General features: G+C 28.9%; 6 protein-coding genes across 6 annotated transcripts; 2 read left to right on the top strand and 4 right to left on the bottom strand.

Moving 5' to 3' along the window:
* Nucleotides 1-6,903: 6,903 nt before the first annotated feature.
* On the bottom strand, nt 6,904-7,332 carry LOC136082724 (uncharacterized). The gene has a single exon (XM_065802146.1). It carries the CDS (start codon nt 7,330-7,332, stop codon nt 6,904-6,906), a length of 429 nt encoding a protein of 142 aa, XP_065658218.1.
* Nucleotides 7,333-34,690: 27,358 nt separating this feature from the next.
* LOC136082170 (uncharacterized) lies at nt 34,691-36,460 on the bottom strand. The gene is made up of 2 exons (XM_065800697.1): nt 36,313-36,460; nt 34,691-36,064 (listed from the first exon to the last, which is right to left on the bottom strand). Exons 1-2 carry the CDS (start codon nt 36,359-36,361, stop codon nt 35,190-35,192), a joined length of 924 nt encoding a protein of 307 aa, XP_065656769.1. The 5' UTR covers nt 36,362-36,460; the 3' UTR covers nt 34,691-35,189.
* Nucleotides 36,461-38,876: 2,416 nt separating this feature from the next.
* LOC136082723 (zinc finger BED domain-containing protein 5-like) lies at nt 38,877-42,438 on the top strand. The gene is made up of 2 exons (XM_065802145.1): nt 38,877-38,949; nt 41,951-42,438. Exons 1-2 carry the CDS (start codon nt 38,877-38,879, stop codon nt 42,436-42,438), a joined length of 561 nt encoding a protein of 186 aa, XP_065658217.1.
* A 967-nt stretch (nt 42,439-43,405) lies between these two features.
* LOC136082722 (uncharacterized) lies at nt 43,406-47,548 on the bottom strand. The gene is made up of 5 exons (XM_065802144.1): nt 47,536-47,548; nt 44,597-44,975; nt 44,149-44,434; nt 43,672-43,997; nt 43,406-43,574 (listed from the first exon to the last, which is right to left on the bottom strand). Exons 1-5 carry the CDS (start codon nt 47,546-47,548, stop codon nt 43,406-43,408), a joined length of 1,173 nt encoding a protein of 390 aa, XP_065658216.1.
* A 3,846-nt stretch (nt 47,549-51,394) lies between these two features.
* On the top strand, nt 51,395-52,417 carry LOC136082721 (uncharacterized). Its single transcript, XM_065802143.1, has one exon. The coding sequence runs from the start codon at nt 51,395-51,397 to the stop codon at nt 52,415-52,417; it is 1,023 nt and encodes a 340-aa protein (XP_065658215.1).
* An 80-nt stretch (nt 52,418-52,497) lies between these two features.
* LOC136082439 (uncharacterized) lies at nt 52,498-53,718 on the bottom strand. Its single transcript, XM_065801761.1, has 2 exons — nt 53,651-53,718; nt 52,498-53,280 (listed from the first exon to the last, which is right to left on the bottom strand). The coding sequence occupies exon 2, from the start codon at nt 53,208-53,210 to the stop codon at nt 52,503-52,505; it is 708 nt and encodes a 235-aa protein (XP_065657833.1). The 5' UTR covers nt 53,211-53,280; nt 53,651-53,718; the 3' UTR covers nt 52,498-52,502.
* Between the last annotated feature and the right edge of the window lie 18,371 nt (nt 53,719-72,089).

The following is a 72,089-nucleotide window of genomic DNA, read 5'->3' as shown; positions in this document are numbered from 1 at the left end:
AACAAAATCTTTAGAGTGGCTATTTTGGTTAAATAAACAATTGTTGTCCGCGTTCTTACCTAAAACTTCAGCTAATTGACCGAATTTTTTCTCTAATAAAACTAATCGGTGACTGATATGTGACAAAGAAAACATAGCTTTTTGTTGAAACTCGGCCGCCTCCAATTGATATATGCTGTTTTCACTGTTTAATCACCCCTTCAATTAGACATTGTTGGTTGTGATTTTGTATTTTCTGTAACTATAAAAAAAGGTAAGAAATATTCTGGAAACTATGAAAAAATAAAAAATAAAATTTGTGGAAAGTTCTTTAAAGAATTTTGCACTATATACTTTTTTTCCCTTTTTTATATATTATGTAAATATATGTATATTAGTAAACTCATTCTAAAGTGGAACTAAATTCAAAAAAATTGATCAGCAGTCTTCTCCGTTTGAAATTTGCCGCCAGCGCACGAAAAGGCGCTGGCCGGACAGTCATAATTTGTCTGGCGTGCGCGATTTCAAAAAATATTTTATTATTATTAGATTATAATTTATTTATAATTAGAAGTTGCCCCTCATGCAAATCTGCATTATCTATTCACATTTGGAGGTGCTATCCATTCATTCACTCAAAATTTTGTACTTTGTAATTAATTTTACCAATTTAGTTTACAGATCTTTTTTATTGTAAAAACATCAAATGTTTCCCAATAAAAAAGTATTAATTTTTTATTTTTCTTATTAAGACAAAATTAAATTTGAAAAAGTATTACTCTTAATTAAGAATCTCTATATATTTTGAGAATACTTTAATTAAAAAGTAGTGTTGAATTTTTTTTTTTAGATCTCATCACCTGAGTCTATATTTTCTCCTGTCTCCGAATTGCTACCATCTACATCAATTGGGACTGAAAGCTATTGGTTTATTGAACTAGAAATGTTTATCAATCTTTAATTTTCGACGAGTTACAAGATATATATTTAGTACTCGTTTTTTATTGCCTCTCTCTTAATCTCTGTCCATAATTTATCGTTACAGCCAATGCACATCAACATTGTCATTGTGTCATGTTTGAGCTGTGAGCTAAACATGTTTGAGCTTTGAACTAAACATGCGCTCCACTGCAGAATTTGAGCCAGCAATTGAAAGCACCACCTCAGCAATAAGTGCAAGATTAAAGAATTCTTTTTTTTTAAATCTCAAATTATACATCCAAACTTTTGAAGCGCATTTTTCTTTTTCTTCTGAAATATCATTAGCAAATTGACATTTTACAAAAAATCTAAATCTTTTTCATTCATTTTTAACTTTTGACGAATCCAGCATAATTTAGGGGTACTTTAAAATGATTATACAGGTAATCAATCATGTTATTGCCATAAGTTAGGCTTTAATTAAATACCCAGTTTTTACAGGAACATACAGGAACGTTAAAACATTCAAATCGAGTCTTCAAAGTTTCTAGCAATATAGAAGTAACTCTTTTTTTTTCGTTGGAGGCTTCCTCTACTGATAACATGGTTAGAAAAGTAAAATTTTCTTGAATAACTACTATTTGCTCACGGTTAGCGGGTAATTTAGGCACATTTGTGGTTATAACTTGAGGTAAAATCAGGTATTTTATTACTATTATTTTTACTTATGAGTCAGAAATATAAAAGATTGTTATTTATTTTTTTTTAGTTTTTAACAAAAATCATTATGATTGGAAAACATCAAATCAAGCTGTCGCAAACTTTAAAAATTACTAGTTACTTCTCCAACGTTTAATTAATGAAAATTTTTATTTCGATAGATTGTTTGTGTGTTATGAATTTTTACAAAATTTTTTTACTTTGATCTTCATTCATACCCTAGATCAAAACACTTTGACTACAAGTGAAGATGGGCAGAATATGTTTATATTTAAGAAAGCTCGATTTGAATAATTTGTAATTGTAATTATTGTAATTACTTATAGAAATAAGAAATAAGGTTAATTGGTTCTATTGCATCAATTTTAAAGCGAGCTAAATAACTGTCTAACAACTCGTCCGGCTTTCCTGCGCTTTTTAAAAGGTCGCCTAATTCCATTAGAGTTCGATCCAGTAAGGGTTTGACATCAAAAGCTAGCAGACCATCGTCTTCAAAAACTTTAGAGAGAGGAGAAACCTTTTCACGAACATCTAAAAAGACGCAAGGTTTATAAAGCACTCTATAAGATTTAAGTTGTTTTAAAATCCTCTTTATTTAATTTTTGGTTTCTTTTTTACCCTTTTTAGATGACATATTATTTTCAAGTGGCATGATAACAGCTGGCCACATATTTATGAGGCTGGAAAAAGATGCTTGACTGTGCGGTATAAACCCTGTACCTTTCAACTTTGGAAAGGCATAATAACTTATATTAAGCACTTCAGCTGCTTTTGTAATTTCGCTTTTTACAACTCCTGAAGACTTGATAGGGAAAAAATGTTTTCATAAAGTCTATCCACATCTTTAAAAAACGATTCAAAGAATGCATCTTTAACTGCTAATTCTACTAGATGGTTGATGCAATGTATTGGTACCAACCAAGGGCGATCACCATCTCTGCAAAGTTTTTTGTGAAGACCTTCTTTGTGGCGCGTGTTAACATTAGCACCATCGGCTGTGCAACTAATCAATTTTTCACGAAATGCGGCACATGGTAAAGGCCCGTCTTCGTCAAATATGCTTTCGATACCAAGTTTCAAAGAAGCAGCATCTGTTCCCCCATAATTGTTACAGTCTATCAAATGTGCAAACATCGTACTGGTGACCTAAAAAGTAAAAATATTTTTTTTAAAGCTTTTAAACAATATTTTAAAATGGACTTGTTCGAAAACAAAAATTATATTTAAAATAAATACCCTTTCAATGTAGTTTTGAGCAGTACCAGTTCCTTTTCTACTCATGTCTTGCGAGCTTGCGAACCATCCGATAGTATTGAGTAAAAATGACTGATTTAAAATCAAGTTGCTTTTTTCGAGAACTGCTGAGTAAATAGAACTGATAAATTTCTTTGCAGCTCGACCATCGCTAGTCCTTAAATTATTCCAGGTCGGAATTGTTAACATTTTAGATGACATAACTCTTTCAAATTCATTTTTATTATTTATTAAATTACTGAGACAAAAAGAATTTTATAATTTCCAATAACTTTATACATGCATAATATTATCTTCAATAACAATTTACAACAAAAAAATAATAATTTTCATTAGCATAAATTAGTTACGAACATACCTGATATTAATGGTATACCGTTTTCTTTTTGGATTTCTACAAGTACTGAAAAGCAGTTAATGCTTATTGTAGGATTGACGGCCAATTTATATGCTGTATTAATAAGCTTTTGATATGCATTATGACTGGCTTTCTCTATGTTAGAGGAAGTAGAAGTTTGTGCAGAAACATTTTGTACCTTTTTAATACGATCTTCTTTTGGCTTTCGTTTTTCAATTTCTGCCGCGTTCTGGTGTGTCTTGCTTGCAAGATGGCGTTGAATCTACAAAAGAAGATAAGAAATTATTGCTAAGCAGAAACTTTAACATGTATTTAAGGATTATCAAAGTCTAGGGTAAATGTGATAATAGCAAAAGCATGTGAATTATACTGTATGTTTAGTTATAATGTTGGTTCCATTTGTAAAATTATCAGAAGAAAGTTTTGTCGCTCCTCTTATTTCGCGTGGCTTCATAGATCTACTTGAGTGATTAGCACAAATTTTACACCAAATGAAATTAATGTAATCGATTACGTCTTCATTAACAATTTTCCGCCCAAAAATATCCTTGACATCTCACTTATTAAATACGCTTAGCTTAATCTTTGTATTTCCTTTTGCTGCCATTTTAGTTTTTTCCTTTTTTAAAGCGTGTTTATGCATTATAGTTTTCTCTTTTTCTAATAGTTTACACGTGTTAGTAAAATCTTCTGATTGGTTTAAAGGAATGTCAAAAATATCTTTTATTACGTTAATTACTATAATTCCATCATGGAAAACGCTATAAGATGATATTGCACTAATAATTTTAATAGTTCTACTTATCAAAAACTTATGCAAAAAAAATATTTTTCAGATAAGTAAATAAATCTTAAAAGTATTTGACAAAGAAAAGATTTGTTGCAATATAAAAACACGCTTGAAAATTACTGGCGAGCGCTAAAAAAAGCGCTAACCAAAGTATTGGCGAGCGTGTGGGCGAGTGCAAAAATGCATGAGCGCGAAAGCGCTCGCCAAACGAAGAAGACTGGATCAGTTACTTAAACAAATGAAACCTGACTCCATGTATTGTTCACTGTAACCAATATCATTCTCACAGATTGCGTCTATTTCACTGGTGACAGAAAGATATGTTAGCATTTTATCTTGGTCTAGATCTGGAACAAACGTAAAAGGAAGATATGTTAGCATTTTAACTTGGTCTTGAACTAAAACGACGGTATACAAGTACAGATATATAATATATGCTGTATTTGACTCATCAAAAAAAATATTTTGGATTTGTTAGGATTATTAGAATTACTAAGTGATGAATACGTTTTTTCACTCTACCGGTTTAATCTTACTTTTTTGATGATATCAGCAATAATATTATAGATTCTCTTTCTAAGTCATTGAAAAAACAAAAGCAACTATTTCATGTTTTTGCATACCAACATTTTTTTATAAATTAACAAGACACTTATATGTGTTTAACACAAGACACGCAAGTGTATCAAATTATCTTTTTTTTTTACAAATATCCTGAAAAATATCCCTAGCAGAAAAAAATTAGTGATCATTTCTAGTGAAAATAAATAGTGAAAAGTTCAATTTTACATGACTTAATTGATAATTTAAAAATTTCGTGACCAAATAAAATATCATGAAATTTCTATGATTTCCAGTGGCCATCCCTAAATAGGTGTGACCACTGTATATTATGCCTTTATACTCAAGGAAATTCATACAGACTGTTAACAGTTTGTATGAAATTCCATGAGCTTTTATATTGGGTATATTGTATAATAAAAATTATATGAGGTACATCACTGAGATAAAAATGAACTTAAAAAAGTTAATTTGGAACTAGAAACTCTTGTGTATCTAATAAAGAATGTGTTAAAGATGTTTATTTATTATATTTATAAAAGAAAATATTCTGATCATAGCTTTGAATATTGACAAAATTCAAGACTTATCAGCAGTAAAGTCCTTTTCCTATTATTGATCACAGTATTACCTATTGGTTGTATTCCATCACCATGGCAGTGTTCGATACTGGGGTATTTAACTAATTGATCGAAAATAAATAAAAAAGTTACAACCATTAGAACACTTAATTTTAATTAATGGGAAAGAAAACCAAGGCTTAGAAAACACAACTTTATCTTCGATAGAACTGAATTAACAGGATTTCTCGGAAAATTAACAAGTTTACTTTCGATATCAATCCAACTACATGGAACAATGTCTTCAACAATGTTTCGTCCTTCTTCCCAAACTGCAACACAGAATTTATGTCCTGTCATTTTTTAATTAGCTGCAAGTAAAAAATTTCTTCAAATAAAATTTTTTAACAAACTCTACTCGAACTTACTAAAAATCACAAAAATACAAGATTTAATTTTTTAGTTGAAACTTTTAAATAAAAACACTTATATTTTAATAATTATTTATGTTTATAAAAATATTATGATATGATTTAATAAAATTTATGGAAATGTTTTATTTCTATAATAACATGTTACATATATATTATTTCTATAATAACAATAATATTGTTACACAGGAACACACATTATTTTACTAAACATATATGAATAAGATAATATCAAATAAAAATACTTTATTTTTAACCAAATAATTAAACTAATTAAATAATAGATTACTTATAAAAGAGTAAGTGGCCCAACATAGTAAAAACTTGTGAAATAGAGTATAGATATATTAATTAAGCTCATTATTGACTGGAAAAAATATTAGACCAGTTAAATGTTTCGTAGAATAAAGTTTCTGATTCACATCGCACATGTGCAATATTTTAGTTTTAGTTCATCACAAACAAGTATTCCAAGCTGCATGCTATCAAGAGGCGCATAGAAAAAAGATTGCAAGTGTTTTGAATGTATGTATTTGCAAAGCAGCACTGTTTCATTAGCACTGTTGTCAATATCAATACTTTAACAGTATAAGCCTGTATTGCTTAAAAAAAATTTATCTCTTCTTGTATCGGACAATTTGATGGAAACATTTTTTTTTCAATGTTATGAACCTTACAATGAATCTTTCTTGGATGCGCTTTACAGCAGAGGCTAAGGGGTTATTCTTGATATTTTGTAACTCTATTTAAGTTGTTGCAAATAATTTTCAAATGAAAAGTATGAAAGATTTGATAGAGAACAACCATAGTATTTAACATCTTTGACTAAATGAGGAAGATTGTGCACATGATAAGTTACAAACAATTGACACTTTACAGTTTCGCACAAAACCCTGCAAAAGCTCATTAGCAAAGTCCAAAAGACGAATTCTTTGTAAATCATTTTTGATATGCAGTATCATTAAGCAGAAAACAATTCATACAAATCAGAAGACAGTATGTCTCTATATACAACAATGCCAGTGTACAACAGCATTTGACGAAATTCTGTAGCCTTCCACCTTTCTAAATGTATTAAACTTCGGGGGCGTCTTGCAAACTCCGAAGGTGTGCTTTTTTCTATTTCTATTAATTTCTTAGAATGAGTTCAACATTTCTATAATTTAAACGAACATTTCAAGGTCCTGCCTTTATACAATGCATAAACTTTCTGCATACACCTAAAAAACCAAGATGCATTATGTTTAAAATAAAATGTTGAACAATGTCAAAATTATATACTTGCAGTAATGGGCTATTTGATTTTTTGTGCAGATTTTTTGTTCCTGCTCAAAGTTGTGCATCTGTTCGAAGCTGACCAATTGGTTCTTTAAAAACAGTTCGATGGTGGTAGGCAATCTCAACACTTGTGCAACGCTCGCAACCATTTTTAGATGTATGTCCTGCAATACATTTAATAAATGCTCTTGCAGGAGCATCGCAATCAAAAGCACTAATTTTAATATTTACATGTTTTCCATCAACATGCAGTCCATATTTAATTAAATTGTTAGCATCAACCATAAAATTATCTAAAAATTCATTAACACTACTTGGTTTATTCATACCACAGTAAATTGTCACTATAAATGGTTGTCCAAAACATTTAACAACTTTGCAAAGTATCGGCAAAAACTGTAAATTTGACGACATATACAACGGCAAACCATCAACATTTATATCTACTTCAACACATTCATCAATATTCAATGACTTCATTCAATAACTCATTCATCAATATTTAATGACTTCATTCAATGACTCACAAATACCATTTTGCAAACCAAAATAAATAAATTGGCCATTTCATTTTTCAACAATATCAATGCTACAAGTAGTAGATAGAAGAGTGCGTTGATCTTTTGGTATATCACTAAAAAATCTACCACTATTTCTAAGCAATTTTAAAAGATTACAGAACTGTTCTCTAGGCAAATTCCAGTTTAAAGCCCACTTTTCGAGCCATTAAGAAATTCATGTGTTTTCTGTATTCCACTGCAAAGCTCTTCATTTTTTGAAGAGTCTACTGAAGCTTTAATTTCTAAATATTCCTACTGATTAAAATTTCGTAGAGGTTGGATCATATTCAATTTTACTCATATAAGCGTTTTCTTCTGAAGCAATTGATTTATCAGGTGTGGTTGGTGGTACATCATCAGAATCGCAACTATCGTTTGAAAAGTTATGATTATCTTCTGATTCCAATTGACCTTCCTGTATAGCTAACTGACCAGATTTGGTAGCTCTTTATCTTTTCATATGATCTTTTTTAGATTATAAGCATTTCAACCGTTTCATACTTTTATATCAATGTAGTGATTTTTTAAAAATGATTTGCCATGCCCTTATCTTAAGAGCATAACAATGCCCTTGCACACTTTAATACATAATTAAACAAATTATTACAAATAAATAAATGTTACTATATTATTAAAATAAAAATAGGGATAAAACACATTTAAGATTACTAATAACCATAAATACTGTAATTAATGTAATGTAATACTATTACAAATTAAAACAAATAAAACACGCCTAGCAAATAAACAAACTTAAAACTACGTATTACATATATTATTATGTCATTGCATATTTTAATTATCATTTTATTATTATGTCCATACATATTTTAATTATATATATATATATATATATATATATATATATATATATATATATATATATATATATATATATATATATATATGTATATATATATATATATATATATATATATATATATATATATATGTATATATATATATATATATATATATATATATATATATATATATATATATATATATATATATATATGTATATATATATATATATATATATATATATATATATATATATATATATATATATATATATATATATGTGTGTGTGTGTGTGTGTGAGTGTGTATTTGGGTAGGCCGTAATTGGTTTTTCGGGTTTTTGACTCACTATACCGCAAAAAACTTGTCTTGAAATGATTTTATGCAACGTTTTCAGGGATGGCAGATGTGTTTTTCTATCGGATCAGTAAAAATAAATAGTAAAAAAGAAGAAAACATTTAATCTAAATTGAATAAAGTAAAAAAATAACTTGATGAACAGATGGAAAATAAATTTAAAAAAATTAAAAAAAAGTAGATGAAAAAGTACAATTTTAATACAACTATCGATAAAGAAACCAAAAATATAGAAATAAACGTTTACTAGTTAACAAAAGAATCTAGAATTCGTAAAAGATTTGAACCATTCAAATAATAATGGTCATAAAGAAAAAAAGACTAAAAAAGGAAAAAGAGAAGTAAAAATATAATAATACATTATTACAAATATATAATTGTTAAATATATTACTATTATCTTTAATTTAGTTATTAAAATATTTTTTTTTACTTTTATTCGTTTTTATTTTATGTTGTTTCTGTTTTTGTTTATAATGTATTTATAATATTAGATATAACTTTTATACAATTTTTATTTAATTTATATTTTATTATTTTATACTTTTTTATTGTTACATATTCTTGTTTTTGGTTAGTGATATAGTATTATTATTCTATTGTTTTATTATTATAAATAATAATTTATATTAATTAGTTCATTAATGCTGCTTAATTTACGGTATATAATATTATTATTGTTGCTGTTATAATTACTATTTATGATATTGTATCGTTATTATTTTTAATTGCTATTTTCATTATTATTTTCTTTTCTTTTAAAACTTAACAATTTCAAGCTTTCTTCTAAATTTTGCAAATTTTCTTCTTTTATCTTTCTCAATAGTTTTATTACGACCTCTAATTTTAGGTGAGTATGCACTGCATGTACAAAAAAAGTTAGTAGGTTGCCGTGCAACTCAATGTGATGTATGTTTGTTTTGGATTCATTCAAAATCGAGCAGGCTTTATGATCATGGATACAATTTAACACTTTCAAAACGCTCAACATGGCTGTGTCTAAATTGTACCAAAGGTATCTTTCCATTGACTGATGTATCTGATAATGAATTTAAACCATTCTTCTCTTCAAATAAAATTATTATAACTGATTTCTTACCTTTATCAACTAAACTCTTTCCATTACATTTATTGTAATTATATTGCAAATTTTGAGGAAATAAATATCTTGTTGTTGTTGTTGATGTTGTTTAGCGTACCAAAGGATAAAAAATTATTATTATATTTTACGTCTGGATCAAGCGCATTTCGTTTGAATAATCGAAGAAATTTTCCCTTTTTATAATTTTCTAACAAATGAAATGAAATTGAATAAATTCTTTAACAAATACCTAGAGACAATTTTAGAAGAAAAAGGTATCGAAATGCTAAATAAGAAATCTGATTTTTTTTATTAAAAAATCACCTTTTCGGCTAAAACTTTTTTGAAGAAATATATTCTTTTACTTTTCACTAATTTCTGTCGGTAATTAAAAATATAATTTACTTGAAATATTAGGCATTGAGGATCTAGAGTTATGTGTAGTTCTTATAACACCATCTCTGGAATTGAAGCCAGCTACTTTTTGTAAAGCCTCTGTTACTAGCTTTAGGCATCGTTTTACTGCTTGGGTGTGACATGGAAACTTTTCAAAGTTCCACTCAGCCACTGTTTCACCTGATTAGATCTTTGACCAAAAATCTTTATCGAGACTCTTCGTAGCAAAGATGGTGGCAAAAGCGTAATAGTGTTCCAGTATCTCTTAATTTTAGCAAATCATTGGGCAAGAATCTTGACGATTTAATCATTTTAAACATGTGTTCTCCTCCATTTGTGAAGCATATACTTTTTTATATATGAAACCATCCAGGGACATGATTTTAAAAGGAAAAAAAATAAGATTTTGTGCTCCTCTGTTGGGGTTTTAAGGCTCAAATACAATTGTAACACTCTGTTTGCAGTTGTTAACCACCTTGTTTGTGAAACTGTTCCAGGTTCACAAACAGTTAAAACTTCAGAACAACTCCCTGATTTAATAGCAGAACTTATATCCGACGAGAACTGCTCATCTTTGCTTAAAATTTTGCGGTCAATTTCTGGAATTTCACAATCGACACTTAAAAATTTTACCACTGGTAATTTCTCCTACTTATTAAGCTGTGCGCCAATCAGATCGCTAAACGATTTTGGGCCTGTCGTTTCTCCGTCTAACGTTTGAAATAAATGCTGAAATGTTTTCGTTGAAGTGTAAGAGGCGAATCCACCACTGCAGTGGTCTATTTACATAGTTTTCAATTGTGGTAATAAGATACGTCATATTAAAGTTTATTCATTCTATTATTAAAAAAAAAAAACAGTGATAAAATATAATTCTAAAAGAAGCACAAGAAAACACGTTTTCTTCCTCACTGACTAAATGCAGATTTTAAAAAGTTTTGCACAGAATTTAAGCACAAAAATCGGTTCTGTAAAACGGCGAATTCCGTGTACCTACAAATAGGATCCGGTTAGACCCTGCTGACATCACAATCCTAAACAATTTCAAGCACTTTTTCCAGTAAGGTTCTAGCTGAATCCAGTTCTACTTGTTATTTAGGGTTATACTAGTCTTGTAAAAAAAAACTGAAACATTTTTGTTCTTGAGATCTTTAATGGAAAAATCTGGTTATTAATTTTTTGATTTTAGGGTTATTAATTCAAAATTGAGTTGTACTATATTTAGAAAACTAATTAAACCTCTATGATTTTATTTAACTGCAAATCAGGTGTGTGAAAAAAGATGCTGTTTCTAATGAAAAGGGCGTTGTAATTGTTTTATATTATATTTAAAAAAAAAAAATAAGGATTATTTAGAATAAAAGCAAATACATTGGATGTTATATAGTATTTTTTTAAGTCAACATTTTCAGTGATTACGAATTGTATGTTTCCAAAAAACGTAAAAGTTCATAAATTTTCCAAATACAAATGAGGAAATAAATTTTGGTATTAGAAAATTTATACTTGTTTTAGGAAAATCTTGCTTCAATAAAATAATTTCAATTTTTTGTTTTATGAATGAGAATATTTTTGCTAATGCTTTTTTAAAAAAAAAGCGAATTTAGTTTACTTGGTTTTTACAATTACCGCAAAAAGTAAGATTGCACGTTCCTTTTTAACCCAACATCAGAATATGGCTTAATGTTATTCAAGAGGTTTAAAGCAATTTTTTTTTCTAAGCAAAAGTTATTTTTGAAAGTAGTAATATCCAATACAATTATTACGTGTAAGAATTAAGATTCTTATTTATTAGACAATTTTTTGTTCAATTTTTTCCCATGTTGTTTCGAAAGTCAGACCAAAGTATTGTGCTTCATACTAATAGGGTAGATTAGCACAACATGAGCACCTTGGTAATATGAGCATACTTAAAGACTTCTTAGATGTAAGCAGTCAAGTTAAAATTGCTATTTATTTTTTAAATCGACTTTATGTGGTGATTACAGGAATCTGTACAATTAGCGTAAATCTATATGCAGTAATTAGCGGCTATCATCTAATTAAAACGCTGTTAAATTTTTTGCGTTGTTAAAATAATATCATCACGCAAAAATAAATCTGTGGCGCGAAATTTTGTCGCTAAAATAATGAAATTGATTTCTTCGTAAAGAAAAATATGTTAGCTAAATATCCAATCCATTTTTGTTTGAAAAACAATGCACAGAACTATTTAGTTTTGACTTTATTTAAAGATGCCATTTTTGTGTAATATGAGCATGCTCTAATTACCCAGTGATTTTCATTGAAATTAGGTAGTTTAAAGTCTTAACAAAGCAGTGGTTTTATTTGGTTTTTTGAATAAAAACAAAATATAGTAAATGAATATTATATTGAATAAAAACAAAATATAGTAAATGTTTTTAACATTTTAATAATACTAAACATTTTTCTATAGTTTAAATTCAAAATAGCTGATTTTTTGTTGTTCAAATGTTTGAGTTAATAAAATTGAAACAATAAGGAACTAATTTTTTTTTTTTGGCGGAAAACATAGTAGTATTGTTTAAACAAAAAGTAAATTTGATCTTTTAATGATAAGTTTTGTTAATAACGAATATAATATTTGAAAAATTAGTTCTAATTATCAGGTTGATATTTTTTTTACAAAACTGATGTGTGTTTTTTTTGAGCTAATTTAAAGTTAAATTCCAATTTTTGCTTAAGGTGCTCATGTTACCCAAATCTACTCTATACATTTTTACTTATATTACCCTGACTTGATTAAATTCCAAAGGAGTACAATAAAATTTGTCAGCTTGGTACGGGTTTGCTAAAAATGTATTTTTCTGTACTGCAGTAGTACAGCTTTGGTGAAAAGTTATTTTTTGGTACGGTTTTATCAATGATATAATAACCTGTGCTAACTCGATTATGGTGGTAGGACTAGAAAAAAATCTAATTCTCTTATAAATTATTATTATTTTCCTAGAGCTTCAAAAAAATTTGAATTTATGTTATAAACCTTTTTTTTTATTAGTTTGCCTCGTCTACCCATATTTGTATTAAAAAAATAAGCCAACATATAAGGAAATTTTAAAACACAATATCACAAAATACAATCAACAAATCCCAATGAATTTTTGTAAGTTTGTTCTTCAACAATAGATAATTCATTTGAACTAAAATAACAAAATGAATCTTAATAAAGTATACAATAATATGCTATAAATACATTTAATTATTATAAGATTTTAGTTCAAATAAATTTTACATGAATACTAAAGATACTGTGAAAATTTCAAGTATATTGAATTTTTCTAACCTAAGATATTCGGTTTTGAAGTTACAAAATCTTGCAAAAAATCAAAGTTTAATAAAACGCAAAAGAAAGTTTTTATATGTTTCAAAATATATATGAGCAATTCCATTTTTAACTTACATTACATGCGCAACAACTTTATCAAATATTTGTCTATTTACTTTTAACTTTTAGCTATTTTGTTTGAATGCTGTTAGTCTAAAGAATAAAATAAGCTAAAATGTTTTGAGTCCAGCCAAAAAAGGGCGAACTTACTGCTGAAAATGCTACTTAACTTACGTAACACGGAAAACAAGGTAAAAAATTGCTTTAGCTTTGAAGTCAGATTTCTAGGAATCAGTAAAGCGGTTTGTATTAGAAACTTATAAGATGTTAAGAATTCTATGCTAATGTAAAAAATAAAATTTTGTCAGAGGTGACCGGCTAAGGAAAATAAACTTGTTTTTTTGATACTATATAGGGTAACCTTAGGGCAAAGCGAGACACTTTTAGGGAGAATATTCATAACTTGAGAAGAATCAATAATAAATTTTGCAGGCCACTAGCACATTATGTGTCTTATGATCTCTTAAATATTTGTGGTAATAGGTTGTTGTATTGGTACATAATTAAATTCAAAATGACAACAACTACCCTGTCTCACTTTACCCAAAACCTGGAGCAAAGTGAGACAGACCTCATTTGAAGAAAAAAGCTAAGTAAAAAATATAATTTTCAATAAAGTTAAGGCAGACTTAATAAATTCGATCTGATTAAATATAAGAATGCAAATACAAAAACGAAGGTATCAATTTATAATGTATTTTTTCCTTTTAAATCAAAAAACATGATAGGAATTAAAAAAAAATTATCAATAAAAAAATGCATATGCAAAGTTTCACGTTAGTCAAAAAATTTGAATAAAATCTATTTACTTAAAAAGCAAACATCGTTTAATGTGCAGTCTTCGTGTACATAAACAGTGTATACACAAGAAGCTATCCAGTCCGTTTGGGTACCATTACACCATTTTCCTTGATATACTGGACAAAACCATTCCTCTTCATTGTTGACGTGTTTTTCAATCAAGCATTTCTTTAATTTTTTTGTTCTTTTTGTTCTTTTTTATTTATTTTTTGTTTAATTTATTGTCATTGTTCTTTTCCAGTAAAATTTTTTTCTTATTCTTTTTTTTTTTTCCTATTGTTTTTTCCTCATTGTTTTTTTCAAGTAAATTTTTTTTCCTATATGGAGAACTAGTTATAATTTGAGATTTTTCCGCTAATTTTCTTTTTGGAGGACAAAGTTTTGGAATTTGAGGTATGTCTTCAAAAGAACTTGATAAAGTAGCAGTGGTCTCTGAAAAGCTGTTAATTGGCTTTAATTTATTATGACTCATTAATTCTAATGTATTCAACTCTGGCTGCTGTAAAATTTCACTATCTTTATTTTTATTGCGTTTAAAGTGAATTTCATGAGGTATGGATAACCTGATTTTATAATCATTAAATTTCTCCAAAATTTTCTATTTGTATTCGTCTTCTTGAATAGCTTCGCATCCATCTCATATATGCTTGATTAAAAAAGGTTTTCAAAGGCTTAAAAAATCCATGGTCCAATAGCTGAAGTTTATAAGTTGTGTGTGGTGGTAGCGGTAGCAAAAAAAGTTCATTGTCACAAGCATAGTCTATAAGTTTTAAACTTTTGGTATGAAAACGATGACCGTCAAATATAATTAAAACTTTGTTGATCAAGGTGCATTGTACATGTTTAACAAAATGTTGTATATATTCAAGAAATAAATCATTATTAACCCAGCCATTTTCTGAGCATCCTTGAATAGTTCCAACTGGAGCATTATCTGTGAGTAAAAATTTCTTTTTATTTTGCGCTTAAATATCATCATGAGTGGTACATAATGACTAACAGAATTACATGCACAAAATTGTTGTTGTAACTCCTTTTTTCCCAATTGTCACTGATGAAACACCGTTTTCCTGTAGGGTAACGAGGGGCAAAATGAGACACTTAAGCTCATTTATTGACAGCACCTATTCTGTCTCATTTTGCCCCCCTATGTGGGGCAAAATGAGACAGATTTTTTTAATAATTCAAATAAATAATGATATAAACAGATTTTTAAGAGGTTTAGCAAGATAAATATTTTATAATATAATACAGCGAATAATAATACATAATATATAATCAAACAAATATAATACATAATCAAACTGTCACTAGTTAATCATGTAATCAAACACACTGCCACTAGTCACACAAATCACATATTTCCACATCAATCACATATAGTCACATAAATTACATATATATAAATACAGTCACATAAATCACATAAAGTCACATAAATTGCCATATTTAGTTTTTCCAAATTTAACTTTCTAAATAAACACAGTTGATATCGCCAAAACAAAAATGTCTCGTTTCGCCCCTCAACATGTTGGTATCGAAATTGTGTAATTTCCTGACATTTTTGTCAAAGAACTGAAATATCAATATATGGAAATGAAAGAGCAATGCCTAAAGGTGATAATAAAACACAAACTTTGAATATAAAATTCTTTTCCACTCCGTAAGATAAAAAAACACTGAGAAAAATTAAAACAACAATGCATTGAAATTCGTAATTGTCATATAGCCAAGAGATGAAATGGTTGTCGTTCTCTTTATCTTCTTCATTTTAAATTAACTCAAGATATTTTTTGTAAAAATAAATAATTTAAGAACACAACTAAACTTTTAAAGCCATTAAAACAATAAATTGCGAGGTTACGATCATTATAAATGCGATCTGTCTCATTTTGCCACGCTGTCTCATTTTGCTCCGTCTTACCATAGATGAGATAACTTTTAATGGCTTATGGACACATGACAACCCAGACTCATAACAGTTAAAAATTTGATGCGACTTAAAGTGATATTTATCTAACAAATTCTCTAGATTACTAAAATAGATTTTAATATTAGCTTCGTTCAAACCAAATACTCTGTTTATAGAAATTGTTTCTGGTTTTCTTAGTGATAAATCAGGATGGCGTTTTAAAATGCCTCTCACATAGTCTTCTCCTGCCAATTTACTATCTTTGTTAAAAGCATTTGGAATTAAATTTTTTTGCAGAACTCAAATACTATCAATCTAATATCCATGATTGAGAGACCATAAAATGATTTGTCCGTATCTTTAATATACTTTTTTAGAAATTGTTCTTGGTTATCAGAAAGCACCTTTCTAAATCTTCCAAGTAAAATAGTATGTAAACTACACTCTTACGAAAATCGGTTTTTCAAAATACCAAATTTGGTTTTACGGCTTGTCCCAATAAACGAACCAAATTTGAATATCTAGAAAACCAATTTTTTTTGGTTTTTCAGAAAACCAAAATAATTTTGATTTCTGGAAAACCAATTTGAATATCCAGATAATCAAACCAAGCTGGTTTTCTAGAAAACCAACGCTATTTGGTTTTCTGGATAATCAAAATTGGTTCGTTTATTGGGACAAGCCGTGAAACCAAAAATTGGTTTTTCAGTAATATCCATAAAATGATATTTTATGTCAATATTCTTAACGCTTAACACGATTTTTTAATGCATTTATGATTATTTTACTAAACTTGGTTTTTTTTTACAGAATATAAATAATCGGCCAGAGATTACAATTTAATACAAAAACTAAAGTTTATTAATTTATTACCATATATACTTTTGATACGTATTTATATACATTATAAAAATATATGGTGTTATATATAAATCGTATTCTAAATAGAAATATTAATGTACTATGAAACATAATAATATACTACTATATCAATTGAAAAATTCTCTATAAAAACAAATAAAAAGCGATAGCGAGTTCAAAAAAATAAACTTGATTTAAAAAAAAGGTTTGAAACAATGACATTTTTATGTTATTTTTATAATTTATATTAAAAGTTAAAAAAACTGACAATGTTTTGAATGTTGCCAGGATGTTTACTATATCGTTCGAAAACGTAATGTTCTAAAAAAGACAAGGTTTTTTGAAGTTTCTTTGGATACGCGATATCAAATATATAATAGGAACAGATGACAAGAGCCAAGCCACAAGTTATATCAGGCACAGAATTGCTTATGGTCACCCCATCAACAACAAGACTTATTCTTGTTGGATTTATAGCATCTCCTTCAATTTACAGAGCTGTGGTTGGATAGATTGGATCCTAATAAAGAGAAGCATAATATTCTAATAAAGAAAAGCATAATATTATAAAAGATTGAAAATTACATTAATTATGCAAAAAACGAGAATAAAAAAAATATAAATTTTAAAAATACTACAACAAATATAAAATATAAGTGTTGACTTTGATTGTAAACTGCTTGAGTTTTTAAATAATAAAAGTTGAACTCAATTTTTAATCAAATAAATGAATATTAAAACGATTTAAATGATATAATGATATACAATCTTTTAAATGAATATAATAATCAACAAAATTTACTAGCGTCATAGTGAACAAAAGTGCTTCTTCGTCACAAAAATGCTTGGAAGACTCCCACCCTAACATTGCAAGGGCTATTCTAAAAAAATTTGGGAAACAATACCCAGGAGCTGCATGAATATGCGATTTAGCAGAAAAATATATATTTACAGACTTTGAAAAAAACAACACAGACTAATAAAAAATTAAAGTTCAATAAAGACAGAAAAAATTATTCTTGATTTTCCCAGGCCAAGAAAGTAAAAATATCTTTAATAATACAACTAATAGTCTAATTTAGTTTTATTATAATTTCATTTTTGTTAGGTATTTTTAATATAGTTTATGTTTATTTAAAGTATATTTCTTTATAAAAGTAACAAGACTGTTTAAACTTTATTACAACTCTAGTATATGCATAGAATTTTTTTTTTTTTATTTTGTAAAAAAGGTCAGAAAACGTGTTTTTGTAAGAAAAACAAAACCCTAGCGCAAACTGAAGAAATAAAAAAATATGAAAAAATTTGGTAGAATTACTTTTTATAGCATTGTGCAACTTTTCCGCTCTATTGCAATTTCAAATTGGAAAAAAGTTGTTTCTCGATACACGCTAATAATTATTTTTAGGAACTGCCAGCAGATTTTTAAATTCATTTTTTTAAATTTCATACGAACTAAAAGAGTCTAAATATTAAAATTAATTAATAGAACGTTTATTTTAGAAACAATAAGCATCGTCACTTGTTGACCTTTAAATAAAACACACACAAGTTGTATTTGTTCATTATGTCTGGCATTTAGCAAAACCTAAGATCAATCAACGTTCACTAGAGGATATAACATAACGAATCAGAACATGAAAGCCGTGTACTCGATGCAGCCTGCACCGAGCCATATACTTTAAAAATCAACGCCAAAGATTTTATAAGCATTTATACACGTCGACATGGTAAAGAGGTTAAAAAGAATCATCTAATTTCAGAAAGAATCATAAAAACTTTAAAAGTTATTTGTAGGCGTCGACTTACAGAGGTACAGAAGAGTCTGGGAACACATTGCTTGATGACAGTGTAGATCATAGAATTTTTTTGGATATTCTTTTGTTTGTTTGCAAATTCAGTCCGTTGTTGGAAGTACATATCAAAGAGGTGGTTCAAAAAAGCATATCCCGGCATGATTCAGTTGGCAACAGAAAAAGTTGTGGCAACTTTGTCACATTTCTGTCAAAGACGACTGTTAATAAAGTTATTGGTGCAATAACAACATCATTTACAAACATGATGGTGCAAGAGATTAGAGAAGCCGGTATGTTTAGTGTACAAATTGATACCACACAAGATATAAATATACAGGGTCAGTGTTCTACTGTGATCTAATATGTAATAGAAGCTGTATATGAACGTATAATATCAATAGTCAATTTTTTAATTGCCTCCTTATCAATAGTCAATTTTTTAAGTAGCCTCCTCATCTTTAATGGGCCAAGAAGCCCATTAAAGATGAGGAGGCTACTTAATTGCGGTTATAACCCTCTCTCAACTCTATAACTCCGAAACACAAACCTTGACAAAAAAGGCCGCTGCGCACAGAAACAAATTGAGCGCGGTACTACCAGGAACGTGGTGGGGATTGAACTCGGAACCTCTTGCTTATAAAGCAACCGCTCGACCACGACACCACTACCGCATTAGCATACCACAATTGCACATCAACAACTGAAAAAGAAACGTGTGGTTAGGTTTGCGGCGTTTTTGAAAAGGTAAACATTAATAAAAGTAAAGGTATAAGCAATACCACCGATGGAGCCTCCAATATGCAAGGTCAGCACAATTGATTAAACACCCTGGTTATATACAGTTTTCTTGGGTCAGATTCATGCATGGTGTTATGCCCATACCTTAAAATTGGTTATGGGTGACGTTACTAAAAAGGCGATTGAAGTTGTTAGCTTATTTGCCGTTTTTGAAAACATGTGCAATACTTTTACGGGAATCATATTTACGCTTCAATATATGCCGTGAATTTAGCAAATTAAAATTTATTTTTGTAATTGATGAAACCCGTTGGTAAAGGTTTTACTAAGATATTAAAAAATTTTCTATATCAAAACCTCCGATCAAGAAACACAAGTTATTGATTTTTTGTACATTGACATGTTACAAACGTTTCATAATATTTCTGCATCAATTGAGTTCAATAATGATGTCCGTTACAAAGCGAACGCTCTTCTAGATTCCTTGACAAGTTTTGAAATTATTTTGACGCTATAACTGTTTTTGAAAGTGTTTGAGCGTACTACACAACTATCTGAATATTTGCAAACAACTGGAATGGATATTCTACGAGCCTATAAAATGGTTCAAGACAGTTAATTATTAAGTTATTAAACAACTTTGATTTCATTTTTTAAGCAGCTACAAATTTCTCAGAAACTTGCAAATAGTGAACAAGGAAAAAGGAATTTTGAAATTTAAGTTCAGACTGGTTTGTAAGAGAAAAAATTTAGAGCCAACAAACTACTTGAAAGTGCAAAAGATAAATTTCGTTTTAATGTTAACAACATGGATTAAGTAATCAGTAGTTTAAATTTAAATAGCAAATTATACTTATCTTGAAGATGAGTACAATTTTTTATTTGACACGGAAGTATCTGACTCTGTCTCAGACAACATCTGACAATCTAAATCCGTAGACTTTAATACTATCTTTACAGTTCAAGAAGTAGAAAATAGCAAAATCCACAGAAATAAATGCAAATCTTTCAAAAACTGAATTTTTTTTTTATTACTTTGTTCTTCAAAAATTAAATTTCCATAATCTTGCGTATTCAAATTTGTTTCTGATTTACAAATTATCCTCAGCATAAGTTGCTAGTGAAAGATCATTCTCGAAATCGAAATTTATATTGAACAGATTAAAAAATTTGATCAGCTATTTCAAAATTATAATGCCAGTATGCCGGAACGTATAGATGGTTAAAAATTAAATTTATTAGAAGCGCCAGTGAAACTGAACAGTATTTTAAAAGTTTTGAACAAGATCAGTTTCCATTGATATATCACAATTTGTGTTCTGTAGTTGTAACTTAACACTTTCAATTGTAAGTTTAGAAAAATCAAAATCAATTTACCATTAAATTGAGGAGGGAAAACTGGTAGTTGTCTATCACCCTCCTTTGTAAAAAAATTAAGCTTTTATAGAATATTTTATAGCTCTTTGATTATATTTAAAGGCCATATTTTACTTTATACAATAAAAAACATTTTCAAATAATAAACTACCACAAAAACCTTAAGTAAAGTTACGAAAAATTTGTTAAAAAATTTATTTTGCTGCTTCAATTTCGTTAAACAAATTATATAAAATTATATAAAATTATATAAAAATTTTTGAAACACTACTCAATTTATGTTATCGTATTTATAATATTTAAGCTACGTGCAGCCCATGTACAACGTACCCATGCGTAAGCCGCTGATAAACAGATCTCACATATAAATGTTTGATTCTGCTTATGTTTAAAGTTTTTTGCCTTTTTTATTTAAAAAGAGTTATTTTTATTTTTGTTTTGTTAGTATTTATTGAAAATTGCATAGCATATAAATGAATTTTACAACTTTTTTTCATTATGTATCTGGAGTATTATTCTCTAAGGTAAAAAATGATAAGTAGGAGATGTACAAACAGTGAGTTACCTACGAAAGTATAGGTATTCAATGCCATTTTAAAGTATACGTAAATATTTGTAAACAAACGTTTTTTGATACAATGTGGTGTTAGCAGTATTGGTTTTATATAATAATCTGTCAGGATTTCTGCCTGTTTGAGTTTTGAAGTTGTTGCATATGTTGGGTTAGAGAGGATTTTTTTAAGTAATTTTATATTTGTTTTATCAATAAGCTTTTTGATATTGTGACAGATATTGAACTGTTGTGAGTTTATTGCATTGAACTCAATAACTTTAAGTGATTGCTTGTGGAATAGTTGTAGCTCTTTTTTTGCTGCAATACTGCAAGATGAGAGTATAGGGGCGAGAGTATAAATTTGAAGTATTTTTAATTGAGTGTGACCAATCATATTAAGGTGCTTTAATAAGTAGGGTACTGACTTAATATTAATATGATCTTTTATCCATTGAACATCCCAGTTGGATGTTTATTTATTAGGATACTTTTAGCAATCAATTGATTCGATTTTAGAGTTTAAAAGAATAGGCAATGAAATTGCAAGTTGATTAGGGTGACGACTCTCTATCGATAATGTTTTGCCCTTTAAATAATTGATTCTCATGCCATTAACAGTAGAAATTATATTATGAGCAAAACAGCTACGAATCCAAGATATTTGACACTTTAAGGTAAATTTATGGAACCCTTTAAAACATGCTTTATTGCTCTATGCATAAGATGTAGATTTATCGCTCTATGTATAATGATGATGATTACAACAGAATGTTGAAAGGCTTTATTGTTTAAAGATATATTACTCGCGTCCCTTCTCTTCATAACCCCTTCCCCCTCGAGTTGGAATAAATTGTCTACGGCCATGGTCTTACTCTTGAAGATGAATAAAATTTATGACACTTTATGCTTTGAATTGTATGCAAATAATAAATTAATTCCTGGAAAAATTCTCATTTTATTTAATGTACATCAGATTCATAGAGTCAAATTTTTGTTACCATTTTTAATTTACCAAACTTCCTTCAGCTCAAAACAAGGAATCGGCATTTACTCTATGAAACTTTCTACATTTTAACAATTGGACTTTTTACCTAACGATAGACATATGTTTTTAAACTTTGTCTTTGGGCTAACTATTTTGAATTGCAAGGTGCTTAACATAATGATCTGGTAGTTGACCCACATTAAGAGATTGTTGTCAGAACATACACAAATAATAAAATATAAAATATAAAAAACAACTCAGTTTTACAGCTAAATGTAACACTACTAAAAGCTTTTTTCATGTCTAAATACCATGTCCAAATCACCAAAATTGCTTAATTTTATTAATTGTGCACTTTTCAATCAGATTTGTCTATTGACAATCAAATCAAATCGCTTTGAGCTTTGAATAAATTAGTAAGTGCACTGTCAAAGTATTAGTAGGTGTTTAGTTGAAATCAGTGCCTTAGCAAGTGAGTCTGGCCCCCTCCTTCCTAAAAATTAGCCATTGTGGCATCAATTTTTTTATTTTTTTCTGAAAATGTCGATAAAATTTACAGATTACCCCAAAACAGCTGGGTACCTAACAAACTTTTACATCGCCGTTTATAAGACTAAAATCAATCAAATTAACGCTTAAATTTATTTAAATATATTTTATAATTGTTAAATTGAAATGGAGTTTACTAGTGAAGAGTTTTTTTAACTCATTGTTTCACAACCTGGGGGTCGTGACCTCAAAGGAGATTATATGCTTTTCTAGAGGGATCATAAAGTATTCCATTTTATCCATAAGGGGGTCATTTACTTCTTGCATTTGATATAATTTTTTAAATATGGAGTATAATTTATGATAATATTATTACAAAAAATAAAGTTAGTGTTGAATTTAAGATTATTGTGAAACCCAGATCAATCAGTAATAAGCGCGGCGGTTTAGTAATGGAAATTTAATATGCGCATGCATTATATTTTGCTCAAATGTTGATAAACAACAATGTTCGCAAGTAAACAGAGAACTACTAATAAAGTTGTCTAAACTTCAAATTAGATTTATTTGTAGATATTTCTAAATTCTCTATAAGAAATGATATCAAAATAATACTTTAGCTATGGTATGTGTCATCAAAGCTATCATTTAAATAATTTTACAAAGAGAATAGAAGTAGGACTAAAGTGAAACTTAGCTGCTTTTTAGGCGAAGTTTAACCTTTTTTTTTAGTCTATATTCTAAAGTTTTAAATTTTTGAGTGAATATCTTGATTTTTTTGAAAATATAAAAGTTTGTGAATTAATTTAAAGCAAAAATCAAAAACCGGTTACTTTTTTTTGTTATAATATAATGCTTTTAAAGATTGGTAAGTTTTCTTTTTATTTGAAAGGTTAAAATAATGACAGAAATATTATGTAGGCTTTAATACTGCCATTTAATTTCTTTAAATCATTTTGCATTATTTTATCAGATTATTTTTAGTATCTACAATCTTTCTTTTTCTTGGCTGAGCTTTTTTTTGGTATTTTTTAACAGTTGGGTTGTTTTTTAAGAAATGCTTATTCATTATGCTTTTTAATCTATATACTCCTTTCGCATGGCAGTAGGTACTCTTCATACGGTTGATTTCAGCATGAATATTTTCTCCACCTTGCTCTCCATGAGTTCCTAGTCCTACTCCTATTTTCTAATGAAAGATAATGCATGGTACTCCAGCATATGAAGCTTAGATGTGATTGAAGCGTTTGGTCAGTTTTCACGGAAGTACTTCATAAAATCTTTGATTCGACTTTCTGTAATCAATAATATGTATATATATTATATATATATATATATATATATATATATATATATATATATATATATATATATATATATATATATATATATATATATATATATATATATTTATACCACAATGATTTAAAATAACAAAGATAAAGATCAAATAACAAAAATAATTTTTTCTGTTTATTGTGTTCTGCCAAATTATAACATATGACATACCAAGATTTGGTTTGTTATCTTTATTGAACTGATTATAGGAGTTAATAAGCTTGTGACATATTCCAAATTTAGAAAAGAGTACCTTGAAAATTTTACGAACTTCAATAGTTTCTCTGTGTATATCAGTGTCGTTGAACCCAAATTCGACCGCAAGGTTTGGTATGGAGTTGCAAAGTTCAAGGATACTTTTCTCCTAATTTAATATACAAAATAATTGTGAAATATGTATTATATGTATTAACTGTTGTTAATTATGAATCTAGTTATGTTTAATAATGTTAGTATTAGCCATCTATTCCACTTGTACTCCCAATGAGTTAAGTACCTTATCAAGTTTGTTTATAAGTGACCCAAATGATTTTTTTATATGGTCTGCTTCAAGCAGTATTTTCAATTCTGAGATCTATGATTAAATATGTTCTTGAGATAAATTCAAAAAAATGTAATCAATAAAACAAAACTTAGATATTCCAATGTATAAGATTCTCAACTCTCAACTATATTATTCCGGGTTTAATTACCAATCTAAATTTAATTTTTATTTAGTAAACAATAAAATTTAAAGTAGTTACCTGTTCTTTCTTTTTCTTTGCAAAGTGAATCGGGTGACATTCAAATACTATTTTAATTTTTCCTTTACTTTCAGAGTTAAAAAGTATTTGCATTTCAAGTGCTTCTGTTATAACACGTGTTTTATCTTCAAGTTCTTGAATACTTATTTGAAGTTGATTTATTTAGCACTGGTGCTCTTTACATGCATTTAATTCCTCACAGTCAAGCGTTTGGTTGGTTACTGCCATTCGACCTGCAATTTTTATGTCAATTATGTGACAAGAGTCTTCTAACATGTTGAAATACTTTAAGTACATACCAAGTGAGATATGTAAAGCAGGAACTTCTATCTAATAGTAAAAGAAAGTTTATATTATTATTTACAATTGCATACACCACCATTTATATTAACTCACCAATAACTTGCATTGTATTATATTGAATAAACGATTATTCACGTGAATTTGCGAATAATGCCTAATAAATAAAATTAAAATAATGTTAATAATGAATAAAAGCAAAGCACCTGATCAAGTAGCACATAGAACAACCGTTTGTCAATAACATTGTCACATAACTTGGCAAACTTGGGATCTGAACCATGGTTGTTAAATTTTGCTAGAGATAAATCCAGTGTCTCAAGTGATCGCATTTCAATGTTATCGTTAATTGGAAAACAGGTATGAGTGTCTACCTAAAGTAATTTAACAAGTTTGTGTTAAGAAAGAAAATAAATCATGTTGTATGTATCTGGCCCAGATGAGTTTTTTTAAAGAAATCTGTATTAACGGGTGATGTGGAAGTTATCGGACAAAATAAAAACGTCAATAACTTATTTATAAATAAAAAAACAAACTACTAATATATTTTTTTAAATAAAGCATTTATCTTTTAATAAAAATATATTATTTTTTATATGAAAAAACACCACCATCTGCAATTGATCTCAATTTTTCTCTGACCCCTTTCATATTCGACTGTAAAAAGTTTGAATCAATTTCTTTTAGTTTTAGTTTAATGCGATCAATCAAAACTTGCTCTGTTGAAGCTTGCCAATTTCCCTTGTAAACCTTCTGTGCCAAATGTCCCCAAAAATTTTCAATTGGTCGTGCTTGAGGCACATTTGGGCGATTGGATTCTTTATCAACGTATTAGACATATTGGTCCATCCAATTTCGAGAATCTTTAGAATAATGAGAACTTGCTAAATCTGGCCAAAATAAATAGTTAAAGTCTCCATGATACTTGTGAATAAATGGAAGAAGTCGTTTTCCAAAACATTCATTAATATAGATTGATGAATTGATCGCTACAGCCTTGGAAGTGCAAAACAATGGCTCGGACATATAGTCCGGTAGAATTTAGTCTTAACCTAGAAAAAATTAGTATAAAGACATGTTATATATTGTTGGAAAGCTTATTTTTTCCTCTTTCAAATGAGTAATTAGTAATTTTTTTTATTTTGGGGAAAAAAAGTTGTGACGTTATAAAGATTAGCAGAAAAGCACCAAAATTGACGTTTTTTTACTAAAAGAATTTATAATTTAAGCAAGTAAATGTAATATATTTTTATATTTATTACTCCTAAGTATTAGTAGTTGGTTTAATGAACTGAAAGCGAAATAATAATAACTAAAAGTACGGTATAAAGGCAGAGGGGGACGCTACTTTAGCCAATTTTTTGAAAATTTGACTTAAAGATGTGTTTACAAAACAAATATATTCAAAATATATAAAATACTGTTTAACGTAATTATTTTGTAATGTTACCAAGAGCATGTTAAAAAATATTTACAAAGAAGTTTATCTTTATGCATTAAGTTTATCTTACTTATTCTGATTAAATTAAAATTTATGTAAAAACATCTGAGAAGTGACGGTCATGGGCTGGTTCATTTTCTTCGTCAACTTTTTCAATATTTGTACAGTTAATCCCGTGACAGGTAGCACACGATGAAGTGCAGTGAAGTCCCATCTTTCTGCAGGAACATCGACTTGAACAGGAGTTTTTACACCCACATCGAACAACCTTTAGGATATCCTCTGGACCTGCGTTTTCATCTGTCGCTATTGGTGAGTACATAAAGCCATTTAATTTCCATCCCCAATTAAGTGGGTCAAGATCAATTTCACTTAGACATCTCCAAATACGCACTTGATGATATACTCTCAATCCATGGTAGTAAGCAGCTCAAGGAGATGGTGGAAGAACAGAAGGGTCAATGTGAGCTCGATCTGAGTTTATCATTTCCTCGTACTTTTGCTTTCGTATTTGTTGTAGATTTGATGTTGAGGAATGTAGCAGCTGAAAGAAACGAATTGATGCATTTCCAATCTCATCAGGTGATTTATCATCATGGTAAAAAATATTTGCTGCATTGCACAAGTCTTTGGCTTCAAGCTTTCTAAAAATTGAAGTCTTTCCAAAATTGTGAATTGCTGATGTTGTATCACAACCTGTAAATGCGTGCGCAAAAAGAATATTGTTAATGACATGTTCTGCTGTACTGCCAATAATCTGATCAATGTCATAACATTCACGCTGGCAATCAACTCTTTTTGTCATACTTGTTAAATATATTTTGTGTAAAGATTCAACTGATTTACAGTGGTGTAATAAGAGGCAAAGAATATCGCTGTCATCAGCAAATATTGTGACGGGCTCTGTTTTGGAAAAGTTAAGTGCAATTTTAACGATTGTAGTATCTGCGTCAGAATGACACACATACACAGTAAAACCTCTTTCTCTTAATCTAACTTCTAGAATTCGGATAAATGATTTTTTGTTGGCGTAGTTAGAGAAAAATTTACTTCTATCAGACGGACAAGGATTGCTTTTATGTATTTCAACTGCAAATTGTGATAAAGATCCACGCTTTATACGCGTAGCGTCTTTTGTAGAACTTTCATATCCATCGAATACTACTACACTAACTTTAAGGTAATTAAGAAATTGGATGTACTTTTCAAAAATATTGTCAAATATTTCACCCTTGTTCCAATCGCAGCAGTATAAAAGAGCGCCACCATCGGCAACTTTTAAAGAATAAGGAGCAAATGGCATAGATATAACTGGCTTTGTTAGGTAATTTTTCAGCTTGTGTTTTTGAGCACTGCGCGTAAGACCATCTTTAAAAAGTGACATAGGGAACGAAGTTAGTTCATAGTAAAAGTAGTCTTCAATTTCTTTTTCTGGTTTTTTCTCAACGATAACTGATAAACGCAAAAACAATGTCAAGGGATCAACTGATATATTTTCATTGTTGACTTTAATGTTTGAGTACAGTCCTTGAAGATTTTTGAGTTGATTACTCCTTTTGAAGGATACTTCTGTGTATGTCATATCATTCATTTGTGCCAGTATTGATGCACCAATGCTTTCCGAACAATCACAAGTCACCTGATTAAACTCATCTACAAGCCCTGAGTCCAGAGCCTCAAGTTGTTCTCTTACATCAAATGGGCTATGAGAATCAAACCATGATTTAATTTTTTGAAAATCTTCAGAGTCACGTCTAATCCTTCCCGCACAAAGTTCTTTGTGTTCTTTACTTGAGTTTCTTGGCGAGGTTAATGAATTTATTGCTTCTGTCATTTCAGCGCACCTTGATAAAAAATATTATTTCTATATTTGTAAATATTTGCCCCATTTAGTTTTTGCTGGAAATATCTATTTTATTAGCAAATTCCAAGTAAACGAAACAATAAATATTTAATTTTATTTTTACCTATGCATTGTACTTGTCCAAACATGTAAAATATTTTCAGTAATTCCTCTGCCAACAACTCGTCCTTTGCCCTTTAACGATTTCATTAATATCTGTTCTATTGATAAATCAGTCCATATTCCAGACCAACTCTTTAAAGTGCGCCTTACTGTATGTTCTCCATTGAGGAACTGTTTATATACTTCTGGATGAGTGCATGCTAATTCATCCACTGATTGTAAATATAAACGTAATGATTTTGTATAATTATTGTGCCCTGTTGAGGCAAGTAGTTTTAGCATACATTTTGTTGTAGCAATATGTAGGTTCCAGTTACTAGTTCTTTCCGCTCGAATAAACTCTTGTACAATAAATATATAGTGAACATAGTTTAGCCATAATTTTGCAGTTCGTGATTTTGCCATGTATTCTTCTTGCTTTTTTTCAAATAATAGAATTAACTTCTTTTCAAGGTCAGTGTCGCCATTTTTGTTATGCATATTTGAGCTGTACATTAATTTAATTTCAGTTTTTTCTTCATCGCTTAGTTCAACCCAAACTTCCTCCAGCAATATAGATAAGATAGAAGATGCAGCAAACATATGGCCTCGAAGACTTCGAGAAATTGCTTTTCCAGAAAACATGTGGTTGACTGAAGCGGAAGCGTAAACAGTTTCAAGAGCAGTTTTTAATCCACTTCCTTCCATCAATGTTCCAATAGCTCCAAGAAAACTCATTAGCTGATGAAATCCACCAATTCTAATAAAATCTTTCATTTTCTTTGAAGCCGCAATTTCATAGGCTTTCACATAAAGCTGTTGATCAAATGTAACACATGGCATTCCAAGTTTTAGCTTTTCTGATTGTATTACAACGAAACTTAACAAAGAATATAAAGCATTAAAATCAGTTGCCGGTAAGTTGATTACTGGAAGCATGGATACTTTAGAAATAGGAAGAACATTATTAACTTGACGACTCATGTAGGCAGTCCAACTTGGGCATTGTAATTCAAAGATATGCGACATGTTCCAAAGTATATCGACAAGTTTTGGCTTTAAAGTAACCTTAAATAAAAGAAAGTTAAAAGTTAATGATTGTCTCATATCATCAAAAATCTCAAAATAAATTGTATCTATAGAAGTTTTTATTATATTTTAAAGCTGAACATGAAATTTAAACACTAATTTTTTGAAACGCTATCCCTCTTAACCCCAGTCAAGTAAATACCTTTGTAAATTCTTGAAATTTTATTTGAGATAAAACCGGAACGTCAGAGCTGTAAAACTGAGAAATAGTAATCTGGTTGTCAAAGTTTATGTTGGACCAATAATCTTTTTTATCCCTAGGCAATCTTTTCTTATTTGAGTTCTCAATAAAATTTCCATTTGCAATTGATATGGAACCTAATCCGTGATGTGTATTTTTACCATCAATTGTTGCTAAATCATGATCTGTGTTATCCCCAACAAACTGAATAGATGTTGTACCTTCAGGGCAAAGTATATCGTTAATTTTATCGTGTTTCACTATATTCTGCTTGTAACGAATGACCTGTTAAATAAATTTAGTTTTTCTTGAATTCTATATGGTTATGTGTAAAAAAATTTTTAAAAAACAAATACAAATAAAATTATCACTTAATAAACAAACCTCGTCGTAACTTGATGCAAAACCCAGTTTAGCAAGTAGAACATTTAGCCACTTGGAAGAAAGTACATTATCAACGGTAACGGCTACTCCTAACTGCATTGGCATTATTGATTGTGGCCTCACTGCAGAAAACAATGCTTGTGAAATTGACGTTTGTTTTAATGGCACAGGAATTAGTTCTCTGATAAACACCTTCAGCAATAAGGGTATGCAGGTGTTTTCATTGTTAGTTACATCTTCTATTAAAGGATACGTTTTTACATCTTGGTCAAAATTCTTGATACAATCACTCAATAATTTTGCTGCTGCAGTTATAACTCTGATTTTTTCGTCCTCTGCATTGTGTTTTTTTCTGGTGTACCAGTTTTCGCATAATATATGTCTAAATCTGTCCAGTATAATTACATTACTTTTACCTTGTCGCGAGACTAATTGCATAGAATCTCCGTATTTTTCTTTTAATTTATTTTGCGTCATTTTAAGGGAATATATTTCTTCTCCTAATGTTTGCATCATCTCGTAAAACTCAGAGACTGTGTATAGATCAATATCTTCCTCAAGTTTTATGCATGCTGCATTAAAGACAGTAAGCTTTTCTGTTGATGTTGGTCTTCCACAGCTAGATGTAGTAATAGGTTTTTCAAATTTTGCACGACAATAGATGTGATATCGTGCTTCAACAGCTACAAGATCATTTATATTCAAAAGTCTAGCTTCAACTGTTTTAGATAAAAAATCGTTACGTTCGTTGCATAATTCTAGAGTTGCATGATAAATTTTTGATGAATTTGTTCTTACTTCTATGAAATTATTTCTCTCAGGATGGCGACTGTCAAGTGTGCACATATTTCCACAATAAAAACATTGCTCTTTAAAAATAAAAAAAATCTGTTCTGATCGAGTTGAACGTTTTCTTTCAATAGGAGTTTCCATCGATGCTTGTGATCGTTTAATTGATTTTGATTGGTTTCTTAATTTAGTTCGACACGATGAGTGAATAAAAACCTTTTCTCCTGTCTCTTGTTTTTTATTCAGTTCATTTACCAATACATTTAAATCCAATTTTAAAGCACATTCAATTAATTTTCCAAGAGCTCCTTGGTTATCAACATTCCTTCCAAATCTTGCCCCCACTTGGCTCAACGAATCTCCTTCTAATTTCATTTTACCACACAATGCACACACAGGGGATTCATTTTTTAAGTCCATAATTTTTCAGTTTCAGAACTAGTTTTATTATCACTTACAAGATCAGATAATTTATATTAAAATCTGAAAATAGCAAATCATTACATAATTATAAACACTAAGATAAATAATTTATTAAAAAGTTTTTGATAAATGTTGCCAAAAAAATTCGATTACATTTCGAATACAAAAAGAATATTACATTCTAATAACTTTAAAATTCGAAATGTAGAACAAGGAATTTTTATTCCCTCTACCCATTTTTACTTACAGAAACAAAGTTTAACAAAAATATTTGACAAAAACATTTGACAAAAACAAACAAAAAATCAAAAAAATTCCTCTTGCAAAATTCAAAAAAGGTTCTTTTGGGGCCTGTGGCCCCCGCGGCTCCGAAAGCCATGTTTCTAGTAACAAAAAATATATATATATACTCAATACTTTTATATTATTTAAATATAAGTGTTATTATAGTTACAACGCAACTTATTGTACAGCATACTTAAAATTTATCAGCAACGTTTAAAATTTCGAATTTTACTCCTAATCTTTGTGACGTCATAACTTTTTTTCCTCAAAATAAAAAAAATAAAAAATTACCCATTTTAAAGAGGAAATAATAAGCTTTCCAACGATATATAACATGTCTTTATAATAATTTTTTCTAGGTTGACCCCTTTTTTGGTGAAATTCTACCGGACTAATACCACGGTCAGATATGGCTATCCACATTAATAATTTTTTTGGAAATTTCTCTTTTCCTATAAAACGAACACTTTCTGGGCATGTCTTTTTGCTGTTTGCGTAGTATCCAGAATTACCAGGCATGTTGTCCCCTGCAAAACAAAAGTATTTTTCGTCATCGATAACTAGAAGCAATTTTGTGTTATAGAGTTGGTTAACTAGTTTCCTGCTTCTTTTCTTTGCCTTTGTTTGTTGTTCTATAGTGTATTTTGGAGTCTTTTCACGCTTTCTATATTTAATATTCATTTTGTTTAACTGACGACCAATTGTCGATTGATTTGCACCAAATTTGATACCTATTTTTCTCTGACTGACCCCTTTTCGATTGTTGACAAGTCCCGTTAATTCGGCTTTCTTTTCTCTAGTCCAGAATGTCGGACGACCAGGGTGCTTTCTATCAGAAAACGATTGAACAGTTTCAAGTCTTTTTAGGCTATCATATATTGTACTTCGAGCAAATCCTTCCTTTTCAAAATGATTTACGATTTTTTTTTTTATATTATGTTTATTTACAAAAAACATTTTTAAGTCGCTTTCGAAAAGATTCTCGTTCAGCTGCATTTAACCTCATTTTAAATAATTGTGTTTCAAATAATAAAGTTTATATTTTATAGAACGTTTATGCCTACGCATAAAACCACAAAAACTAATTTATAAGCTCAAATAATGAAATTAGGATTTGTCCGATAACTTCCGCATCACCTGTTAAATATGTAATCACCATTTGCAACAGTTATTCCATGAATTACACACAAAAATTCATATTCACCGAATACAAATACGCGAATCTGTTTTTCTCAAAAATTGAACAGAATTAAATTATTATACATTTCTTTAAAAAGAAACTATAGTCTATCATAATCCTGACAGTTGTGGTAAGAAATGAATAGTTGATGTCAAATATTGGTTGGATGTTTTTGAATTTTAGTGTGCTTGAATAAATGAATTATTTTGTTGTTTGTAATATGTTCTTACTTCCAAATCATTTTTTGCAACAAATCAATTTCTGATATAGATCTTGCCAAAGAAATTTTCAAATTTGTGGTATAATCTTTTGCCTCAAATATGTTAATTAATGTTGTATTAGTTTTGGCATTAGGCTTTTCCACATTTGCTACTAGACAAAACATTTTGAACGAATCACCTCCACAGTCACCTATTTTTATATGGATTTAATTGTCTTTAATCTTGTTGTATTATAAGAGGTTGTTGCTAAAATTATAACAAAAAAAATTAATTTTTGTTTTTATAGTATTGCATTTAATTTATTGTATTTTTAAGTAATTTAATTAATTGTGGTATGTTAAAGTATTTTTTAAAAAAGATTTGTTTGTACCTATCTAGTCAACCTAGTATATTTGTTATATGTCCTTGTAGATTTTCGATATATGCACATGGCAATTCCTTGAATTCATAAGAACCTTTTTAATCTTTTTTTTCAACCATAAATGGAGCGTTTTTAACAATAAGATCATAACATGACCATTTCTTAGCCACATTTCTTTGTTTTGCATTAGAAGCACACATTACATTGTTGTTTTTCAATCACCTAAAATGAAAAAGTTTTTTTTTCTATTATCAATAACTATTAAAAGTATTAAATTTGTCTTTTCAAGACTTCTATATAATAATTGCAATCTCGTGTACCTAGTTAAGATTTCTATATAATAATTGCAATCTTGTGTACCTAGATAATATTTTCATGTTGAGTACTGCTCATGTTTGCTTTTAAACTGATCATTTTGACTTTTGAAATATTTGATTTGCTCAGAATATATTATTTTTCATTTTAATTAAAAGATTTGAAAAGAGTAGCAGTTTGCTTGATTGTAGAACTGATGCTTTCTCCACATGTTTTGCTCATATTATGTTTAGCTATAATTGTCGTCTGCGAATTGTGCGTAAACATACATCTTAAATTTCTTTGTAGGCTCTTGGTGTTGGTTTGAAGCATAAGGGCTAAAATGTTGTGTAATTTATTTAAAGTATTCAAAAAATTACACTATACACAGTGAGCCATAAAGACCGCCAGGTTCAACTTTTCCCCACCTCTAATTTTTTTTCATATTAAGACAAGTGCTGGTTAGATATGTTATTTTTTTGTATTGGACAAATCTAAAGTCGATCAGAAGTAACATAAAAACTAATTTTTTTACCTTATTTACCCCCCTTAAAGTGATAAAGTTATCTCCTTTATGATGATATTACCTCCTTTCAAAAAAAAAAAAAAATTTCTAAATTAATCTTTCATTATCCTCCTTAAAACAATTCTTACTTTTTCTTACTAATCTTAAATTGAAGTGATTTAAACTCCTTTTACACTATTATAGCAATAGTTAAAAGAAAAAAAATACAATAAATGCAACAAAAATAACACAACTAATTTTATATTACAATATTTACATTTTATCTAAGCAAATAGTTGCAACAGCAGATTTCAATCTTTTAGCATAATCTTTATGTTCAATCCTTCGCTTGTATTGAGACCAACTTGGTTTGAAGGCACTATGAACAGCTTCTCTAGTCTGTTCAGCATATGATCCCAAAGAACAACAATTAAACTTTACAAATGGAAGAATATGACAGACAACTATATGGACTTTCCAGGTAACCTTCAGCTCTGTATTTAAATGCATCTTTGCATACTGCTGTAGGTCACAAAATGATATTTTAAACTCTTCAATAACTGAAGAAGCATTGCTGCCTAATTTGTATCCAAAGGTGCACTCTTTAACCTTTTCAAACTTTCTGAGGCAATGAATTATAGGCAATAAATTAGTTTGAGATGCTAACACATCTCTCTCTAAAGTATCTACTTTTTCCAGAAGTTTATTGGAATTGTTCCCATCAAAGCCTATCCCATGATAACCTTAAAGTAAGATATAATGTTCTTTGAGCCAGTTTTTAAAAAGAGGCCAATGATCTAAAAGTAGTCTACCAAGTAATGTCACAATCCCCATAAGAAAATGTAACTCTAGAGGAGGGACTAAGTGATTAATTTCATCTTCAGCATTTTTGTCTAAATAAACGAGTCGAGGACTAATAACATTTTTAAAATCTTTCATCTCTAACCCCTTTGCCCCATTTTCAACAAATAAGTTGTGCCAATGATCAAAAGAACCTAACGTTCTTGGAGTACCACTTTCTAGGGGACTTTCGCCTTCACACCACAAGCAGGCATATTTACCTGAATGAGAAGACAAACCAAAAATGCTGTTAGCACATTTTAAGTCAAATGCAAGGTGATATGTAACATTATCCAGATTTAATCTACTCAAGATTTTCTGCAAATTTCCATTGTCTTCACAAACATCTTCAACAATAGCAAGAATAAAACACTTTTTAACTCCACTGTCAATGTAAATCTCAGTTTTATTAGTTTTATCAAAGACATTTACAATTACTTTAAGAAATCCTTGACCTCCATCAATTGATATACGTACCATACTGGAGAGAGGATCCATTCCTCTTTCGATTAAAATACTAAGAATAAATTCAGAAGTGTCATAGATAAATACTACATGTCTTGTTACAATTTCATCATTCCAAATAAAGTTCCCTAGTTCTATTTTATATTTAGATTCAATTTCTTCTTGTAATGATGTCATTGTACTAATTACATTTTTCTCCACAACAGTAGATGATCCCAGATTCTTACGGAGACTTGATATCAGTTTTTTTGTTTTATTTTTTGTCAATTCCAAAACAGAAGTTAATTCCATCACTGTTTGAAATGATAAACTTTCTAGAAGATTTATTGTTTTTAGTTCCAACAGTTAAAGTTAACGGATTTCCACCTTAAAGATAAAGTATAATTAATTATATGTATCTTTAAATTTACAATGCAAACATTTTGAAAAAGTTAGCAACCTATACAATTGCTTAGTTACAAAAGCCTCATATCTACTGAGTGTTTTATATGTGTATTTAAGTTTTATCTGAACATATAAACCCTTTTTAATTATTTAAAAATGAAAATAAAAACCTACACACCTGTAGATATTTTAAAGGACTGGCCTCTCTCAATGCCTTCTCGCTCCATTTTATTTTTTATTATGCCTGAAGCAACTTGCTCACATGATGTGGGATCAAGAGTTTCTGCCAAATTAATTAAATTCAAAACAGCTTGACTAGAACAACAGTTGTTATAACATCCTGAAGAATAAAATTTACTCTTAAATTAATATACGCCTAAAGGCTTTTTATTGAAGTTAATAAATGAATATTTGATAACTTTTAATTTACTTATCAAGTAACTTATTATTTTTTAACCTCTTGCAAGGAGAGTAAAGCAGCAGCTGCACATATTATTTTTCAGAGATTCAACATCTTTTGTATTAACATGAGATGATTGTATAATATCACTAAGCTCAGTACTACGTCTAATTCTTGGTCTGTCAACCTAAATCAAAATAACACTTAATAAAAAATCTATATTTTTATATGTATTAATCATTTAACTTAAATGATTTTAAAGTCATATACCTGAGTAACTTTACTTATCCAGTTTGAAAGATAAGTGTTTGATCCCTTTTCCAGCAAAAAGATGTTTCTTCTACAACTTGAACAAATTACATCCGGACAGACATTAAACTCTGCATTGTACTCAGGCCAAATAAATTCCTTGATTTTATTTGCTACAGATGGTTGTACTTTTACTAAAGATTTTGAATATTTACCTTTTTTTTCCAAACAGACTGCACAAACACACTGTTTTAAATCAGCTATCTTTACCGTATGTATATTTTTTTGCTTGAATCATATCAAAACTGTTAAAGAAAAAGAAGCCGAGAATGGCGGATTGCATTACTTTTAAGGCTAAATTTTTAGGTTTTTCAAATTTTTAATACTTAAAATACTAACTCTTCTGATCGACTTTAGATTTGTTCTGCACTTGGAAATGACTTACACAAACTGCATTTACTTTAAAAAAAAAAAAAAATTAGAGGTGGGGAAAAGTTGAACCTGACGGTCTTTATGGCTCACAGTGTATAGTTACCGTTTATAAAATTAAAAGCATTTTTGTTTTGTTATAGTAATTTTACAGTCTCTGTTTTTGTAAAGATAGTCTTACTCTTGGTCCACCTGTCGGAAATTCAATTACATTGGATGTTGTTTGAGACATTTTTTATTTTATTACTTGCAGAGCAGCATCTTCAATATTTCTTGATATTACACTTGTTAAATCCAATGCAAATATATCTGAAAAGTTTATTTGTGAAGTTGATGACGATGATATTAATAATGTTGTTGAACTTGATATTGGAGATGTCTGACAAGTTTTGTGATGTTTCTTTCGTTCTGACAGTTGTGTGACTTTAAACAATCTACCACAATTTTGCTTGCATACTTCTTGCAAATTTTCTATCGTTTTAAAGATATTGGTTTATGAAATTAACCCATCACTTGGAATTGAAAAGGAACATTTAGGGCATTTTGTTTTTAATATTAGTTTACCACTGAAAAGTGGTAATAGACATGGTGTGCAGGACAAATGAAGACAGTTTTTTATAATAATTGGTTTATGCATCATGTCGTTGCAAATAGTACACACGCAAAGATGTACATGAGGGTTTAAGATGCAGTTAATATCTTGCAGTTTAAGATTAAATTTTGTTTGAGGTAAAAGTTTAGATTCTAATAGATTATATGTTATTTATTTTGTGTCTAGTCCAAATTATTTAACTAATAACTAATACTTAAAGGTCTTCCACTTTTCTTTTTCTTTCTTTTTTTTTGTTCCTTTTTTGGCTTTAAAGCAAACAAATTCAGTTACATTGCAATTTTCAGGCCAAGATCATAATTTTAGTTCAGTGTTTAAACCTTTTTTAATATTTCTTAATATTGAAAAGCATCTATAACACATTTTTTGAGGATGCATATTTGGGTGGTCTTGATCAATTTGGATAAAAAACAAAATTCTACTCTAACAATATGTTTTGTTAAAAGAACACTATTGTTATCAAGACTTTCTCCACATATACTACATTATGTTTTTAGTTTTGTTTAATGAGACTCAGTCATTTTATATATATAAGATATAAGATTTGATGTACAATATAAGATTTGATGTACAAAATTTTAAACTTAAAAAGTAACCGGACGCATATTTTGAAACCCTATACAGGCTCAGAATAGGCAGAAATATGAGCAATCTGATTCGCTGATTTTGAAAGAGAGGCAAGTGCGCATTTGTTAAAAAATATAATTAAAATCAGAACAAGCAGGTTTTTGAAATAAATTTCAAAGTAATGATAAACTTGTATTGATAAAAGTTTATCAATACAAGTCTTGTGTTACTATCAACACAGGAAACTAATTTTATTTTAGTTCACTTCAGAGCATTTAAAAGGTATCAAAATACAAGAGAACTTTCACTCGTAAAAATCTCAAAATTTCAATAAGGTGATCAAAATGTCAATAAAGTGATCAAAATGTCAATAAGGTCAATCTTGGTGATGGGGATTTCATCTGTTGTTAATTTAAAGAAATGGAAAAAAAAACACTTGTTAAAGGAAATTCGAAAAGATCTATAAATGTGTTTCTCGTAAAATATAATGTCTTTGACTTTAAAGCATACTCAAACACAAAGTTTAAATGAAGTTGATTTGCAGTTGCACGAGACTACTGGTGAAAAACTTTATTTATAAATTGATTTATATGTTAATTATAAAAAGTTAACCATTAAAGTTTTTAAAAAAGAAAATTTGTACTGATTGCAAAACTAGCTTACATGTTTCATCTCAATATATAAACTCTAACGAGATTTTGTTTTCATGTTTTGTTTCAACCTTAGTTTGAGAAAACTGATATTTTTTTTATTACATAACTCTAATAAAACTTCGTCCTGAAACCATTAAACACTTTTCAAAGGTTTAGAAAAAGTTCGGCCGACTACATTAATTTATATATAAAAGATGACAATTGGATATTAATACTCTGTTTGAAATTTTTAACAAAAAAAGAAAAATTTATGTTTGTCTAGTGAACAATTTTTTGTACTGTTACATATAAACACTGACATTACAAGCAAGAAAAAGTATTGCAAGTTAAATAATTTGAAAGTAAGTCAAATAATTTGACCAAATAAAAGTGGATTGTGGCATCAAAAAAATGAAAATTATTGTGGCATTTGTTTTTATTGTAATAATTGAAAAAAAAATTGAACAAAATTAAGTGGTAAAAATTAAGTATTTTAATGGAAAAATAGTAGTCTAGAAAAGAAAAGGAGATTTTTAGAAAAAAGAAGTCAGTTGTAATGCTAGTGTTTTTGTTATTATAAAATGTTATTGTATAAACTCTTGAAATATTCAACTTGAAATATTCAATTTGCGAGTTTCTTTTTTCTACCTCTTTACCCTTGGTTCTCCATTAAGATGCGGTACAATGTTTTGTAATCTGTTAATTACCAGATAATCCTGCGTTTAAAGCTAAATTGTAGATGTGAAAAAATTTCTAAATACAAAAGAAGTGATATTTGTTTTTCTACGGAAGAGTTTTTTTGTACAGTTGCATATAAGCTTTGATATTACAAGCCAGCAAAGAGTATTGAATTTTTTTATATCATTATACAAGAGGTATTCACAGAAATTCAAAAAAAGCGCCTTGATTTTATTGGTTATACCAAAAATAACATAAAGAATAACAAAAATAACATAAATTTACAAAATTTCGTTCAAAAATACATTTTATAAAGTCTTTTTTATTTTTTTTATTTTCTTCGAGCTAACAGATTTTTTTTTTCTTCAGAAGTATTTAGTGTAAAATAAATTGATAGCATAATAAACATGAAATTTATCAAAATTTGTTGCTTTATTTAATATTATTTACCATCAGTTGCTGTTAGAGGGTACACATTTTTTACCAATTAAAGAATAAAACTACCAATTTTTTTTCAGGTTAATAGCTTTATATCAACAAACATGTTATATATGTATTAACTTTTGAAATTGAAATAAACAACAACATGTAGTTTCCTTGTTTCTACCTTTTACACCTAATTCTTCATAAAGGTGTGGTAAGTTAAGAGTTATTCCTTTTTAGTAATCAATGAACTATATCGAAACACACTTGTAGAAATCTAGTTATAGACTTTTTCTCATGGTTTATTATGTTACAAAATTTTGTAATCTTTTATTACTAAAATACCTAAGGTAATCCAAATCAGCTCTTGCTTACAATTGCTTTTACTTTGAGAGTGTTGCAAATTACCTGGGTTAGCTATAACAACCAGTTAGCAATATTCTCAAACCTAAAATGTTTAATTAATGTATATAATTTGTATATGAGAGTAATTAGTATAAAGTTCTGAAAAGAAATTAGGGAATTTTTAAAAATATTTTTCTAGCTAAATGATAGGATTAATTGGGAACTTAATGTGAAAGAAATCATACCAAGTTATCAATATTTTATGTATATTACAAGAAAAATTATAAAACTGTTACAAAAATCTATCGTATGAAAATCACAGCATAGTCAAGTTTCACTATCTGGTTAGTAGTTTGTTACAAAGGTTGTCTTTTTTAAGTCTTAGAGTTATAAAAACCATTAGGAAAATAAACTACTTCTTTTAAATCTTTATTTTTGAAAAAATATTATGAAAATCGCGGTTGAGTCGTGAAGTTTTGTAAAAGTATAAGTACTATGTTGTACAGATGTTGATAGAAAAATCATATACATAATCATATGTTGTACAGATGTTGATAGAAAAGTCATACTTTCTATGTAATTATTATTTGATTTTTTATGCAATTATTCAATTTCACTTTTATTATCTCGCAAGCTTTTTGACATTTGTTTTGATTATAATATACACGCAAAAGCCTCTATTTCAAAACCAGCTCATCAGATTGCGCATTATCTCCACCTATTCTGAGTCTGTAAAGAGTTTCAAAATATGCAAACCGGACTCTGATTTTTTTTTATCATAAAGTTAAATCCATCTTTTTTTTAAATATGTATAGCTTTAAGGCATAAAAATTCTAATTAACGCTTAATTATTATGTTTTACTAGTAAGGATGACCATGAAATAATTATTTTATGGTCATCCTGACCATGAAATAATTTCCGACTTTCCTGAGTTTTATCACATTAAAATTAATAAAGTTAAGTATTTCCTAGGCTACACATTTTATCAGTTTATAAATTTATATCTGGTATACGCATCTTCAAAGCAATGATATGACCTTTTTTATTAGGTTACGGTAAAAGACCATTACAAAAAAAATCAAAATTACGATATTATTCTTGTTTATAAAGTAACGCATGCGCATAATAAATGTCCGCAAATACTTAAAATTAAACCACCGTGTAAGAAGCGTACGCGTTTTTTACTTTTTTTTCATTATGGATTATGTAATATGTTTTTTAAAAGGTATTATTATAGTTTGTTGTTATCATATAAATAAAGATAATATTATAGTTTGTTGAAGTTATTTCTGTCTGTATTTGAAAGATCTCCCTAGTCTTTTTTTTTAGTTAGCATGCTTATTTTATTATATATATATTTTTTTTATTATTTAAATTTTAAGTATTGTGCATTTGAATCTAGAAAACAAATGGCTACGATAAAGAGAAGTAAGTATGCATAAGAGTATATTAAATTTGGATTTATTGCATTGGATGATAAAGGTATAGAAAGACCACAATGTGTTTTATGTCTAAAAGTTTTAGCTGCGGAATTAATGAAACCATCAAAGTTAAAAAATCATCTGCTGACAAGACATGCTGAACATGCTGGTAAAGATGTGTTATTTTTTGAAAGAAAGCGAAATGGTCTGAAACGACAGCGCCTTGATTCCAGTGAAACATTCAAGCAAGAATTTGCAGCTGCTACTGAAGCATCTTACTCTGTGTCTTATCTAATAGCCAAAAAAAAGGAACCCCATAACATTGGGGAAGATATAACTTTGCCAACTGCAAAAATCTTAGTCAAGCAAGTGATAGGTGATTCTGCAGCAAAAAAACTTAATCATGTGTCCTTGTCTAATGACACAGTTTATAGAAGAATTATTGAAATGGCAACAGATGTAAAAGAATGCGTTGTTGGAGAAATCAAACAAGCTGGTTTATTTAGCATGGCACTGGATGAATCAACTGATGTGCAGTCATGTGCATAGCTGTCGGTATATGTAAGATACAAGTGGAAAGAAGATATTAAAGAAGAACTCTTATTTTGAAAGCCACTGAAGCAACATTCAACTGGAGCTGAAGTTATGGCTCTGGTGGATTCTTTTTTTAAAGAAGAAGATCTAGAATGAAAATATGTGTATGGTATCTGTACAGATGTAGCTCCATCAATTATGGGTGTGCATGTTGGTTTTGTTGGACTTGGAAAAGAAAAAAAATCTGAAATTTTGATAAACCACTGTATAATTCATAGACAATTTTTAGCTTACAAAACATTGCCGGATACACTGCTAGAAACACTGAATGATATAATAAAGATTGTGAGTTATGTGAAGTCTAGTGCACTTAGTACAAGTACCTTGTAAAGAATTATGTAAAGATATGGATGCTGAATACCATAATCTTTTGTATCATACAGAAGTACCTTGGTTGCCAAAGGAAAATGCTCCTACTCGAGTATTGAAGTTAAAAAATGAAATAATTGCTTTTCTACAATTTAAAATTGATGCTGCGAAGGCTGAGAAAACACAAACTGCAAAGGAAATTAAAAGACAGAAACAGATGATTTTTAATTTCCTTTGAAATGAAATTGATAAATATCATGAGTGAATGCCAGTGCTATTGCCATTTGCATCAACTTACAGGTATGAATGTAGATTTTCCACAATGCTTATGTTAAAGACAAAATAAAAAAGTGTATTGAATATGATATGAGGCTAGCACTACCAAACCAAGAATCGAAAAACTGTGTGCTAAAAAGCAACAACAATCATCACACTAACCAAATGTATAAATAAAACAAATGATTTTTTTTTTAATTTAAAATTAGTACTTTTAATGTTTTTTTGGGAAAATATATTCAATTTTTCTAGGGGGGTCACTGTTTTCTGTTAAATCTCAAAGGGGATGCTGGACTAAAAAAGGTTGAAAGCCCCTGCTTTAACTACCGTAAATGTATTACGCAGATAATACAAGTACGTCGCAAACCATTAAAAAAAAGGGTTTTCGATGTGTTTTATTGCTTACAAACTTAATTATTATGCCTTCATAACTTAATTTATATGCAAACTTGTTCTCAATTGACAGCATTGCTGAAGAAGACAAACATTCATCAACCATTGTTGGCCTATTCAAATATACAAAGAAATATAGCTAAATGTATTTATTTATAATTAAGAAAGATTATTTAAACTGACCTATAAAAAGTTTTAATTAGTTTTAACTTGCTGAAGTTAAGTTCTGGACTTGCAGCAGTTACTGGTAAAGTAAGAATGATTCCTAACGCAATAACTAGATTAGGATAAGTTTCTTGCAGCTCTTCTTTGTAGATGTAGTTTAGGAAGTCTTGTTCAGATTTTAGGAGAGTGTTTTTTTCCTTCTTTATTATGATGACAAATCGTTTTAACTCTTTTTCCAAATCCTCAGAATCTATATAATTAGGCTTCATTTGCAAACTTTTGCAATATACAGACAGAGAACTTTCATTACAGGCTTTGATAAGACTCTCAGATTGGTAAAGAAAGTCATAAAGCTTTGTGACAATGCTGGTCTATTCAAAACGCTCTTTTACTGATGCAATTGACATATCAATTAATGGCAAAAAAATCTGCTTTATATTGATGTTCAAGCTGCCGAATGTGGTCAACACACTCGTATGAATAAATCTTTTCTTTTTTTCGGTAACGTACTATCGGAAAAACCTTTTCAATGCCCAATACTTCTGCAATTTCTGATGCCTTAATACGTGCGTCTGAAAATCCATTTTTGCGACACTCATTAAGAAACACATTTGTTGCCTTTAAGTCACTAGCTAATATGTCGAGAGAGATTGCAGAAGTCTGAAGAAGCTCACTTGATTTGTTGATTTGAAATAAAACGTCATACCAAATAATGATTGATAATGGCCATGTTCTAATATATTCCGTCAGCAATTGTACTTCTGTGGCTGTTGCCTTATCTCTCTTTTCTAAGACACGTTCTTCCAATCTTTCGAGTGTATCTAAGATTTCTTTTAAATAATAGCGAAGTGGTTTAACACAGTTTATTCTACTTTCCTATCTGGTGTCTGATTGTGGTTTGACAGAAATTGCCACGCACGATTTTAAAATTTCCCATCGAGGAGGAGACGATGAAAAGAGTGTATATAACCTTGAATGAACACCAAAAAAAGAAATTGCACTGATAGATGGCAGTGCACCATCAACAATAACAAAATTGAGTGAATAGTTTGTACAAGGAACATAGAAGGCCTTAGGACTCATTTCCAGAAACCTAGCTTGAACACCTTTTACTTTTACTTTCATATTAGCACCATCATCATAAGATTGACCTCGATAGTCTAAATTATTTAGATCCCAATTTTTTGCCTGATTTAAAAATGCATCAAAAAGCCCTTTTCTAGAGGTATCATTTACTGTGAGATATCCAAAGAAATTTTTGGAAATATTGATACCTACTCCAGGAGTACATGTTACTGATTGCAGAATAATGCTCATTTGTTCTTTGTGCGAAGCGTCTGGCGTACAACCTAAAATAATAGAATAGTAAATTGCCTTTTTTACCCAAGAAAGGTTTTGGGTTCAATCTCCTTTGCTAAAAGTCTAATTAACTCGTTCTGTTATTAATTGCTCAAATAATGCTCCTTGGTTTTTTTGTCCTGATTTCTTTGCATAAGCTCATTGAGAACGGTATTGTACTTAGCCAGTAATTCAAACACCTCAAAAAAGTTTCTATTGCTTTTTGAACCAATGACTGTGTCTAAACCACGAAATGCAAGATTTCTTGCAGAACGGAATAAAGTAATGTCCAGTATCCTTTCTAATACATCCCTCCAAATATACGCTCTTTATGAACTTTTGTTGTTGCTCGTTTATGGTTGCTTGATTTGTAATGCCTGCATTACCAAAATTGAGGGGGAAAAAAATAATTAACGAAAAAAAAGGTAACAAAGCAATAAATAAAACGAAATACCAGTTAAACTTTTTGTTAAGTCATCCGGTGTTCAAAGCATTTGAAATGTGCATTGCATGTTTCGTGTTTTTTAAGTTTTTTGATAAGCCTTCTTAAGTGTTCATTCCTTGTCGGAATGGTGAAGAAGTTATCCAATAAAGTTTGCAACAAAATCAAAACAATTGCTATTCAAAGAATATATGAACCATGTCCGTTCGAAGATTTCTTCATTCTTTATCTTGCAGTTATAGTGATTCAGTGAAAATCGTCTTCTTTCTAAATTGTATGGAAAATCAAATTCGATCTTTTTGAAACCACGTTTAACAATGTCACATCTCTGTGCGTCAGAAACATTATCAGGCCACTCAGAAGGATTATCAATGAGAAAAATAGGCGAAGTTGTTAGGCCATTTGATGAAGACTCACAAATAAACCTATCTGACTCTACTCTATTATTCAAATAATGTCAAACAAAATTGTTAGTAGTTTTTGTTTGTTTCAAAATACTTCCAGGTTAAACTGCTGGTTTCAAAAAAAGTGTTAGTTTAGAGTAATTTGTGATTTCTTCGCTGGCTGCAGCTTTTTCTCTTCTCTTAGTGGCACCACTTTTCATTTTTTTGATACCAATAATTACATCATGAAAAATTAACGAAAGATAATTATAAATTTTTGCAAACCTACTTTCATTGTTTGTTTGTTTTTTTTATACAAAAAACTAACAGAGCGTAATAATAAAAAAAAATCAATTCAAATATGCAAAATAAAAGTCCATATATGGTTATGGTTATGATTATGGTTGTCGTTATGGTTATGGACTTATAATTATATGGATTTTAAAAGTAACAAATGTAAAGCGTTACAGTTTTCCAATCCTTTACATTTGTTTCTTTAAAAACAATGCCTATGATTTGATTAATAATATACTTTTTATTTCATAGTACAAAAGCAAAAGTAATTTTTCATAGTAATAAAATAAATTGTTACCAAGATAAACTGTGAATTGCCGAAAATAAAAAACGATTTATAATTTATTTATCTAAATACAAATAATAATATATTCGCATATCATCATAAAATAAGCGACTTAAAAAAATATATTTCTTCTCACGATAAGCTGCTGTTCGATGGTTTTTCATTAACGTTTTCACAGATTTTTATAAAGCTTGCGTTTTATAAAATTCGGACCTCGGGAGTGTTAAACAATTTATTTATTTTTTTGCATTAAAAATATTATTACTTTGTTTACGCTTGCATAATTTAGGTAATACCACGATTAAAGTGCCAAGTTTTTTATTAATATAGCGGTAACAATATAAATTTAAATATTTTTATTATAAAAAATACAAAAGTACTTCTTTTTAACTTTTGAAAAGAGCCCCTAAAAATGCTGGCCTCCCCCCCCCCCCCCCGAATTGGGGTTTGTGGGGAGCGTATTTACAGCACTGGTTGAAGTAATTAATATTAGTTAGCGTAAAGCAGAAGTAATCAATATTAGTAAGTGTATAGTAGAAGTAATCAATATTAGTAAGTGTACAATTGAAGTAATCGATGTTAGTAAATGTACTCATGTCATGATTTTATTTACTAACTTTATTAACTAATGAACAACAAATTTCCACTTCTTCGTGAATTCGAAAACTTCTTAATGGTATAATTCGAAAAACCATGGATTTTGGGTGAAATTTAAAATAGTTGTCATTTTCAACTAATGATCCATCTCATCTTTTTATAATAAGGATGAACTTTTTAGTAGTAGGATCGAGCGTGGCTTGTAAATCAGATCTCATGAAAGATGCTTTAAATTTCCTAAAATTTTTTACTATTAGAAAGACAAACCTGCTAAAATTTGGTTAAAAAAAAAATGTGCTTTAATTTTTTTGAAAAGATCTTATCTAAAGTTTAACGAGCTGCTCAACCTATCCCAACAGGGTAATTTGAGCAACTGTGTTGGACAGGTTGAGGGTTTTGCTTATAAACAAATTATAACTCGACAAGACCATGCTAAATAACAAAAACATAACTATCTTATAGTTTAATGTCAAAGTAAATATTTAAATAGGCCTTCACAAAAGTGTTTTATATTTTGCACAATAACGACAGAAATTTAATGTAATTATTCTTAAAAATATATTACATACCTTCCTCTGTCATAATTAGAAGCTTAACTTTTTAAAACAATACTCGGATTATCAAATGTCGCGAATCTTTGAACTTTTTTATATGTTATAGTTTTTTATTATTCAATATTTTGTAATTACGTCACAACGAAACAAGATCATCAAATACTTGTTATATCCTCGAAAATTTTATGCTTATCTACTGCTAATTCCGTCGGTTATATAAGATAATACATAAGCTGTTGTCACGCTATTTAAATTATGATATTATTTGGTAAAGTTGCTTAAGATGAGACCCTCAAGATGAGATGCAGCTTTTTATTAAGAAAAGCGCGTATTTTTAAAGTTATTCTCCACAGAGCTTTATTTTGGTATTTCAAGAACGAAAGTTTTTTCAAAAAGTAGTTTTGCAAATTTCTATAGAGATAGGAAAGATTTATTACTGTTTTTTTAAGGTTGAGGTGATTACTTTTTACTTTAGTGTAGTCCTTAAAAATATAATTTATCTTATTTTGTGATTAACTTTTTTGTTATTTTGAGTTTTGTTAAAAAAAGCTCATCCTTTAAAACTTTCTTAAGATGAGACGATTTGGTGTGTTGAAAATAACGCAATTTTTGGTATAAAGATTTTTTTTCATGGTCAATTCATTTAAATTCTTCAAGAGGAAAGACTAAATTATGATAATCTGCAAAAATAAATATTAACATAATATTTCAGCTGCAAAAAACATTACCTTATGAACATGCTCAACTTATGCAATCTTTCCCTATGAGATTTAATTGATAAACTGAATTTTTAGAATTTATGGAAAGAAGATAATAGTAACCTGGTTGTTGATGTGTCTGGATAGCTCAGTTGGTTGGAGCGTCAAACAAATAGTTAAAACCCAGACCTTTGATACGAGTTCAAATCCAGTCACCGCCAACTCAGCGCTTCAATAGTACTTCGGTAGGCAAAAATGTTGGTCAATAACGAATGCTACTTTGGATTAGTCTTAATTACTATTTGTGGCTGTTCCTATGCTAACCCAACAATATCTTCGTATATAAAAACATTATATAGCAAAATATAGCATGAAATTCAAATAAATAAAAACAAAAAAATGATATCAGTTCGCCTTTTAGCAATTAATTTTTCAAATTTCACGCGTTGAGCATTATGGAATATCTAAGGCACAAACAAACCAAAATATAAATTTCAGCAAATTAAATAAAAGAAAATAAGTAAATAAAAGCAAAGTAAATAAAAACAACAATGATAAAGATAAGATTCATATAAATACCATAATAACAGCTTTAATCATAGTTTGCAACTAAAATTTAGCAGATGCAAGGACGTGAAAACGCTGTCTAAATGGAATTCAAAAATTGGACTTTTTAGAAATTTTCCAGAATTTCTCACTTGTCTGTTTAAATCGTTTTTTAAGGGACGACCTTCTTTTAATTACCCCAACCCAACAGAATAGTTAAATGGAAGTAATGAGTAACAATAGGTAATTCATATTCGTGATAATAATGAATATCATGACACGAGGTAATGTATATTCGTGATCATGATATTCATTATTATCACGAATATGAATTACCTATTGTTACTCTTTCTGTTTTTTTGAAAAATGATTTGAAAATACTCCAAAACACTCGCAAAATAAGACATAAAAAGCCTTTGTTGTTACAACATAGTAAACGATTGCTGAGTAAGTTTTCTTTGGAACCAAAAGCAGAGTTTAGTTGCAAATAGGTTATGCCATTCTGATAGATTGATAAAGTTTTATACTGACTGCGCAAAAAAAGTATTTCTGTTTTTAGTTACTAAAGAACTTATGTTTTTATCAGGATTTATGGATTTATGTTTTTTTAGGATTTATGCTTTTAGTTACTAAAGGAAAGGTGAATTGGTGCTATCATAGATCTTGGTCGCGAAGCTTAAGCAATGCATTGTCCTAAACTAGTTTGTCGAAGCTTAACTGAAATTAAATGGCTTAGAAATAGCTGTAAACTCTTTGGAACCCATTTGAGTCCATATTTAATATCACCCATAGTGACGGATATACAGATTTATCGACATTTATTTCGCTGATTTCGCTTTTAAATATACTTGCAGCGGCAGAAATAATATCATTTTTAGTGTGACCTTTCTTTTTTCGAAATTTCGATATAACAAAAAAAGCCATATCTCTGAAACAAACTAAATTAGATTGACCAGAGAGTTCTCCAAACAAAATATGATCAGGATAATGCTCAAGTAATTTTCGTTTTAAAGATTTCGTCGAATAACACGGATAAACATTACTAAGTTCTTTCATTTTAATGTGCACATCTGAAAGAGTAAAAAGTTCGCAGTAAGTTTCTTCTTCTAACCAGAAACAGAGTTTCTTAAAATTTTCAAACATAATGAGATCTAATGGGCGTCCACGTTGGTTGTTGCTTTTAGTTTTAAGCCTGAAGTTGTTCATACACGAAATGTGATAAATAGCTTCTTCCGCTACAAGATCATAACAAGACATCAAACGAGAATGTACAGCATTTCCCCAATCATCCTCTCGATTCAATGAACGTTCAATCATTTTTTTAATTAATGGTATGGTCTCAACTTTAGAAATCAGGGAATGTTTGTGATCTACCTTTTTAGTACAAAGAAAACATTTTGATTTCCAATCAAATACCTCTTCAAATGAGGATCGTAGTTTCTTTCTTGGAACAGATAATGATTGATCTTTACGACTATCCACAAATTTTTTTCTACAGCTATGATGGACTAGTACTGTTGTACTATTATGCGTGTTCTGTCGGAACTGGTCTCTAAGAAAACTAAAAATATGCAAAAATCTTTCTCAAATTATAGCTACGTTACAATTGAGTTTAGAATTAAAACTTAACCTAAATTTACGTTTTTTGAGTAATAAAATTGAAAAAAACAAAAAAACCAACATTGTTAATGTCAACTTTACTTGACCTCCCCCTCCCCAGTGCCACAATTGTCAAAAAGGTTCAGACCCACTTCCTCCCTATTTTGTTGACGTAAATAAAGGGCAGCCCCTAATTTGAAATGATTCGGAAAATTAATGAACTATTAATTTAACTTAATTAATTATTGAATTTAACAAACTGCGCGAAAAATCTTTTTTTTAAGATTGTATATTTAAACAAATTTTAACCTGCATAGTTCATTCATACTCCGTTCTTCGCTTAATCGAATCAATGTTTTGAGACCTTTTCCATATACTTTGACATAACTTTCTTTGTCAAACCCAAGCTTGCACAATACACCAACAGCATTCTTTTTTTTTTTCAAATGTAAAAACTTTTACTACACGTAACGTTTAACTTGTAAGTTTTACTTTTCCATATAATAGTTTCCATATAATAGTTTCAATATATACGCAACCTTTTTTCGGAGTTAAACTAAATTGTTTCATTCATACAAAATGTTTCATTGAAAACTTTTGTTATGAAAACAAAAGAAATGATTAAGTTTTTCGCAGTAAAAATTTTCTTTTGAAAACAAAAAATCGAATGAAGTTTTGTGCGGCATTCGCTTTTAACACTTTTACACTTTTCAAACGTAAATAATACCCAGTTCACACTAAATTCTGTTTTAAATAAACATGTTTTAATGTAAACATAGTTTTATAATAAACATGTTTTCAGTTTTCTTGCGTTCAGATTGAACGTTCTTTAGTATTTATATTAACGTTCGAAAATAGCGCTCTCAAAGAAAAACTTGATCTCGAAGTTACGAGTATTATTGTACATATCAAGGAAAAAAAGAAGACTGCAATTGCAGCACATACTGATAAACTGTATTACTGCTTATAATTTTGCGGTTTACAGAAAAATTTGGACTAAACCTCGCAGTCAAAGCTTTTGGTACGAAACAATGGTAAACTGTTGGAACGAAGATGATTGGATAAAAAACATAAGAATGTCTAAAGCAGCCTTTAATTATCTGTGCAAGGAAGTTTCACCTTTTATGCCTATACAAGGCACTAACTTTCGTAAATCTTTGCCTTTAGAAATGAAGTTAGCTGTGACACTTTATTTTTTAAGTGGATCTGCAGATTACCGAACAATAGCCAATTTATTTGGCTTAGGAAAATCAACTGTTTGTACAATAGTTCACAGAATTTGTAAACATTTTGTTGATAACTTAATGAAGAAATACATTTCCTTACCCTCAAGGGAAGAAACAATGGAGATTATAGTAAGTTTTGAAAAATTATATGGTTTTCCACAAGTAGTTGGAGCAGTTGATGGATGTCACATAAGAATAAAGGCTCCTCATAAAAATTCAGAGGACTATATAAACAGAAAAGAATATCACTCCATTATTTTACAGGGATTGGTAGACAGCAAGTATTTATTTAGAGATATTTTTGTAGGGTGGACTGGCAAATCACACGATTCAAGGGTTTTTAAAAATTCTCCCTTATATAAAGAGTGTCTGGCTAGAACCTTTTTACCTACAAACTTATCTAAAATAATTGATAATATTGAAATTGGTCCTCTTATCCTTGGTGATTCAGCATATCCCCTTAAAAATTGCCTTATGAAACCTTACTCAGATCGTGGAAATCTTAGTATAGAAGAAGCAAAGTTTAACGTTTCTCTTAGTAAATGTCGTGTGGTGGTGGAGAATGGATTTGGAAGATTAAAAGGTCGATTTCAATGTCTTTTAAAGAGATTAGATACAACAGTTGAACACACAGTCAATATTGTTACAACATGTTGTATACTACATAACTTCTGTACTTTGACAAAGCAAAAGTATTTAAATGAATGGATTGAACAAACAGAAATTGACTTAGTAAACCCTATATTAAACCACAGTTGCATTGAACTTGACAATAAAGCTGAGTTTATTAGAAATTCCATAAAAAAACATTATTTTACAACTGTTTAGTTGTAAATGATTTTTTTCAAACAATGTTGTAAAAGGCATGGTTTATTTTATTTTGAGAAAAAAATAACAAAACAAAGAAATTGCTTCACATTTTTTTAATCATAATTAAAAACTCTATCTCAGTCCCACTTTTAAGACGTTTAACATCCTTATCATTTCGGATAAGTACATTTGGTAACTTGGTAATCAATAAAGATGCATTATCTTGAACTGAAAATTCCTCTTTTATTGTGCAAGTAAGTTTTTCTAGTGTCAAATCTGCCAATGAAAGTTCTATTTCAATAAAATATAAATCTTCAACTTGACGAACTTTTAATATAACACATGATTCTTCTTGTTTGTGGTTTTCTAAAATACTTTCTAAAATTTTATGATCAATATCAGCCTGAGAGGTCATAAATTTATTAACAGTGGCATTTAATTGTTCAAACATTACCTCACTTCTTGATTTTTTCTTTTTGGATTTTTTAAAGTAAAAACTATTATCTTTTTTTACCAACTCTTCAGATTTAGAACTTGACGGAGTAGTTTCAATGTCTATATGTTCACAGTTTACTAACTCATTAACACAATTATTAAAATTATTCACTTCTGCAGTTTTTTCAATAATAACATTCATGCCTGAGGAACTTTTCAAAAAAGTTGGTAATGTGGTTGGTTTGTCACTAAGAACCTTATCAATTTCATCAAAGCAGGATGGTTTTTTGGAAGGACCAGTCCCACTTGTATTTCGTTTATTATCAATATAATTGCGATATGCACTTGTCAATGTGTGAATTCTTGTTTTACACATCTCTTTATCTCTGTCTTCATATCCAGAAGCTTGCAAGAATAGCAAAATTTCCTCCCAAATTTTTCCTTTTCTAAAATCCAAAAAATATGAAGTTATATATATATATATATATATATATATATATATATATATATATATATATATATATATATATATATATATATATATATATATATATATATATATATATATATATATATATATATATATATATATATATATATATATATTGTGCTAACTATCAAAGAGAAATAAATATCTTGTTGTAAAAAGTACAATTTATAAACATTCATTTCCTTGTTTATTCAATATTAATGTAATTCGTAATCACTTCTTGTCTATTTGTGATTTATTTAAACTATTTAGTAACGAGTGGTTTGATTTTATTTAACAAGTTATTTCAATTTGATCCAACTTAACTGAAAAAAACAAAACAAAACCTTGTGCATGACTTCAACTTTTCTTGGATATTATCTTCTGACCATTTACTAATTAGTATTTTTGTTTCCTCATCATAATGTCTAGCTCTCTTTCTAGATTTAACTTTTTCTTCAGCAACAGCTTTTTCCTCCGCCATTTAAAAACAGTTCAGGGTAATAAAACGCAATTAAAACAACCTCGCGACGTTGTTTTATTAAAACAACTTTTAACGTTGCGTGTTTTAATTAAAACCAATTTTAAATTTGATGAGAATAGTAAAATGTAAAACGCGTTTAAAATACGACAATTAAAACGTGTTTTATCGTCAGTATGAACGGGGTATAACTTAAAAAATAATTGTTTTCAAGTCACAGTTTTTATATAAATATTGATCATAATAAAATTCTCGATTTAACGATATATAATTAATGATATTTTGGTGTTGTTAAAATTAGCCTATTTTTTGCCCCAAATTGCCCCAAAAGGGATGTTCCCGTTGCGCAATCAACGGGGCTTTTTTTTACGCTCATCCAGAGACTGTCTACTTCCTCTGTGCAAAGTTTCAGTTTATGCTATTTTTGTCCGGGTCAACTCGCAATTCTCTCCTACTAAATGCAAGACTGTCTCAATTAGCAAATCAACAAATAACAAACACCTTAGCTGTCATTCTAAATAATGTTAATTATCTTGTTGGGAAATTTATTCAACATAAAATAATGAAAATCAACACTAAAAAATACTTTTGGTGTACAGGTGAAGTTCTTGAGTAAACAAGTCAACTCCTAACTTAAAAAAAACTTTGTTTGATGTGGTCTATGAGACTGAGGAAAATCTAGTATGGACTTTTCCATGGCTTGTTGACCTTGAAAAAGGAAAGGTTATAGTTTTGCAAAAAGCCTATTAATATTATTATAGCAGAAATATATTATAAATTATAACATATTATTATAAATTAGTCGTATATATTAATCTATAATATTTATATCTATATCGTTTATAGTTATTATATTATAAATAATAACATATTATTATAAATTAGTCGTATATATTAGTCTATATTATTTATATTATTTAAATATATATAATATATATATATAATATATATAATATATATAATATATATATATATATATATATATATATATATATATAAATTTAAAATATTTTTGTTTTGCGATGGTTATAATCAAATGCGATTGGTCTAAACACAAATTTTAGCAACTGTGTAGCGTTATTTAATCTGCAACGAGAAAATGGCAGTTTATGGTTAATCTTTTTGTAAAGTGCAACATATTTATCTAACAAAAAGTTATAAATCATCCCTCGAAAATGTTGTGTTCCATGCTGTAATAGTGGTTATGCGTCATCAACTAAAAAGATGTCCGCTTATCGATTTTCTTGTGATGAATACGAAAAAGAAAAGTGGATAAAAGCTATCCAAAGAAAAAATCTGATTGTAAATAAATACATAGTAGTGTGCCGCCTTCATTGGCCTGTAGATTGAAAATCTTTTATATTTTATCATCAAAAAAAACGTCCTACAGAACCACCAACTGTCTTTTCCAACATACCAGCTAGCTGTTTTAGTTTACCTTATTTCTAAACCCAGAGCAACAAAATTGTCATCGTCAAGTATAAGAAATACAACATCAGATGAACTAGATAGCTTTAGAGAACATGATTTTTTTCGATTTGTTAGCATAAAAGAGAGACTCTTGCATAATAATGATCTTATTGTATACAACATAAATGACAATAATGATAATATTTACATTCAGTCAAAAGAATTTGTATGTGGTATTCCAAAGTTTTTAGTTATCATTAATAGGGATTTACCATTAACTTCATTTCATCTTGAGTCATCTTGCAGTATTCCCATTTTAATGTCAACATCATCATGTTGTAAGTATTGGTCAGTTTTTGATGAAATTATACGTTACTTGAAAAATAAAGATGTTTGCCATTAAAAAATGTGTTACTCGAACATATGGACTCTATGTCTCAAAAGAAATTTAGTGAGTTTACTTACTCTCCTGATATAATTACTCGAGCATTTGAATATATTGCTATATCTAGGTCTCTGTACAGGCAAATTTTTAATGATCATAAATTACCCAGTTACCCAGTATTAGAACTTTGATAAGAATCACTTAATAAGTCGGATCACAAGAAATTTCTGAAAAATGTTATGATGAGTATTAAAAATACACAACGTAAATGTATATTGCTAGTTGATGAAGTTTATATTAAATCCACATTAACTTATCATGGTGGTGTATTATTTGAAAATTCTGCTGATCAACCCAATGTTGTTGCCAAAACAATGTTGGCTATAATGGTAAAATATTTATTTGGTAGACCAGAGTTTTTAGTAAAAATGATTCCAATTAGTCACTTAGACTCTGATTTTCTTTTTAAACAACGCAAACCAATTATTGAAACAATTAACAATCAACCCAATGCAAAACTGTTGTCAATTATTACTGATGAAAATAGAGTAAATCAAAAGTCGTTTAAAATGATGATTAAAATTGAAAAAAAACCTTGGTGCGGAGATAATGGAAACACATTTTTGAAAAAAGCGGAGATTAGTTTTTGAGTTTAAAGGTAACAAACATGTAGCAAAATGGAGTGATTTAGTAAATCTTTATGAGTTGGAATCTGCTAATTAAATGAAATTTCCATCTCTCCAAGACCAATAGAGCAACAGAAGGTTGACACTTGTTTACGAGTTTTCTGTGATGAAACGGTTGCTGCACTTAAGAATCATCCATTCATTAAAAAAGATGAAGTAATTGGCACCATCAAATTTATTTCTATATTTGTGAAGTTTTGGAAAATTTGTAATGTGAAAGGTGTTGGAGCCAGATATTCGTTATAAAGATGAGTTCCGTGCAGTTATAAGATCACACACAGGCAAAAGTCTGCTATTCTTATTAGATGTGGCAGATATGGTTGAAAAAATGAAAAAATCAGGCGCAAAACGTATTAAGCAGCTTACAAAAGATACCTCTGAATGTATTTCTCATGTGTGTAGGGGGTTAGTCAATATTGTAAGATATCTTTTAGATTGTGGAAATGATTATGTTATCCTGGGGTGGTTCACAATTGATCCATTAGAAAAAACTTTTAGCAAACTTTGCCAGGGTTCTGGGGGAACCTATTTTATTACTGCTCAATCTGTCATAGAAATAGTTAGAATCCAACATGCAAAACTTTCTTTACAGTTAGAAATGGATAGTTTTGATAATTGTACCAATGGTAATTCCTGTAAAAACTGTTTTAGAAGTTTAAACGAGCAGGAGTGCAAAATTTTTGATAACTTGCCAGAACCCGAGGATAAAGTTCAAGCAGAATCATTACTTTCAATTATATATATTGCTGGTTATGTTCAAAGAAAAAATGGCTATGATTATACTGATACACAATTTTATTATAAAAAATGTGGTGCCTACATTGATAACTTGAATAAAGGAGGTCTTGTTATTCCCTTTGACAATATTGTTCAATGGTGCATATTTTTTTTGGTTTTGTTTGAGCAGTTATCAGATGCTAATAAGTGGATGCTTGTTCGCATCCACTTTACTTATTAGCGCTTCGCTCGGCCTCCAGTCAATAAAAATTTCTGCGCGATGTCAAGGCCTGTATTTCTAGAAAGCCATGTTTTAAACTGAAAGTTGTTTTATTTGTATATTGTTTAATGATAACAGATAGATTATTGCCTAAAGTCGTTGCGTAAAATTTTTACGCAGTTATGATGGTTAAAAATAATGTTAAAAAAAACTAAAATAAAAAAACGCATTTTTTTGTCTAAAAAAATGTCAAATTAGGTAGTACAAAAATGCAAATTTCTTGACAACCAGAAAATTTCTTGAAAACCAGAAGTGCTACAAAATTGGTTAAACCCATTTTTAAACAAGATTAACATTTTGAATGTAATAAAATTAAAATTAACATTTTAGCTTAATTATATTACGAGATCATAAAATGGACTGGGGCCGTATGCTCATCTCTCCGTTAAGCTTAACGGAGCTTTTGTCTGAAATTTCATAACAATATTTCTAAGTAAAGAAATGACGAAAATTTATATAAATTTGTTAAAATAAAACTTACACCAAAATAAAACATTTATGTTTAAAAAATTATCATTTTAAATTTTTTATTAATGTAATTTAAAAGAAATTTTTGACTAACACTCCGTTAAGCTTAACGGAGAGATGAGAATTCGGCCCCTGAAGTGCCTAATTAAAGTGTAAATATATATCATGCGTTTTTTTATAAAAGCTGCTCTTTAAAAGTTATATAGATATTAAAATTCAATTTATTTAAAAAACTAGTACAAAAAGTAGATATAATTAGCTGGATAGACTAAATAACGGTTTCCTTAACTATCAATGTTATTACTTATAAAGATAAATTTCATTTGGATCTCAAATTCCAGTTTACAACTATGTCTAAATTACAGTTAAATAGTAGTTTTTAGCAGAATAGACATAAAAATCACTGTTTTTTAATGAAATACATATCTATTTAATATAAATAAATATATACTTACGACATTCGTCATCAGAAGGAATATGTTGTAAACTGGAATCCTAGATATACACATTATGAACCCATGAATTTTTAGATCATAAGATGCATCATGGATCGAGTCTATTCACGAGTTTGATAGTAGGTTACTTTATCGGTAAAAAGATGGTTCAGAAACCATTTTGAGTTTTTCAATACGTTATTCGGAGAAAATTTATTTACTTGGCGCGTAAAAATAAAATAAACTGTTTTCGTTACATCCGTATCCGAAAATCTCGTAAACCGTAGCAGGTGGGAGAAAATCAAGGAAAAAAAAATCGCCGTGTAGAGGTCACAAAAAATACGGTGGTGCATTAAAATTTAATGACTAAACATTTAATGAAAACTCAATTAAAATATTAACTTAATTTTTCGTAAATATAATGTTATAAAGTATCATTTAGTTTTGATTTTTTTAAATGTGAAAAATTAAAAACTGAAAAAAAAAAAAAAACTGCATACACTCACAAAAACTGCTAATAGCTCTTTCGGCACAATAGTTAGTTACCTCCTATTGTAATATAGTCTCTTACAATTCGATAATCTTGGGTAAAATTCCAGTTTTGTAGATTTATCTGGAGCCATTTTGGATCTTAAAGTCCTAACAAATAAAAACAAACCCAAGACTGTTACCCAATTAAAAAAGATCTTTATCTTTGGGTAGAAAATGATTTTTGCGGTTATTTTTTTGTGGTCTTATTGCACATTAGCTTTATGCACATTAGTCGAAGCTTCATGCACATTAGCTGAATTTCATCCTGAATTGTTAAAGTGCGTTTTTTTCCCGGCTTTTTTTATTTTCACTTCTAATTTTAAAAGATTGTGAAAGTGTTCCCTTGCAATAACATAGGTTTTCATTCATTTGGAATTGGAGTAGATATTGATAAATCTTTTGGAACAAAATGTCTTGTTGATCACCTTTGCAAATTTGGATTTTCAGTTTCCTCCGATGAAGTTAAGTTGTTCAAGTTATCTGCTGCAGTTAGTAGAGTAAATGCCGCGCAAGAACAAGAGCCGAACTTCTTACATTGGGTCGCTGATAATGTAGATCACAACATTCGAACATTGACCGGAAAAGGAACGTTTCACGGAATGGGTTTAATATCAATATGTTTGTCTTCTAAATGCAATTATGAAAGCATAACATGTGTGAAACACAAGTCTATTAAAAATTTATCTGATATGTCTTTAAAAATAACGCCTTATCAAGGATCAAGCTACCAGGGTTTATTAAATGTAAGTTTTAAACCAATAAAAGATATTGTATCTGAAGTATTCCGTACGCCCGAAATGAATCTTGATCTTATTTGGCATGTGGCATGGTTTTTAAGTTCAAGAAATAATCCTCGTCCAAACTGGTCAGGTTATATGATGCATACTACATCACAATCAAAAACAGTTTATGAAAAAGCATCCATAAAATTTTTACCTATTATTGACTTAAATTCTTCAGATTAAACATGCATATATTCTACACTATTGTTCATTATTGATGAAGCCAATAAATATAAAATAGTTACTTCCTGCATTACGCTTGATCAGCCATTATGGCAGAAAGCGTTTGGTGTTATAAAAGATCAGAACCTCAATATAGTATGTCGACTCGGAGGGTTTTACACAATGATGAGTTTTCTCGGAAGAATTGGAAAACTAATGGCAGGGATTGGCCTGGAAGAAGTTTTAGAACAAGTTTACTCTGAAGATACAGTAAAACATATGCTTAAAGGAAAAGCTATTGCAAGAGCTTTAAGAGGTCACATGTTGGTCCAGAGTGCATTGATGAGTCATATTATAGATATTTTAGTTGACGAATCAAAACTAGATATATCCGGACGTGAATGCACTTATAAAACCGCAATGCAAAATGGTATGAATGAGGAAGAGCTAATCAGACTTGGTAATACAGATGCTTTCAAAAATATTGAATGTGCCATATTAACTTATACGGAAAAGAAAACATATGAATCACGCACTGCAAAATTTTGGATCTTGTACATATACTATATTAGTATCATAAAGGAATTTTTAGTTGCAGAGAGAACCTGTAACTGGTACTTGCATCTTCAAACAATCTCAAAAATGCTAAACTTATTTGCCGCATCAGGGCATTCAAACTATGCCAAGTGCTCTAGGTTATATTTGCAAGAAATGCAATACCTTTCAGAAACGAATCCATGGTTACATCAACAATTCTTAGATGGTCGTCACGCAGAGCGCCGATCTGAAAGGTATTGGGCTGGCCTATCTTCTAATCTTGTAACAGAGCAGACCCTGATGCGGTCTTTAAAATGCAATGGTGGTTTAACTAGAGGTAGAGGATTTGATGAAAATGTACGCAACCTATGGACAATGAGCATCTGTTATTCTGCAATTGTTCATGAAGCAATGCATAAATTATCTGGATTAGACATTGGAGTTACGGAAAGTAATAAAGAAATGGGTATTAAAAGATTAGTATGTGATGATGAACATTGTGAGTTGTTTTATGACTGGTTTTCTGTAAGAAATTTATTCAATACTGTCGATAGAAATATATATTCATTATCTACGGGTCTTGTGTCAGTCAATGGTGAAGATCTTGTCATTTTGTGACGAGGCTGAGAACATAGGTGTTCGTCTACAACATTTCTCAACGGCCTTAAGTTCAATGAAGCAAAGTTCAAAAATAAGAATATATTTTTTTCTTTAGATGTTTTGACTAATAGCGTAAAACTAGACAAACAAACTGATTGTTGTGTCAATCCAACACTCCTTTTTAATAGACTTGCAGCAATTGCAGAAAGAGAGGATGACGTTGAACTATATTTTGATTATGAGCTTACTCATCTCCAACAATCATTATTTAAAAATAATCTAATGCTGAAAGCAAACAAATCATCGTTGCGCAAAGTGATTCTTCCTGACGACGAAATTAAAGCAAGTACAAATGTCAGTTTGTGCAAATATGTCCTTGATGGAGGTTCCTTACTCCACAGAGTTCTTTGGAACAAAGGTATGAGGTTTGTAGAAACTGTTGAGACCTACATCAGCTATATAAGAAAAAATTATGCCACCACTTATATTATATTTGATGGTTATGATAAGAAATCTTCAATAAAATCTAATGAACACATCAGAAGAAAATGCAAAGGTTCTTCCCAAAATCTTGTTATAAGAGAAAATAATCAGGTTCCGTACTCACAAGAGCATTTTCTATCAAATTTAAACAACAAGGCACAATTAGTTTTACTTTTGTCAGATTACCTTAAACGAGATGGATATGAAGTATATATTTGCAAAGGGGATGCTGACACGAAAATTGTCTCTAAATCGTTGGAAGTTGCAAAGGAAATTTCACCATGCATTGTTGTTGCTGATGATACTGATATAGCAGTTATGCTAATGTATCATTGGAAAGATGAATTAAATGAGATTTTTTTTATCAAGAAAGAAAGAAAAAACTCTGGAGTATTAAAGACGCTCAATCTGAAGTAATGGATTTTAAAGAACATCTGTTATTTGTTCACGCATGGTCAGGATGCGACTCGACATCTTCAATACTGGGAAAAGGATAACCTAGTTTTTTAAAATTACTGCAAAAATCCAATAATATACAATCAGTATCTGAAATTATTTCGGATTACTGGGCAACCAAAAAATCTGCAGTAAGAGCTTTCATTGAACTTTTTGGTGAAAATGCAGAATCTTTGTTAAGGAAAATGCGGTTGGTATTTGAAAGTTTAATTATAATTTTGTGGATTTGAGTCACTCATTTAGATTTAGAAAGTGTCATATTTTCATAGTATTTTTCTTAGGTATTTAAAATATAAACAAATGGGTTGCGAAGGAATTATTAAGCCAGAAAAGTTACCACCCACAGACCATGCTGCTTATTTTCATGGTCTTAGAGTTCACCTACAAGTAGTTGAATGGAAAATGCTAGATGAATCTTTCAACTTGGATCCTAAAGAATGGGGATGGAAGTTATTTAATGGTTGTCTTCTTCCAATACCAACAGACAAAGATGTGGCACCACCCAATATATTAAAAGTTATTTGCTGCGATTGTAAAACTTCGTCAAGAAATATGTGCGGAACTAATATGTGTTCTTGCAGGAAAAACGGATTAAAATGCATGTCTGCATGTGGTGGCTGTCATGGGCAAGACTGCAGTAATAAAACGGTAAATTTTTTTTTTTAAATATACACAAAATCTTCTTTAAATATTTTTGTTTTTTCGGAATACAAATATTTTGCATTTTTAGGATTTTGAAATTGAAGAAGATTCAAGTGATGAAATTGAAAACGAGAGAAATTTATTTGATGATTTGTTTTGAGAAAAGTAAGATATCAGACATTTAATTTTAAAGAATTTTGCATTCAAGTCTTAAAGTTATTTTAAAAGAATATATTATTTCATAATTTTTTAATATTTAAAATTGCGCACAAACAAAAGTTATATTATTATGTTTTGAAAACAAAAAATATAACATTTTAACAATTTTACACTTTTCAAACGTAAATAACTTAAGAAATATTTTTTTTCAAGTAATAGTTCTGATATAAATATTAATCAGCATAAAATTTTCGATCCAACGATATAAAGTTTATGATATTTTATTGCTGTCAAAATTGCCCCTTTTTTGTACCCCAAATTGCCCCAAAAGGGATGTTCCCGTAGCGCAATCAACGGAGCTTTTTTTAACGCTCATCCAGGCACTGTCTACTTTCTCTCTGCAAAATTTCAGCTTTATACTATTTTTGTCCGGGTTCGACCCGATTTTTCGCTAATTCTTTCCTATTAATTCTTTAATTTTTCACTTAACTCTTCTTTCTGTTTTGCAATCAAAATATCTTGTTCTTTTCTTTCAATAAGAATAACTCTTCTCTCAATGGGCTCTGGAAAAGTCCTTGTTCTAATAACTGATTGTAAATTACTGAACAACTCATAGTTTGTTAAGTCTATTCGCTTACTACCATGCATTTTAGTTTTGTAAAAATAATTAGGTTCACATTTAACTTCCATAACATACCTATAAAAATCCAACTGTGCTCATAATTTTTTTTTTTCAACCAGCCTAGTGTTTTGTTTTTATACCACATAGTATGAGTTTGTATAGTTTGTATTTTGGCATTTGGCCTTGTACAAATTAAAAAATCCAATACCGCAAAAGTCACTTTCTGACGCTTTGTTTGTTGTTGGAACATTCTCTGCAGCCTTACTTATATTATCAGAAGGATGCCAATATTTACCTCCAGGAAGTTGATAAGCAGATTGCCTTTCCAGAACAACTAACAATGAATGACAAATTACTTCTAATATCTGCTGTGTTAATATATTTAAACCAGTGTCATTAGTCTCTTCAAATAGTTTATCATACAAAATATCTTTATGAATATTAACATCACTTGGACTGAATATATGTGTTTTTGAGATCATAATCGATGATGCATTTTTACACAAATCTGAAAGTTTTATTTTTAGGGTTAACAAAAATGGATTCATATCAAGAATACTCTTTTGTGATTCAATTATCCGCTAAAGTGGACCTGTAATTATTTTATCAACTATTGCAAGAGTCCGCACTTCAGCTAAATATAATTTGTTGCTAATATCTTCTTTAACTGCAAGTAAAAGATTTTTTGATTTGGCCAATTTTGAAGAAACTCTAAAATATCTTTTGAATGAAAATACAAAGCTGCAGCATTATAATATAATATATTAAATCTGTTACCAACAAAGGGTGCAAGCATTTACCAGCAAAAAATGCATTAAAATACCCAGCAACTCCAGCTTCATCACTTTTTCTTACATGAAAAGCTTTACATGCAGTTCTTATTAATCTAGTGGCACCTGATTCAGCAGTATTGAATGCAAAAATATTTTCATAACTACTACTTAAAACTAACTTTTCGAATGAGTTAATTGTTTTATCAGTTTCTGTTGCAAAGTAAGATAATAAATGCAATTTACAAAAAAAATTAGACATTTCAATGAAATCTGCTTGCTCGCCTTTTTTTAAACCTTCCCAGTTCTTTATAACTTTAGGCAGTAACTTTTTCCTCATATCATTAAGCTTTAAATAAAACAGTGGATTAACTGGCCCAAGATCAGTTATGGTAGTTTTAAAAGAACATACAAGGTTAGAAAAATCGTATTCCTTGCTGTTACTTTCTAAAATGTCACATATATCATCTAATGTTTTGGTTAACATATTAATAGTACAATCTGCATCACTGCCAGCCGTTTTACATAATCCAAAAGATAAAGTACTTCCATTTGTGGTAGTAACTTGGAAATTTTGAAAATGTCTATGATGTTTAGTGGTACCGTCACTGTGAAGACTTCCGCATTCAACGTGACAAGCCGTTTATTTTTTTTTTCTGAATACGTAAGAAATATAATTATTACTAATTTTTTTTTTTTTTTTAATTATTATTCAAAATTATTTTTTTCTTGTCGTTTTGTTTGCAAATTTTTATAAACTTCTCTATTTTTCATTTTTTTTTTTCAATTTAATTTTTAGTCGATATATATATATATATATATATATATATATATATATATATATATATATATATATATATATATATATATATATATATGTATATATATATATATATATATTTTTGTTTTCTTTATAAAATTTATATAACATAATAAATAAACATAATAAATATATATATATTTTTTCTTTCAGATTTTTTTTTTCAATTGTAAATTTTATTTTACTATTATTGTTATTATTATCCTGTTATTATTTTCATATTTATTCATTATTAATTTCATAAAATCGACACGACGTCATAACAATATTCATGATTAAGCAAGGTAAACTTAGCTGTTCGGAACTATCCGATATTATACGTGATCAAAATGAAACTATTCAAAGACTTATAAAAAGAATTGAATTATTAGAATCGAAAAAAGAAACCGAAAATTGTTCAGCTACATTTTGGTCAAATCTTTATCACAAAAATAAATCTGCAGAAAAAGCTATTGTTGTAAACTCAATTACCAAAACTATATTATCTGAACAGTAAGAAAAAAAAAAGCGTGAAAAGAACATTATCGTTTTTGGAATTCCAGAATCAAAAAAAATAAATGAACTTGAAAAAAACAACGACGACAAAAAAATAATTGACGAGATATTTGAGGAAATTGGTAAAGGCAATGAAAAACCTATTAAAATAATAAGATTAAAAAACAAAAAAGACTCAAAAACTCCTCCGCCCATTATTCTTCCTGAAAACAGCGAACGTAATAAAGTTTTACTTGCCGCTAGGGAATTGCGCAAAAAGATAAAATATACAAACGTCTTCATTAATCCAGATATGACACTCGCTGAAAGGCAAATCGATTCTCAACTTAGAAAAGAAAGAAATAAGAAAAACCAAATTCTCCTTGAAAATGAACCAAACTCACCCTTTCGATGGTGCATTAGGCGCAACGAAGTCATCAAACTTAATTTCAGTAAACAAAAAATATAAAAAAACTATAAAAAATTGGATTAATTTTCAAACCATTAAAAAAGTTACTGAAATTAAATCCGCCAAAGCTGTATACACAAACATCGACTCCTTCCTAAATAAACGCCACGAGCTCAAACAAATTGTAAACAATCTGAAACCCGAAATTATTTTTTTAACAGAAACTCTGCCTAAAAATAAAAAAATTGAAGTTAATGATCTGGAGTTTGCTATTGAAAATTACTTACTACATACAAATCACAAGAATAGTTCTTGCCGAAGAGGTTTAGCAATATTTATACATAACAAACTAAAGTCATCCCTAATAAACCTAGATATATTTCCATCTGAATCGCTCAGTTGTGAAATTGCAACAAAAAATTCTAAGTTATTGTTAAGTTTATATTACAGATCACCAAATAGTAACGATGAAAACACTAACTGCATAAATCAACACATTGCCAAACTTTCAAACAAATATCCAAACATTCTTATTATAGGAGATTTTAACTACCCAGGTATCATCTGGCAAAATCCAAAACAGCCTATTACAAATTCCTCTAAATCAATTAAATTTACTGAAAATATTCGTGATTCTTTTTTAACCCAACATATTTCAAATGCAACACACATCGGACAAAATCAAAATCCTTCTACAATTGACCTCTTATTTACTTCTGATGAAAACATGATCTCCTTTTTAACTCATCTAGCACCCATTGGCAAAAGTCATCATCAACTACTCTACTTTACTGTATCGATTGAATCTATTATAAATTTACCTCAATACCATACAAAGCATTTATACACAAAAGGGAACTATGACAAAATTAATGAAGACCTTGCAAATATTAAACTCTGTCCAACATCCAACTCAGACCAACTATGGAGTATCTTTTTCAATAAACTTAAAACTACTATCAACAATAATATCCCAAAATCTAACTTTAATAATAAAAAACGCTCAAAGTGGATTGACTTTCAAATAATCAACGAACTTAAATTTAAACGAGAGAAATATCGTCAATATATATTGAACAGAAATGAAGAAACATATAATGAGTACCGCATTTCACGAAACAAAGCAAAAACTGCGTGCAGAAAAGCAATTATTGAATTTGAAAAAAAACTGGCGAGAGACATAGACCAAAATCCAAAAGCATTTTACTCGTATGTCAAATCAAAAAGAAAAAACAAAGAAACATTCCCTGACATCCAATACAATAATATTGTTGCAACTACTGATCTAGATAAAGCTCATCTATTCAATATTTGTTTTGCTGATACTTTTTCAAACAAAAAAATAACAGCAACACCACCATTTAACCTAACATATAAAAATGTAAATCCACTAACAAACAATATTGATCTAAGTCCGGAAAATATCGAAACATACCTCAAAAGTCTAAACTCATCTAAATCACCAGGCCCTGATGTATTACACCCAATAATATTTAAGAAAACTTGCTTTCAAATGTCTAAACATCTATCTACTATTTTTAACAAAGTACTTGAGAGTGGATCAATACCCCAAATATGGAAAGACGCAACAATTACACCCATATTCAAAAAAGGAGACAGATCAAAAGCCCTTAATTATAGACCTATCAGTATAACTTGTACTTTAATAAAAATCTTTGAAAAAATTATAAAAAATCATATTATGACACACCTGATTAAAAATAACTTATTAAGTCCACACCAATATGGATTTCGTCCAGATCATTCCTGCTTAACTAACCTTTTAACTGTAATTAATTATTGGACGTCATCACTTGATAATAATATTCCCATCGACAACATTTATCTTGATTTTGAAAAAGCCTTTGACAAAGTTCCACATAAATTTCTTATTTCGAAACTTTAAGCTTATGGTATAAATGGATCAATACTATATTGGATTAAAAACTTTTTGAAAAACCGTAGACAAAGAGTTGTTGTTAATGGAAATTATTCAAACTGGGTACCCGTTAAAAGTGGAGTTCCCCAAGGCTCCGTCCTTTCAGCTTTACTTTTTATTATATATGTCAACGATATCCCTGAAGTAATCAAATCAAAAGCTGCTCTTTTTGCTGACAATACCAAAATCTTCCGTTCTATTGAAAATACTCAATCTGCCCAAGAATTACAAAATGACATCGACGCTCTTGTTACATGGTCTCAAAAATGGGGAATGAAATTTAACATTGATAAATGTTCTGTAATGCACTTAGGAAACAACAACAAATCCCATACTTATAATATGCATGATCCAGAAAAAAATATAAGAGTAAACATTAAAACCACAAATTGCGAACGAGATTTAGGTGTTCACATAGATTCGAACTTATTATTTTCCAAACACACAACTATTCAAGTCAACAAAGCCACACAAATAATAGGAATAATAAAAAGAACATTTACATTATATCCAGACTTATTATCCTTCAAAAAACTATTTTCAGCACTAGTCCGCCCTCAACTAGAATACTGTGGATCAATCTGTAACCCTGGACTTCTCAAAGACAAACGGCAACTAGAAAATGTGTTAAGAAGAGCTTCGAAACGAATCAATGGATTACAGGATCTACCGTATGAACAAAGATTGTTGGCATTAAATATGACAACTGTAAAATACAGGCTACTTCGTGCAGACCTAATCAACGTCTACAAATGGGGCAAAAACAACAATAGTGACAGAAGTCTTTTTGAAATAGATAGTAAATTTATTACTCGTGGTCATATATATAAACTAAAAAAACAATCTTCGCGATTAAATTTACGTATGAATTTTTTTTCTCTAAGAATAATAAATAAGTGGAACTCTCTTCCTAATCACATTGTATCAGCGTTATCTTTAAAAACGTTTAAACTGCTTCTAGACAATCATCTAAAAAATGAATGGCTTCTCTATGACTAATCCACATTTTATTTTCTATTAGTTATACAAACTCTGTAATTGTCAAGTATTATATAATTAGGTTGACAGGCAGTTTATGCCTACACAATTTATTGTAAAACCTTAATTTAAAAAAAAAAAAAAAAAAAAAAAAAGACAATTGCCCGAACTAATTTCTACAGTATTTATCATTTCTTTTGCAAATTGAAGTTGAGCAAGTGCTACAGCCTCAGTCATATATAAAGATTTTGTACCAATTGAGGGAAGCTTCTCTATATCTATCTTTGCTAGTTTTTTTAAAACAATTGTGATAACTTTATTAACTTTGCTCATGCTGACATTCAAAGAAACTAACTCCATAATAACTTCTCATAAATCATTAGAATACCTTCCGTTTTGAAATGTTATTATTCTGCAATCATGGAGAAGAGAACTTAAATAAAAATCTTTATTTTCTTTGCTAAATACTCTATTGTTAGGAGAGGCGGTATCCTTTTCAGGATTATTTAAACTGTTAAAAGACAAATTTTCATGTTTATTTACTACCATGCTAAACTTCTTGTTTACATAACACAATTTTTTGCATGTAATTCTTTTTTTCTCATGAAGGAGTGCAACTTTATTGTCACTTTTTTCAAGCTTAACTAACAAAAGTTTAACTCTTTTATTAAGATTTTTAATGACTTTATTATAAAAATCTTTTAATTCTTTTATTTCCTTATTTTGTTTCTTTTTTAATTGACGAATCTTTTCTTTATTACTTGCATGTAATAGTTTATATGTCCTTCTAGGGTCGTTAGATGTAATTTTTTTTTCATATTACTAATACGAACATTAGCAGATTTGAACTTATTTATACAACCAGATGAAGCAAATTTCCATTTTTTAAAACAGTTTTTCGAGGTTTATTAGTTCAATTTTCTTTTTTTACCCCTCGTTTTATTTTTTTCACTTGATATGCATAATTCACAACTAGTTTCCGAAATAGGCAGTTTAAAGAGCATCAGCTTATATATATATATATATATATCTTCTTTTATTGTTTTTTTTTAACGATTTAAATTTATCTACACCAATTTTAATTTTGTTGTACAAGCTCAAATTATTTTCATTTACTGAAAACAAATTGGAGAATCGGCTTCTGAAATTCGAGCACACCATTTTCAAAGTTTATCACTCAAGCATAGATACCAATCATATAATTCTTTATTATTCATTATGATGAGGCTAATTTTATACAAATACTATGTTATACAATTAAATTATTATATTGTTTTTGCAAATTAGTTACCGAAATAATTTTTGAAACAATATTAAGACGGACTCAAAGGAAGAAGAGGACGGGATTTAGCAGGATTTAACTTAAATTTAAAAATTAAGCTGAATACCCGAATATTAGCAATAGCTTAGTTTTTTTAAAGTTATTTTAGATCAACTTATTCATCACAAAACCAAAAAAAAATAAAAAAAAATAGAAACAAAGAAAAATAGTTATATATTATTTTAAAGGATGCTTAAACGCAAATAAAATAACTTTAAGCTAAAATAATTACAAAAACTTAATTAAAACCGTTCCTACAGCCAGATAAACTGATTTTGAAAATTCTAGCAAATATTTTATTAAAGAATAGTCATTTTACTTTTCGTAAAACGTTTTACTATGGCATAATAGATTTAAAAAATCGGTCTAAATTTAATCTGAAAAAGTCTTTATATATAAAAAACTTCGCAAAAGATAATAATAATAACATGACAAAAGTAATTCTTTTTACGTAGAGTTAAAAAAAAAAGCAAAGAAAATGCCATTTTTCAAGATGGCGACTTCTGGCAGAATTTATAACATTCAGACTATTTTATATTTTCTTCGTTATGCATGTAAAGTTATCTATTTTACCTTTCCCTTGCGACCCTGTACCCGGTATAAAACCAATATCAGATGGACGCCATTTAGAAAATTTTTTCTGCATTAAATTTGATTTTTCACAGTAACACCCGCAGTGCAAAAAATATAGTTGCAATTTTTAACAAAATATTGTAAAAAACTATTTTATTATTAATTTTATTAGCCCTGGGTAACATTATTTGAAAACATAAAAATCGAGAATTTAATCCCACAATGCATTGTGTACCAATAATTAGTCTGAATGAAATTTATGTTTCAATCAATGTCAGCAATAAACTGCGCAGACTGCCACATAAAAAAACAATCAATTAAGATTTTGTTTAAGTGAAATTAATAAAACATTTTTAAAACGCCTTTAAAGTTAATTTTCATACAACAGAAAATGTATGAAATATTTAACAAAACAGGTTATAAATAATATTATTGTTTCAAAATTTTAATTCTACAAAGCTTAACCTGGCATGAATGCTTGTTTTTAACATTAACTATCATTAAAATTGCGTTTATCAAGGTAACATTCTAAAGTGCTATAACCTTAATAAAGTTCATTGTTTCTAGTAAATAACACACCTCGTGGCTGCCACTATGAAATAGTTTTTTATTTTAAGTTGCATATTGTTATTATCATTATTTTTTTATAAAGATGTATTATTAGTGCCAAATTGTTATATATATATATATATATATATATATATATATATATATATATATATATATATATATATATATATATATATATATATATATATATATATATATATATTATATACATTTCTTTGATATATTATAAACTTAAATAAATTTTTTTTGTAAGAAAAAGTAAAAGAAAGAGCTTATTATGTTTTTAAAATTTTGTGAAACCTTTTTTAAAAATTTTTTAACCAAACAAAAAAGGCAAGGGACCTAAGTATTTTGAAAATTGACTGAATTGTAATGTCAAAATTATATAACAGTTAAACTTCCTTTATAAAATAAAGTAAAATATTTTTTGATAATTTTATGAAACTTAGGTTAGCAAATCTTTTGATTTACTGGATAATTTTGATTACACACACACACACACACACACACACACACACACACACACACACACACACACACACACACACACACACACACACACACACACACACACACACACACACACACACACACACACATACATACACACACACACACATTTTTATATCTAAAAGAAATTTATGTGTATGTATATAATATATGTATATACAATTTATTTTATAAATATTTCTTATAAACATTATTACATACATACATGTATAAATTAGTAAAAACACTTATCTAATTTTTTTCTTCTACAAATTGTTTCACTATCAGTAAGTTCATCAGGAATTCTTTCTGATGAACCTACTGATGGTGAAACAATTTTTAGAAGAAAAAAATTAGATGAGTGCTTTTACTAATTTATTATTGTTCTGTTCTTTAAGAACATTGAGCACTTATTTTGTAGAATGCATTAGCCTAATTTATATATATATATATATATATATATATATATATATATATATATATATATATATATATATAATATATATATATATATATATATATATATATATATATATATATATACACATATATATATATATATATATATATATATAACATAATTTATATATATATTTTTTCTTTTTGTT

The sequence above is a fragment of the Hydra vulgaris genome, chromosome 07 (assembly GCF_038396675.1).
Source record: "Hydra vulgaris chromosome 07, alternate assembly HydraT2T_AEP".
NCBI classification, from domain to species: Eukaryota; Metazoa; Cnidaria; class Hydrozoa; order Anthoathecata; family Hydridae; genus Hydra; species Hydra vulgaris.
This window is presented reverse-complemented; position numbering and strand designations above follow the sequence as displayed.

Excerpts from the sequence above, each read along its gene's own strand:
- LOC136082724 (XM_065802146.1), bottom strand. The coding sequence starts at position 7,332 with ATGAAGTCATTGAATATTGATGAATGTGTTGAAGTAGATATAAATGTT.
- LOC136082170 (XM_065800697.1), bottom strand. The coding sequence starts at position 36,361 with ATGGAGCGAGAAGGCATTGAGAGAGGCCAGTCCTTTAAAATATCTACA. Across the intron at positions 36,065-36,312 it reads GTCCTTTAAAATATCTACAG|AAAGTTTATCATTTCAAACA; the intron begins GTGTGTAGGTTT and ends TAAATCTTCTAG.
- LOC136082723 (XM_065802145.1), top strand. The coding sequence starts at position 38,877 with ATGTCTTTGACTTTAAAGCATACTCAAACACAAAGTTTAAATGAAGTT. Across the intron at positions 38,950-41,950 it reads GCAGTTGCACGAGACTACTG|GTATAGAAAGACCACAATGT; the intron begins GTGAAAAACTTT and ends TGGATGATAAAG.
- LOC136082722 (XM_065802144.1), bottom strand. Across the intron at positions 44,435-44,596 it reads TTTTTTGGTGTTCATTCAAG|ATTGGAAGAACGTGTCTTAG; the intron begins GTTATATACACT and ends TACACTCGAAAG. Across the intron at positions 43,575-43,671 it reads CCAGAACTTAACTTCAGCAA|GCCAACAATGGTTGATGAAT; the intron begins GTTAAAACTAAT and ends ATATTTGAATAG.
- LOC136082721 (XM_065802143.1), top strand. The coding sequence starts at position 51,395 with ATGGTAAACTGTTGGAACGAAGATGATTGGATAAAAAACATAAGAATG.
- LOC136082439 (XM_065801761.1), bottom strand. The coding sequence starts at position 53,210 with ATGTGTAAAACAAGAATTCACACATTGACAAGTGCATATCGCAATTAT.